General features: G+C 36.4%; 7 protein-coding genes and 1 pseudogene across 9 annotated transcripts in view; 2 read left to right on the plus strand and 6 right to left on the minus strand.

The window, feature by feature from the left end:
• Window positions 1-9,542: 9,542 nt before the first annotated feature.
• Window positions 9,543-10,897, minus strand: LOC103967625 (probable galacturonosyltransferase-like 1). The gene has a single exon (XM_009380901.3). It carries the CDS (start codon window positions 10,848-10,850, stop codon window positions 9,780-9,782), a length of 1,071 nt encoding a protein of 356 aa, XP_009379176.2. The 5' UTR covers window positions 10,851-10,897; the 3' UTR covers window positions 9,543-9,779.
• Window positions 10,898-18,119: 7,222 nt separating this feature from the next.
• On the minus strand, window positions 18,120-19,780 carry LOC103967626 (E3 ubiquitin-protein ligase RNF185). Its single transcript, XM_009380902.3, is given in 4 exon segments — window positions 18,120-18,683; window positions 18,685-18,780; window positions 18,782-18,996; window positions 19,597-19,780. Coding segments are annotated over 3 exon segments (684 nt in total). The 5' UTR covers window positions 18,959-18,996; window positions 19,597-19,780; the 3' UTR covers window positions 18,120-18,272.
• Window positions 19,781-27,076: 7,296 nt separating this feature from the next.
• LOC103967627 (elongation of fatty acids protein 3-like) lies at window positions 27,077-28,375 on the plus strand. Its single transcript, XM_009380903.3, has one exon. The coding sequence runs from the start codon at window positions 27,157-27,159 to the stop codon at window positions 28,072-28,074; it is 918 nt and encodes a 305-aa protein (XP_009379178.2). The 5' UTR covers window positions 27,077-27,156; the 3' UTR covers window positions 28,075-28,375.
• An 11,308-nt stretch (window positions 28,376-39,683) lies between these two features.
• On the minus strand, window positions 39,684-42,578 carry LOC103967630 (calcium uniporter protein 2, mitochondrial). Its single transcript, XM_009380906.3, is given in 4 exon segments — window positions 39,684-40,553; window positions 41,907-41,932; window positions 41,935-42,357; window positions 42,360-42,578. Coding segments are annotated over 4 exon segments (1,065 nt in total). The 5' UTR covers window positions 42,481-42,578; the 3' UTR covers window positions 39,684-40,058.
• Window positions 42,579-49,389: 6,811 nt separating this feature from the next.
• On the minus strand, window positions 49,390-52,876 carry LOC125473121 (annotated as a pseudogene).
• Window positions 52,308-55,098, minus strand: LOC103967628 (UPF0496 protein At2g18630-like). Of its 2 annotated transcripts, none has more exons than XM_048575501.1 (2): window positions 53,451-55,098; window positions 52,308-52,876 (listed from the first exon to the last, which is right to left on the minus strand). In XM_048575501.1, the coding sequence occupies exon 1, from the start codon at window positions 54,576-54,578 to the stop codon at window positions 53,463-53,465; it is 1,116 nt and encodes a 371-aa protein (XP_048431458.1). In that variant the 5' UTR covers window positions 54,579-55,098; the 3' UTR covers window positions 52,308-52,876; window positions 53,451-53,462. The 2 variants fall into 2 exon arrangements, with proteins under 2 accessions (XP_048431458.1, XP_048431459.1); XM_048575502.1 differs by lacking the exon at window positions 52,308-52,876 and adding an exon at window positions 53,009-53,082.
• Window positions 55,099-58,029: 2,931 nt separating this feature from the next.
• LOC103967631 (geranylgeranyl pyrophosphate synthase, chloroplastic) lies at window positions 58,030-59,614 on the minus strand. Its single transcript, XM_009380907.3, has one exon. The coding sequence runs from the start codon at window positions 59,338-59,340 to the stop codon at window positions 58,216-58,218; it is 1,125 nt and encodes a 374-aa protein (XP_009379182.1). The 5' UTR covers window positions 59,341-59,614; the 3' UTR covers window positions 58,030-58,215.
• Window positions 59,615-69,857: 10,243 nt separating this feature from the next.
• LOC103967636 (NEDD8-conjugating enzyme Ubc12) overlaps window positions 69,858-72,089 on the plus strand; it is a 3,152-nt gene continuing 920 nt past the window's right edge. Inside the window, exons 1-3 of one of the 2 annotated variants that reach the window (XM_009380912.2) lie at window positions 69,858-70,162; window positions 70,845-70,958; window positions 71,623-71,731. In XM_009380912.2, coding sequence (XP_009379187.1) covers window positions 70,850-70,958; window positions 71,623-71,731 — 218 coding nt within the window. In that variant the 5' untranslated portion in view covers window positions 69,858-70,162; window positions 70,845-70,849. The remainder of the gene's footprint in view (window positions 70,163-70,844; window positions 70,959-71,622; window positions 71,732-72,089) is intronic. The other variant, XM_009380911.3, reaches the window with a different exon arrangement.

The raw sequence follows: 72,089 nt of genomic DNA on the forward strand, positions 1-72,089 counted from the left end.
AGTAAATTCATGTATAATCCTGGAAGAGAGCAAGTGGATACTAAGGTATTTACCTGAAATGAGGGACAAATTAATTTGTTTTGAAAGATGTGATGAAGGAATTGATAAGTTCTCACGTTGAATATGTGGACTCAGACTTTGCTGGAGACTTAGACAAGAGAATATCGATGACTGGGTATGTGTTTACTATGGAAAAGGGTCTTATATGCTAGAGATCAATATTACAACCAACGGTGGCACTATCAACTACAAAAGCATAATACATGGTGATCGCTAAAGCTATCAAAGAAGCAATGTGGACTCTGGGGTTGTTAGGAGATTTAGGTGTAGAATAACATAAGTTGGATGTATATTGTGACAGCCAAAGTGCCATTTATTTGGCCAGATATCAGGTACATTATGCTAGGACTAAGCACATTGATGTACGATATCATTTTGTGAGAGAAGTGGTAGCTGAATGTGAGATTTGTCTAAAAAAGGTTGATACAGAAGATAATCCAGCTAACATGTTGACAAAAGTGATTAATACAACTAAGTTCAAGTACTACTTGAATTTGGTGCACTTGAAGCAAGTTTGATCTTGCGATATGATGAAGCAAGTTTGACTTGAAGCCTTATCCATCGTTGATAGTAATAATATAGTGCAAGTTTATGTGGCTATAGTCTTACATTGATGATTGCTCTTTAATTTATTTACCATGGAAAGCCATTTTCATCACCTAATTTCTTTCTTTCCAAGGTGATCTTATGAGATATTTGACAATAGGAAAGATAGTAAGTGTAATATGTTTGGTAGGTATATCACGAACGGAAGTATATAATTGTGCTGTAATAGCGGCTCAACTTTATATCCTATTTTTGTTTTTGTCGATTTCAATAATTGGACGTGACTATGTACCTCTAGCTTTATTAGGGACTGGATATTTCTCTTTTGTAATTTATGCCTTGGTATATGAGCAGTGTTCGTGTCAGTTGCCCACACATTTGGATGACTATATTTCTTAACTATTAGCGTAGTAGAGATCAAAATTACTTTGCGTTAAATTGAAAATTACTAAAATTCTGAATGGCAATTAGATTTAATATTTTAGTTCTATGAGCTAGTATATTAAGCTTCAATATTAACTTAAACTAGGTACTGAATTCATTTGGTTAGTACAAGAAAATTCTCATCACTCTGCTTCTTCACTGTACAAGGTAAACCCTAGACTCCTCTCTCAGTGAAGTTTGGACTCCCTTCGTATTACTTTCGCCTTTAGGCATAATGAAAACCTGGAAAACTATTTTCATAGAATATTGAAATATAAATATTAATCTTCAAGAATCAATGTTGCAGAGGTTTTAAGAGTTGGAAAAAGAAAATATCACTTTCAGTGACCAATTTAAGTTGTTTTTGCTCTTTTTGTTCTTGGTAGTCCCAAACTTTTAAAGCTTGAAGTAAGAGCTGCTTATTCTCTTATATTGAAGAAACTAGTTGCGCCGGTACTCGAGCTTTACGGTCCTGTTCATATTTCATTCATTTGCATTTTGTTGTTCTGTTTGTATGATTGATTTTTCGGGAGTGAGGGAGGCCTTAAACAGGTTAAAAAATTTGCTCATAGTAAAAATTATATATGTGTAATATGAATAATCTTAGCATATACGTAACTAGAACCACGGTAACAGTCTAGAATTAATGAAACATTCCACAAATTTATATAATCATTCTCGATAAAATCAATTCAACCATTAGTATAAATAAATTGACTTCAATCTGCAGCAAGAATATATTTAAACGACTTGAAAAAAAAAAAAAAAATTGGTCTGCAATTGGGATTTATTTAAACGAGGGTAGATAAAACGCTGAATTCAAATCACCAACATAAGCCAACCCAAGCCTCACAAGATTAAGAAATGAATTGGTCCTTTGATTTGAGCTTGGTGGCATCGCTCCAGAAGGAGAATTTGATGGTGAGGATGGATATGGAGGCGAACTTGACGCAAATCATCTGCCACATAATATCTGATTAGGATGCAGAAAAAGATATGCTTGGACTTGCGACCAAATTTTCTGGTAAGTACAGAATATTAACCCTTTAATTTCTTCCAATATTTATATAAGTATGTCACATACAGAGTAGACTTTAAGAAACAACGAGTTGGGGGAGGAAATTCTACAAATGCATTAAGATCTAAGGAGATTATATTCACACACCCCAAATTACTTATCTCACACCTTTTGAAATTTTTAATATTTTTCTATCAAGTGTTTGTGGTGTGTAGAAAATATTAAAAAATTAAAAGAGTGTGGGAGAAGTAATTTGGAATGTGTGAATATAATTTCTCAAGATCTAAGACATGAAATAGATTTTAGCATATAGTTATTGACATGGAGTAGTTTTCTTGTATCTTACTTATGTTTCAATTTTACAAGAAAAGTTAAAATATATACGACATGAAATATTCATTTCTAATGTTGCAAAAGAAATGTGATTGTTAGCTAAACTCTGTTTCACAAAACTTTTGCCTCTATCTCTCACCAAGGATTTCGTGACCTCGATGTTTGCTTGCATACCAAGTCTAGAAATTTATTTTGCAAATTAGAACTTTTGGGTCCGACATTCAGAGCCTTGTTGAAACAAGACTAGAGGGGCAACCTTCCATAAACGCAATCAAGGCCATGAGTATAATTATAAATATAAACATGTTCTCCGCCTAGGGTTGGGTCATGGATAGCATAAAACAGTGAATAAGAGCCTCGACTACTGATCAAGGAAACAAACAAAGAGAGCATCGGTGTGTTAACCTAGTCAAAATTGATACTCTCTCTACCCCAGTTATGTTGTTTGTTAGTCTGGTGGTCCAGAAAACATTAGCGGGCGATTAGCTCTGGTTAAAAAACCAATATCTTTATTTTCATACCTGAAAGGGTCTCCACCATATATTGTTAGATTTTTTTTTCCGTTAACTTGGTAAATATTTGGTGTAAAATATTTTAATTTAACCACTTTTTTTAATGGAGTTGCCCATCCAATTGTTTTGCACCTTCAAACACTTTTACATTTGTAATATTAAGCTGTGTTACATTTCTATATATATTTGCTTCTCTTTATAATTGCAGTTGTACCAAGAAATGATAAGCACTAAAATACCACTTTAGACTATGTCTGAATCTATAGTAAAACTTAGTTTTTGAACCTAAAATTTGTTCAAATTATTCCCATCAATTTAGGTCCAAACTATGGGATTCCCATCAAGTTAGGTCCAAACTATGGGATTCCCATCCATTTATGGTAGTCACTAGTCACTAGTCACCAAGTAGGGTCCATAATTTCTTTAGTTTGTGAGTAATAAGTTTAATTGTCAAAGCAAGGGGTGACATCAGTCCAGAAGGAGAACTTGATGGTGAGGATGGATACGAAGACGAACTTCTACTTGCAAGTGAATCATCTGTAAAAAATGAAGAAGGAGTACGACTTTGACTTACAGCCGAATCATCTAATGAGAATGGATAAGAAGACATGCTTGTACTTGCGACCAAATTTGATGGCACGGGAAATTAGTCATTTAGTTTCCTCCAATATTTACAAAGTAAAAGTATGTCATAGACAGAAGAAACTTAAGTAACAAATGCACTAAGATTTATAGTGATAAAACTAGTTTGAAAACAGTTAGTTTATTAGAGCTTAATAGATGAAATAGATTTTAGCATTTAGTTGATTAGACATGAAGTAGTTTTCTTGTATTTTACTTTTATATAAATACACATATGGCATGAGATAGTCATTTCTAATGTCCCAAAAGAAATGTGATTGTTAGGTAAACTCTATTTCACAAAAATTTCGCCTCGAGCATTCACTAAGGATTTCATGAGCTCTATATGCTACCAAGTCTAAAAATTAAATTTTGCAAAGGTTAATTTTTGGGCCCGATATTCAGAGCCTTGTTGAAACAAGATCAGAGGGGCAATCTTTCATAAACTCATCAAGCCCATAAGTATATATAAATATAAACATGTTCAAAGCCTTTTGGGTTGGATAAACAAGATCAGAGGGGCAATCTTTCATAAACTCATCAAGCCCATAAGTATATATAAATATAAACATGTTCAAAGCCTTTTGGGTTGGATAATGGTTGGCATAAAACAGTAAATGAGTGCCTAGATTGCTGATCAAAGAAACAAAAAAGAAAGAGCATCCAATTGTCAGACCTTAATGAAATTTTACATCTGTACATGCTTCTGAGCTACGGAGATGCAATTTCAACCTCGAAAAGAAAAGGTGCAATTCAAAAGTTTTTCTTTGTACACACTTATATGACAGAATTTCTTCTTTTTTGAATCTCTGTTGTTTAAATGGATATTACATACTTGACATCTTTTTTCGAAAGTAATCATTTTTTCATTCGTATTGTCTATAATCACAATTTGACACGTGAGTTTCTTCAACAAATCATTCATGTATGTATGTTCAACTATGACTTGCCGTAATGTGGGAAGGGGCCAAACTGGGTTTTGCTTGAATAACTTGGCTTAATCAAAGAGAATCCTTACAAATATCTCTTAGCCATTTAGCTACCATTTTTTTAATAGAAAGGGTGAATTGGAATATGATAATTACATGATGTTTTTTAAAGCAAACAACTACCAGTCCTTATGCTAGTTGAAGTAGCTAGTAACACTAACACTATTTGTACTAAACAATGTTCAAGGTAATTTGTGGGAGGATTCATATTTCTTTAAATTCAAGTCGATCCAATAGCTCAGTACATACGTAGTCTGATGGGTTCTGGTAGTTTCGTGGTCTGTGTTTTCATGTTCCAAATGCATATATAAAGTACGATTCCTCCATCTTTTGTTAGACCATTCACTGTTTGGTTAAGATTACTGAATCTAGGGTTTGACTAAATTCACTTGACAATTGACAATATAATTCATAATATACAAAATAACCCTCGGAATTCATATTAATCTGCCATATTAAGTGACGGTCATTATATGATGAGTTTGATTTAGCAACATGTGGCATTATCTTTTGCATTGGATTAGTATAGTTAAAAGTGGTTAAATAGTTTGTTTGTATAAATAGCTTATGAGCTAACTATTGTAATGAACAATCATTCAATCAATACAAAAAAGCACATTCATTTTTCTTTATTTTTCACCTCAGTTTCTCTCTTTAGTTCTTCAGGTTTTTCAATTCTTCATTGTTCTTTGATTTTTCTCAATATAATGTGCCTTCATGTATTTGTTGTAAGTCCGGTTATTTTTTTCTTAAAAAGATGAGTTTTGAAGAAGTTGTTGACAGTAAATCTTATGAAGGGTAATCCGGTGTTGTGAGTAGGCAAATCTCATGAAGCCACATTATATATAGTTAAGTCGAAACCACACTATAGTTAGTTGATTTGATTTTTTTTAATTTTTTAAGTGTGAAAGTTGAGGCCATTGTTAAATAAAGTTTTTGCTGGTAAGTATCACGAAGGATAATCCCGTGTTGTCGGTAGGTAAATCCTATAAAGCCACACTATAGTTGATTTTCTTATTTTTGTACATGTTAAGACCGAAGCCATTGCTAAATGAAATTTGCAGCCAAATCCCAGGAAGGGTAATCCTGCATAATAGTTGATATATTTGCATGAGGGTGTGTTACAACTCCTATATTGAGCTCTTTTTGGTATTTCAATTGGCAGCTGCAGATCTTCTCATGATGGAGTTATATATGCTAAGACTATCTCCAATGGAGAGGGCTAAAGGTCCAAAAGCCAAAAATGACCTGATTTGCATTCTGTGGAGCCTATTAGGCTACTATTTGGCCAAATGGGCATCAGGCTAGCCAAATGTAGCCTTCTCTTAGGCCCCTTTTCTAAGGCCTAACTCATTAGTTGCAATAATTAATTCAAATTCAACAGCTAGATTTGAGAGCATCCAATGGTAGTTTAATTAAATTAACCAATAAATTTAAAATATAAAGTTAAGGCTAATAAATTATTGAGGGGTCTATATTTAGTCCCTTTGGTTGAAGATGATATATGAATTTGGCCTAACATTGTTCATTTAAAAATAATTTTTTACAGAACTATAATTTTGGACGGACTATATATGTTTTAAGCCTTTTTAGTTCGAAATGGACTAAAAGGGTTGAAAAGTATAAAGACTGATATATATTTTTTTTTTCATAACGTGAAGATTGATTATTCTTTACTAAACTGTATTTTACGTTAACTTATATATATATATATATGGTAAAAGGGTTGAAATGTATGTTTGGTCACTCTATCTAGTGAAATTAATTAACGAGAAAAGCAGTGGAAAATAAATGAAAAATGATTTATGCGCCCTTGAAAGAAATCATTTCCTTTATCTATGCACCCACCAAAAGTAACTTGCTTCGAATTCTACACGTGCAGTTCATATGAAATGTATGCTAGCTGTCACGTTCGTGTAACTTATTTATGTACACGATTCCACGAGACCTTTTATAGAAAGGAGGGTACTGGTACTCTCTGTTTTAACTAAGTTACATTACAATCATCAAAGTTTATTGTCCAATGTTATTATTTAGATTATATAATGATACTGTTTATTACACTACCAACGTTAATTGTTAAATCATGAACGTCTTGTTACATTATAGACTTATTACTAGTAAACATTATTGGATTACCCATCATCGTTATTCACTTTTATGTTCATTACCTTCATGTTTAATGGCATTACAACATCAATGTCAACATCAGGCGTCTGAATTACAAGAAGGATAAAGTTACATTGTATTTGTCAAAATTTACAGTTCAAAATTACATAATATATGGGTATAGTCATAGTTTGCAACACAAAATGACTTCTGATTATTATATAACGTTGCTTTTTACATTGTAGACGTCATAATACCGCTTTATGCGTGGACGTAGAAACATCGTTCGATAAAGGGCATCAATACTTCGTTTTAAATGTTATTGTAGACTATGTACCCATGTGATGCAAATTATCTCCAGATCAATAATTTGATCACTGAAAAATATACCCATGTGACAACCGTTATTTTTAAATTGCTATCCTTTTTTGTAAAAAATGGCACACATATGAAGCAATAGTCTAATTTTGAAGTGAGGAGTTGAAACTTTGAAAGGATGCAAAGCATTTTTTACCAAAAGGAAAAAATGTAAGCATGACCTCACCAATCTCATCTTGAATTTTCAGGACCAAAACATATAACATAACAACAAATAATTGACCAACATTTGGTTTATAGTTTAGCCGTACTTTTCCTTCAATTAATAGTTTATGGAGGCCTTTTCATTCACCAAAACTTCCCACTAGTCTTAAACGGAACTCAATCACAATATTAAGAAGTTTGGAAGAACAATACTAATTAAAAGATGTTATTAATTAACTAAACACATGTAATTAGTCAAATCTTGAGCTTTAATTCGATTAGTACTTAAAAATAGTGGTCAGACCCTTGAAGCAATAGCCAAGCACAAGATGTTCAAAAGAAAGCAAGCAATCATTTGAAATTTGCCTTCATCATTCCACATCTTTACTCCAAGGCCAGCAAGCCATGATCTAACATTGGTCAAAAATGTCGGACTTAATTGGAATATAATTTCCTTCGGTGTCTCCTCTCTCCAGTTGAAGTTGATTCGATTCGCTCAATTCCCCTTAGCCTTATACAACCTGATGATTGCTCGATCTGACCTCCTAACAAAAAGAGTGTATTTACAGTTAAAAAAACGCATACCATGTGACTAGGGAGTGGATCCAACCAACCATCGGTGGAGCTTCATCTTCCTCTGCCAACTCTTTTACTGGTCGTTGGTCTAAGGTTTGGAAGCAATTGATCCCTCCGAAAGTAAAAGTAGGAATGTGGAGGCTATGCCACGACATTATCTCCATAAGATCCAATCTCCGAAAGCATCGCATTGAAATTGATCATTCGTGTGTCTTCCGCAATCCAAATGATGAGACTCTTGAAGAATGTCATTATGTTAAATGTGCTTGGTTATCCGTGTTCCCCCGAGCTTCGCAGCATCACTATCAATGAGAGCTTGGGCAATAGAGATTTCAGAGCATATGTCCCAGCCCAGTTTGATGGTTTTAAGATGATTTGTTGGGCGATATGGAGGGCTAGTTTGGTATTACTATGTTTTAAAAAAAAAAATGCTTTTATTGTGCTGTGAGAGTAAGCTCATTTTTGTTGTTTCACTGTTTTCAGCTTTTTTTCACCCAAAACTGTGAAAATAATCTGTTTTTAAGTGTTTACCAAACACTTTTTTGAGCTCAGCTTTTTTTATATCCATTTTTTATAAAAGCACCTCAGTACCAAACCAGTACCGAGAAAGAGGAACTCCAAACTTATGGACAGGGAAGAGTGTTCTCCAAATGTCTTGGTTTCAAGATCTCTTCATGCTAGCATGAGTTTATAAAAGATCAATTTCATACCCAAATCTCGGTCCCGCAACACCATCACCCATAGATGGACAACGCTGCCCTCTGGCTGCCAGAAGATGAATGTTGATGGTGCATGGGACACTAAGCGAAATGTTGGGGTAGGGGGGCTGGGATCATCATTCGCGATTCCTCTGGACCCGCAACCAAATTGATCTAGGATAGACCAAATCGTTGAAGACACAAAAGCCTACCTCTCTACAATCACTGAAATTACGTTATTCATGTTCGCCGATATGCTAGTGGTGTGACACACAACTTAGCTCACTATAGTTTGCATATTAGAAATCCTTGTTACTAGTGTGTGGATCTTTTACTTTTATTGTAGACCTATTGATTGAGGAATTTAACATCATGTAATTTGGTTTTTGTACTTTTTCGCTTTCATTAATGAAAGAACGGGACTTGGCTGTTGAAGAATTCAGCAGCAGGTCCTGCTTACATCCAATTCCGGCTGGACACGTATCCAAGTTTTGATTATTTTTAATCAAAACTTGAACATGTGTCCAGCCGGAATTGGGTGTAAGCAGGACCTGCTGCTGAATTCTTCAATAGTGAAGTCTTTTCCTTAATGAAATCCTATCGTCTCCTTTCTAAAAAATAAAAAAAAGATTAAAAAAAAAAGGAAGAAGATTTGGGAAATTAACTGCCACGTGGAAGTTGGATTTAGTAACTAGGTGCTGAAGCTGATGTTTGTTCTTGCATGATAGTGTAACTTTTAGTCGTAGTTTTATTTGCTTTTTTCTTTACAATAAAATCAATTTACGGAAAGGAAACAAAAAGAAGGAAGAGATGTTGTCAATCTACACTTTTAATGTGCTTTTTCACGTTGTATTTTTACTTTTTTAAAGTGCATAGGATTTGAAATATTAATAACAATTTTTTTAATATAAGCAATATTTCTATTTTAAACTATACTAATATTAAAAAGAATAAATAGGAGTTGAACTCAATACGTAATAAGTTGATAAACGAAAAATGTTTGGTAAAGTGGCAACCACACTGCATATAAACGTAATTCACATCAAGATCTGTAAAACTAAAATACAAATATGATTATAAAGTTGAGATAGTTTATGATTCGATTCTTTCCAATATAACAAAAAGAAAAACACGATGGTAAAATTAAACTCTATTGATTGTCCTTGTATAATGTACAACAAAAACCTCGATTGAGAGGGTAGAGAGTCCAGAAGCCTGAGTATGGATCAGTATAGTTTGCTCACCCATGCCTAAAAATTTCCATGGACAAAAGAAAAAAACAAGAAGAAAATATATATTTGTTTTTCTTTATTATAAAGAAATTAACTGTAGTAATGAATTAGATAATTTGATGATTATTTGTCTAATTTAATCAAGACTCCAGCGCGAAGGGTGTCTGTAACAGATCATATGGGGCCCACAGAGCATCCAATGGGCACGGTCGGTTGGCGTCCAGTCTCACCCACGGCTTCCCCTTCCCGCTCCAATGCAGCAAGCTCACCGGACCCGGATGCAAATCCCGACACAACCCACGAAAGTTATCTCCGCCCAGTCCGTGCTGGTTCCATCGGTGGTCGACTGCGGCGATTTTTCCGGCGAAAACCAATAGGAATGGCGGGAGGGACCCGAGCTCGTAGATCCGCATCCGCTTCTGTAGCTCCATCCACTCCACGATCTGTTCCGTGTACCCACCGGATCTCCACTTGTCCAAGTCGATGACCATGACGCCGGTGTTGAAGTAGCAGGCCTTGCGGTTCTCGAAGGTGAGGGAGAGCGTCGGGTTGGACCAAAACGTAGGCGTAAAGTAGGAGGAGAAGTTGGCGTTGCAGTACTCCGGCGCAGCGAGGACTTGTGTGGGGCCCAGCACGGTGGACGCCAGCTTGGAAATGTCGTCAACGAGGATGAGGTCGGAGTCGAGGTAGACGACTCGGCGGACACATGTGGGAAGGATGTTAGCGAGGTAGTTGCGGGCGTAGTTGAGCGGGCAGTCGAGGGCGGAGCGGATCGACGTCGATATGAGCCCCGCCACGGCAGAGTCGTCGAAGGGGTAGACTCGGAATTTCAAGTAGGGAAATGACGTCTCGATAATTTGCTGGAGGAGTTGGGAGTTGGAGGTGGAGGAGGAGGAGACGAAGTGGAAGATGACATTTTCCGGGCAGGAGGAGTGCTGGAGGACTGAGAGAATGGCGGCCATTGAGCCACGGAGGTAAGCGGCGTCGAGGGTCATTGCCACGTGGTCCGCCTCATCCGAGCACATGGGCACCGCTGAGTGCTCGTGGTTGTTGAGGTCGGGGCAGCTCGGGGAGTTGTAGAATTTCGGTGCTTCCTTGAATCGTTGAGTGGTTGCGGTGGCGAGCGCTTCCCTGAGTCGTTCTGAAGTAGTGATGGCGGCATTGGTGGTGGTCGTAAAGAGAAGGATGAAGCTGATGAGGAAAGACAGCATGTTAAGAAAATTTGGACAATTAGGAAAGGTAGTGATATATGAAAGGGAGGAGGTGTGTAGTGGTTTTGGTTTTTGACGGGAGGAGAGAGGGTTTAACTTTTGAAAAGGAGAAAGTTAGAAATAAGGGAGAGAAAGAGGAGTTTCTGTAGAGGGTTTGGGGAGAAGACACTTCTGCGATTTCAACGTGGCTTTGAAACCACGTTGGTTTCAAACCTGAACTGCTCGGGAAGCCAAGTCAAGGGAGGGGGCTCTTTGTTCAAAGACAACCAAAATGAAGGCAGAGAAGATTATTTGGATAATATTTGCATTCTCTCTTTGCGAATAATGTATCTTGACTATACAAATTTTATAATCAGAACCGTTATATTTCTTAATTTTTATATGAAGATCATCCTTAAAAAAATATTCTCCCAAGAAAACAATGAGATTATTCTTTTTCCATATGTGGGTTTTTACCAAAATTTTTGGAAACTAACATATTTGGTAATATGCCATCAAGACCTAGACCGCTGGTTAAGTGTGTACATTCATTTTATCTACTCACATCAGTCTCTTGTTTTTACAAAAAAACGTTCTTGAATTAAAACTTACAATTAATATCGTGGGAGGAAAAACTTGAACACAGAATCTTAGGAACCACTAGCAATTTGCATAGCTTGCTAAGGAAAATTGACATACATGTGTCAATTTATTGGTCATGTGATAAGCGACAACTATTAGGTTATATTAATTCAAATATTTCCTTAAGAGGATAACTTAATTAACATTTATATTAATTTCCAATTACTAATTTGTATATTCATTTAGTACTGGAGGGAGGGAATTAAAGCTATCCCCATTCCCTATAACTCTCTAGGTTGTAAAATATAAGGTGATTAGGACATCATAACCCTGAGCTGGACTACTTTTTAAGCAAAAATTGAGCATGAAATATGAATTTAGGAACTTTAATCTTCTTCACCCACGGCATCTTATATCCTGTAGGTGAACTGGTGAGGTATCCCCTTCAGGAAAATTAAACTCCAACCTCATATCATGTATATAGGTGTGTGCTTCCGTGCAAAGCTATACTCTATTTTTATATACAATTCCCAGCAACAAGTGATTCCAAGAAGGGTGAAATGAGAATTAGAATACACTAAAGTCATTAGATGGGATATCTACTCTTAATTTGTATAAATTTTCGTCACCAAATGCATGTGCTCTAATATTCTAGTAAATAGAGTGTTGGGTTCTAACCAATGTAACACAATGTCAACAACTTACTAGACGACCGGCACACACATGACATAACATTTTTTTTCTGTAACATTTTTATCATAAAAACGTACCTTCATTAAAAATTCAAACATTTCTTGTATGGACAACATTTACTAATTTTTATTGGGGGGCTAAACATAGAAACAGTTCTACCGATTCATGAGGAAATATTTATTATTTTTCTTTTATCAATTAGGGATGTCGAATTAACTTAAAATCTCTTCCAACCTTAAGAAAGACGATTAAACTAAAATACAGCCATAGTTTATTTGAATACTTAGAGCATATTGTTGTTATCAAGAGTACTTCTAAACAAACCCTAGCTAGTCAAAAGAGAATGTTATGACACTTGTAGATTCAATTACAATCTACGTAACATGGATGCTGATCAGTGTTCTACCCTGCATTTGCATTAGCCCTCGGATCCCTTTATTTCCCTAATCATATAGTATACCATCTTAAATCCTAATTATAATTAAACTAAACTAAACTTGGACCTAAAATTATTAGAGCAAAAGGAGAACCCCACATAGACAATCCATGTCTCATGCGATGGGGACAATCGTGATTTGGGATCCGAAATTTGTGTTTATATTTTGAGCCACCTCATTACATTGTATACCCTGATAAACTTAAGAGAGTTGCCACCTGGCCCTTTGAATGGGACCCAAAGGGTGAAGGTTGGTTGTTTCTGAAAACGGATTGAGACAGCCAAACTAAAAAACGCATTAGAAAGTGATTTGTTTCTTGTGATCCTTCGAACACTTTTTAATCTTTTCTGGATATCTTACCTTTAATTTATTACAAATATTAAAGGTTTAAAAAATAGATTTTGATTAAGTTATTCCCTTCTTTTTGAACATTTTCAAACTAAACGCGATCACATTCACATTTGAAACTACTAGTTAAAATGAAAGAACGAAATATTTAAAAGTCTTGATTAATTTGGAAGATTATATGTATTTTGATGGTTAATGCATTCTTTTGTATAGAGATAAAAGTGGTAGTTTATACTAACTTAATTTAATTCAAACTCGGGTGAGGAAATATTTAACTTATTGCTTTAACCAGCTTGACTAAGTTGAAGTTTGCCTTCTATATCGTGTTTGGACAAATATTTTTCGTGAATTAGGTGCAAGGTAATTGAAAAGTTATTCATGCATTATATGTTTTCTTGTTTATTTTGTTTCTCTGTTATCCATGCATTCTATAAATTAACTATTGTGTCTACAATTTGAAAATAAATAATTTTGCTTGTATTTTGGTCATGTGTCATACTTTCTATTGAGATTTACTATATCAACATGTTTAATATGCTATATTAGTCAGTAATTTTCGCTCTTGCGTTATATTTCTCTCTGCTTTTGTCATTTGATTCTTTTTTTTTACAATTAATCTAAAATAAGAAAATAACAGACGAGTACCCGAGTGATGTGATGGAAATAGTATATACAAGAACAAGATCAGAAAAACCAACGTCCTGAGATTGTTGATCACAATGCCCTAAACCCGAAGCCTTAAACCATAACTATAAATTAATTGTTTTCTTAAAAACCTGATATATCATGTATATTCTTTATTCTTGTATTTCTTATTCAGGATAATATTAAATTAAAAATTACTCCAATGAAAATACAGCCTCATGCTGTATGCCCTTCAATTATCAGTACTTTGCCTTTTGACAGAAAAGATGGAGAAACTCTTTCCATTATTTGAGATTGGTTGCAGCATTTTTTTTTTTTTCAAACCACCATGAAACCAAGCATGTGCGACACGACAGCCACATGTCAAGCACTTTCACTCGAGCACTTTCCTATTATTTGGGTACATCTCGACTCCTACTAACACTTTTGTTAGGCCATATAAAACCCTACGTTAGCAAATCTAAGCATTGTTTCACAATATATAGCGTAACCAGAATTTTGTCATAACAGAGCATGATGGTGAAGTTTTAACAAAGAAAATTCCATATGTTTCATCAATCACGTTATTTCTCTCTTTAAAGAAAAACTCAAAGACTGAGATCAAAGTGTATCCAAACCTAAAATTATTCAAAGATTACAACAGTTACTTCTCCATAATCAGGGTTGTAAATCGGCTCGAAACATTTCAAGCTCGCACGGTTCAGCTCGTCTTTGGGTTGTCGAAGTTCAATTGTGAAGGAACCAAGCTAAGCCTAGTTTGGCTTGATTAAGAAACAAGCCAAACTTGAGCATTAGTGTGTTTGGCTTGTCGAAGTTTAGTTGTGAAAGAACCAAGCTAAGCCTAGTTTGGCTTGATCAAGAAACAAGCCAAACTTGAGCATTAGTGTGTTCGACTCGTAAAACTTGTGAACATCTCAAAAGAAATTACGAGACAGCTCGAGGTAGGCTTGAGCGTGGCTTGGTTATTCGAGCTCGACTATTGTATAGTACATATTTTGGAGGCCCAAGTCTAACTAAATCAATTACTACGATCTAATAATATTTCTCTTTACTTGTAAGTGAGAGGTCTTGTATTCAAATCTCGAGAATGATGAGTTCGCAACCAATTAATTCACCCACCCTCTTATTCTATACATATTGTAATCGTTGTATAAATAAATAGATCTAAAAAAAAATGATAGTTTAATAGGGTTTCTTCTTTATGGTTGCCGCTCAAAGAAGCCTAAACCATATGAAAACAAAACCAAAACCAAAATCTAATTGCCGATCCGTTCATTGTTCCCATATCTAGTATCTACTTCAAAACATTTTAGAGGTAAGATGTTGCTATAAATTTAATGCTCTTATATGTATAATAGTGTATATAAAACACTATATCATGATATTAGTGACTACTGCGTAATTTTATTTATTTATAAACAAACGATATTATCTACGCTAGGGGGGTGGGAGAGTGGGCTGAACCTCACAATGGGCAAGCCATAATAATTTGGTTCAAATTCGATTTTGACGAGAATTGAATCTAAAACCTCTACGTAATTAACACTATATTAAAATTATTTGATATAGTAGTTAATTCTTAAGCCTCAACCCTACCACGATATCACAAAATTTTTTAAACAACCGAATCAACTTACTATTAGAAATAGCTTGAAACAGTTTGATCCATCTGGTTGTTCAGTTTTCAATTTAGAAAAAGAAATGTGATAGTTGAACGAAATGACTATATATCAAACAACTTTATCTCACCTAGTTAGCTTTATATAAACCGAGGAGTACATTTTCGAAGATGTTGACCAGAATGGAATATAATATAAGTGGTTCACATTTTGCTCCTTGATTTGTACTCAAACTTATTTTGATTGAAAATTTGAAAGATTTTATTTTTGGAGGGGTTGCATTTGCATGTGCTGAGTAGTTACTGTGGAGGCAGTGCCACCAACACAAATGGTGGGGCAGCCGGCGGTGGGGGCAGAGGAAATAAGGGCGGCCAGAAAAGTCAGCTCAAATGGCCAATGCATCAATCCTCCCTTATCGCTTAAACCTTTGGCTTTGTCTCTCTGTGATTTTCTGCAAGGCAAATATGACACTAACCATGCATGCAATGCAAATGGAAGTTTCCACGATTTACTTTACCCTAAAAGACAGAAGCCCAGTGAGATCCCAGCCGTCTATATCAGCCCGGTCATTTCCTAAAGGCCTCCAAAAATGGATGGTTGAGTTTTACTCAGCCCTTGGTGAGGTTGCATCGCTGTAAAAACAATGGTAGAAAACCTCATCTTGTAGTAGGTTTTGGATATTGGCAACTCATTTGATGACAGAAAATCAAAAAAAATATTTAGACGTACAAAAACCGATACAGTTGTTGACACATCATTTAATAGCTTGAAAACGGTAGATCTTAACTTAATACAATATGTGAAGTTCACCTGTATTAAATTGTATCAATTTTGTTAGTCCAAATAACATCACTCATAGAAACAGACTTAAATCCAAAGTTCAATCTAATGTGCCATCTTGTTCATAAAAGATTGCCGCATGCAAACAAACCGTACAACGACTTTCAAGTTTTAAGCCTAACGAAACAAAATTGAGTTGGGTGGGAGTCAAAGAAATGGAAGATGAATCTTCATGGAAAGTACCAAACCAGTCTAAAACGTAGAAGAAGCAAATATTATTCAATTAGAGTAGTCCTTTTGAATTAGGTATTCGTACATTCATGGTACACCAAATCACCGACGCGGTTTTGTTTGGTAGGTCGGTAACAAGAAGTTAGATTAATCCTAAGAGTGATATTATTGTAATGAAATCTCCACTTGTGGTTTGTTTTTTATACTTTCCATTCTTGATTATTAATTTAACCAAATGATCAATTAGACTAGTTTTTAATGAGAGGGCCTATAAGGTTGTCAAATCTTTTAGATTAAATACTTAAATTGGTCTCAACCTTTTTAAATATTTACCCTACCTATTGAAAATGTTACATCCGTTAAGCCCCAATTAATTTTTCAAACATAGATTATATTCAAAACCCAGCAATTGGATATATCATGGTCAACATTATTAGTTACCTCAAAATCTGAATTTCAAACATAGATCATATAATATGGAACTCAATGATCAAACGGGTATTGAACTGAATCGAAAATGGACATAAATTGAAATTACATTAGGAGAGCAATCTCCTATCAAAGAAGAGGATTAAGAATTCAGATATGATAACAAGGAGTTTGTGGGCGGTGAAGATGGTGGTGGTTGTATCATGACAGTCCATACTATTTCAGTAACCTCCATGACCTTCTTCTCAATGTTTGCAGCTTGAGTTGTAACTTGGAGTTGGTGGTTTTGTGATGGGTTTGGAGGTGATGGCATGGCGGGGGTGGTGACCGTTAGTTAGTGGACTATTCCATCACCTTTTATTGATTTTAAAAACAAAGTAAGCCCTAATTAATTTAACAAATTTTTAACTAGTGCTCAACGGATGTGACATTTTTAATAGATTGGGTGCTTATTTAGAATGTTTAAAAATGTTGACACCAATTTGAAATAACATTAAAAGGTTGGATGGATTTAGGTACTTAATCTAATCTTTTATCTACTTCTTCAAGCAAGTGTTTGGAAGAGGATTCGAGCACGGGGCGCTTTAAGTGCCAAAATTAGAGATGGTCTAGAAAAACCAAAACCCTAATTTACACCTTTTGTTTTAACAATTAAATTTCTGTATGGATTACTCTGACTTTTTGCAAGATTGCTTACGAGATTTATGATTTTGGAAGTGTGATGTCAAATCCCATGGTGACGCTGACGATGATACAGAGTTCAGCCATCACTCTTCCGATAAAGTTAATTGTGAAGACCATGTTCATATGGCCTTGTCCAGCTCATAACCACTTCACCAATAACATCAGGACTCTATTAAATTGTTTCACTAGAAACTACTTCAACTTATAAACGCCTTGATGGAAATGATTTTATTTAAATTTGAATTAAAAATTCGAGTACTTCTCCGTAAAGTATTCTATGAGCTAGAAATATTTTAAGTTATTTGAATGTTAAGAAATCGTTTTAATCATTGGAGGAGCAATGTAAAATAGGCATTCATTCGCATTGGGCTACAAGACACTTGATAAGGCCCCGTTTTACTAAGCGGAGGGGAAGAGTTTGAATACTAAGATGTCATGGGTCGAAAATGAATACCCTATATTCACTTTTCAAGAAAAATAAAAAGAAAAACTGAAAACTGAAAATAAAATAGTTATTAAACAGCTCCGAAATAATTATCAAACGGCTCTAAGATTATCAAGAATTCAGTAAAAGCGACTTCTTAACTGAATCCAATAAAATCAGCTTCATCAAACTTTTCAGTATCGGTCCCGGGTGGTGGCAGAGCCAGATCAAAGGCACATATTGGAGAGATGAATTATAATCTTGTCCCTTGTCCTTGTGTTCTTATTACATTCATCATTGCACAAAAACCAGACAGGAAGAATACGATGTTTGCAACTCATGGCAGTGCCAGATAACATGGGACATTTTCAGAATACAGTAAAAAAATATCAGAGAGAGAGATCAAGAGAGAGAGAGCGAGAGAAAGCAAACCGTTTATTATAAATCGACCCCAAACTTCTGACCTTGTTGGTCTCAACAAACAGAAATGCGACTAACGTATATTTACACATATAAGAGCAGCAACACTAAACAACCCTGTTGGTTTCAAACCTTTGAGTGGCAAATCATTTTACGAACCAAAAATAACCGCGACGATCACAAACACACCGATAAACAAAAAAATATACTTCCAAACATCAGCCAGCTGCCATTGGTGGTTTTCCGGCTGAAAGAATCCGTGACCATGGCCTCCGTGAAATGAATTGAATGGTGCGAAAGGGAAACCAGAAGTTGTTCCATATACTGTAGCATCCGGGAACCCGTGATACTGAACGTTAAGCAAAGACGGTATCAGACCACCAAATGCAGTCGCCAAGGTGAAGTTACCAATCCGTTGAGTTGCCATTGGTACAAATCCCCCCATTAATCCAAAGCCATAATTGGCAAATTGATTGGTGTTCGGGGGAGGGGCAGTTGGAGGCCTCTGCCCAGACGGGCGATTGGGAATGTTGATCCCTGGATACGACTTTGATCTTGGGTCAGGTTTGCGTCTTGCCCCTACCATAAAGCGGAACCAACTTCTCTTCCTCTATGAGGGCCTTGCAAAACGGGCACTCTTGGGAATTAGAGTGATGGTGGCAGCCACCTGTAGAGGCAAGGCCAGCAAAAGAGGTGGCCGCAACGGGCTATGATCGGGTCTTGGGCTAGTTCGAAGCAAATATTGCATTCGAAATCTCCCACATCGTTGGCATTGTTACCGGAGCAAGACACGCTTTGGGGCGGGACGCTTGTAGACTCCCCAAAACCACTTGCCATCTCAGTAACCACAAAACTTCAGACTGGAAACGCCTTGCCTGCACTTCATACAAACTCATCACTAATTTAGTCATTTTTCTTATGGCTCAAATAAATCAATTAATATCCCGACATGAATTAGATTCAGAAACAGCTGAAATACAGAGACAATACTCAGATTAGTTAAATTATTCAATCTCCAAGACAAAGAAAAATTACGCAAAAAAATAATTAAATTATTCAATCACCGGAAACGCTTTCAGTCGTTTTAAAAGCGTATCCAAACGAGCTCTAAATCCCAAAACCAGATTCGTATTTTACATCAAAATACCAAATTAAATCTAGAACAAGATTAGACCAGGAAAAAACAAAGATCTAGACCACGCAGATCAAGAGAATAACCAAAAGGAAGACCCAGATCAGAACGATTAAGCAAGTCTATCCAACCAATTGCACAAATTCTTCAATATATTAGAAAATCCCCCAAAATTCCAAATCCCTAAAACCCTAATCCCTAATCATAAAGCATCTAAAAAGCAAACCGAGAAAAAGCTCAGAAATCCAAAACGGGAAAAATAATCGAATCAAGGTGAGAGAACAATTAAAAAGCAATTAACTGAAATTAAACTATAGAAACAATTAAATTAAACTAAAATTACCTTTTGGGCGAGTGCAATTTGATTGGGAATCGTATGCCGAAGAGAGAGAGAGAGAGAATGTGCCGTGCTTAAGTGGGTAGGAAAAAGTCAGTCTTCTCTCTCTAATATTTGGAGGAAGGCAACCGAGAGCCTCTATCGGCCCTCTCTCTGCGGATTGTGGAAGATTCCACGCTTTCCTCCCACTTTTTCGATATGAGGGTCCTCTCCGGATTTCTTTTATGAAGATTCTAAAGATCTTTAAATTATATCCGTTCATTATAAATCGTATGATTAGAAATTATTTTAAATATTTTTATTTAAAATTAAATATAAATAATACTTGACGAAAATTAACCGCATGATATACGATAAATGAACGTAATTTCATGATCCTCAAGATCCGAATTCGGATAGGATCCTCATTCACTTTTTTGTTTTCTTTCATTCCACGCTGGTGGGCTGTCTATTTTATTTTTTAATATATAATTGAAGAATTATGGGCCATATTAGAATATGTAAGCATGCGTTCGTTATATTTCCAACCAAACTGTCGGATTTCCGACGGCTATAATGCATTCAGGTGTCCCAATCGGACGGTTTTGGTCGTCCTAGTCCTATTCTGATGTTGGTGGTGTCTTTTCTGTGATGTTGAAATCTGTACTTTTGCGGGCTTACCGCTATTTACAGAACTTTTACAAAAGCTCGGCCCATAAACAGTAACACATTGGAATGTTTTTGTGTGTGGAAAATCAACAAAGCGCCATGAGTATAAGAGGACGGACACACTAATTATGTGACTAACTCACATAAGCAACGGTTTTAGCAAGTAGGTTTGAAGATTGTATAATTCGACACCGGCAAAACCACAGAGGTCAAAAATTTTCTAATAACAAGGTTATCAAAAGGGTGCTTTGTAAGTTTAGAGGACACGCAAAGGGTTTTATGGTTTTATAGCTCAGATGGTTAGAATAATGTTCACTTTAAAACCGAGATCTTCTGTTAAAATACCCTCTCTTGAGTCTCGCTTGTGGGGCTTGGGCTTGCATACCTACAAGTAATGACAATTGTACTGAAGAGCAGACAGGGAAGCCCAGCCCATTTTTTGCTTTAGTCTTAGCTTTCTCAAGGATCAACAAACGGCCCACACTACATTAGGTCCAATTGAATGTGCCAGTTTTGAACGTCAACGTGCAAAGACCGTTGAGCATTTTCTAATGAAGTAGGTTTATAAACATTTTAACTTAGATGATGTCTTCACAGGACATCTGTATGTAAGAATTTCTCCTCAATTTACGGTAAAAACAACCCCATTGCGTTATAACATTACTACGCGTACTTCTTAGAGTTACTTATTAAGAGAATTATTTTCAATACACTCGTTTTTTCCATTGCATAGTTTATGTTTGACAGTTAGATCGAACAGAAATAACAAATTGGGTGTGTAAAAGCATTTCCCTGTTTTCGGATAACTAAATTCATATAGTACTTAACATCGTAATACGAATCAAACTTGGTGGCTGGAATATTTGGAGTAGGATTCTCTCCCTTTTTAGTCTTGTTGTTTTTTTTTTCCTTCTTATTTGAACGGTTACGATTAAGTCACGTTAACGTTTTGTGTTAATTTTTTAATAAGAAGACAAAAAACAATTTGTAAGAAGATGGGGGGAAGAGAATAAAAATAGGGTTAATCTCAGTTTACTACCCTGAAGATTCTTGGTTTTTCAATATTTAATACATGAAGTTTTTTTCATCCCAGAGTGGTACATAAAGTCATAATTTTGGGACACTTTCATACATCCGTTAAGTTTGTTGTTAAATCAGTCGTTAACTGATGATGTGGCGCTCATGTGGACAGAGACTAGGCGCCATGTGTCATAGGGGCCCACATAAAAATTAAAAAATTAAAAAAAAACTTAAACAAAAAAAATTAAAAATTAAAAAAAAAAAAATTTCTGGCCTATCCCCTACCTCAACCCCAGGACCTTCTTATTCGAACCCAAATACCACCAAACTCCACATCCTCAACAACGGATACTTAATTTACGGCAAATGGGAAAGCTTCGCCTTCCCCATTGACACCGTATTGCTGAACCAGAGCATGACCGGAGCTAATTCACCTTCATCTCCAACAATGACAAGTTCAGCGTCGTCAACGCGAGTAATTTAGTCTTCAACGACACTGACGTCTATCAAAGTCTCAGCAACGCTTTCCAATCTTTGGACTCTGAAGGCAAATTGCAGCAGGCAAACGGCAAGTCGTTTATCGCCTCCGATTTCGGCCTGAATCGATCTCGAAGACTGATGATCGACAATAATTCAGAATTTACAGCTTTGATCCCAGTCTGTGGCAATGGGATATCGTCTGGCAAGCCAGGTATGAATTCTGCAAAGTCCACGGCACGTGCGGGGCAAACGCCATCTGCTTCAACGACGGTTCGAGCTCCTCTTACTGCATGTGCGCGCTAGGATTTAAAGAATCCACCAGTGAAATCAAAGATGGAGGGCGTGAAAGGAAAATTAAGCTCACGAATTTGGGGAACACTAGATTTGAGCGGCTTGATTACGTGAATTTCACAAACACGTCCAACCAAACCAATTGGCTCGCCGTCAATTTCAATGTATGCGAATCGAGATGCCTGGTGAGAAACGATTGCCTCATATTCATGTTCAAATACTACGACAAAGGCTATTGCGTGCTCCAACTCAAGAGATTGTTATACGGGTACTGGTCACCAGGATCCGAAACCGCTACGTTTCTTCGAGTCGACAAATCAGAGACTGACAGGTCAAATTTTACAGGGATGACGGAGCTGCTAGAGACAACGTGTCCCATTTAGATAAGCCTGCCGCTTTCGCCGGAGGATTCGAACGTGACGACAAGGAACATTGTAATTATATGCATCTTTTTCGCGACAAAGCTGATTTCCCGTTCCGGCGTGCAGTGCAAAAAGGATGGAGGGGGTCGAGGGTTGAGGTAGGGGACAGCCCAGAAACTTGTTTTTTTATTTTAATTTTTTAAATATTTATGTGGGCCCCTATAACATGTAGTGCCTAGTCACTATTCACGTGAGCGCCACGTCACCAGTTAACAGCTGATTTAACAGCAAACTTAACAGATGTATGAAAGTGTCCCAAAATTATGACTTTATGTACCACTATAGGATGAAAAAACCTTCATTTATTAAATATTGAAAATCAAAAAATTTTAGAATAGTAAATTGAAATTAACCTAAAATAGAAATGAAGAGAATCCTACGCTGAAATATTTATCCCAAAGAAGAAAAACAAATCTTTATGGCCGTGAGCATTTGATGAACTTTACCATTGTGCTCACTGCTCTGCCACCAGTTTTCAGAGGGGCACTGAAGTTTATGGCTGCTCTACATGCATCCCATTAGACTAATTTTTTAGTGTTAACATGGTAGGGTTTTTTTGATCGACTCAAACTGAGTGATCTCTTTACGGAAAAGGATCCCCCGCTGAATCCCTTTTTTAAGATAATTTTTAATGGTTTGGCTAAAAGCTAAATTTTTTAGCCCGAAAAATTTAGCTTTTAGCTCAGAAACATCTTTTCTGCTCCAACCGTTCTAGTTTAAAATTTTAACCCCCACCCCCGGATTATTAAATAATGAACTTAGGCTTTTTTTTTTTGTTAATTAATTTTTTTAAAAAAAATAAATATGTAGACCATCGTAAATTAATTTTTAAAACATTTTAATCTAAAAAAATTTAAATTCTGATAAATATTAGGTGGAGTCCACTCCAATTTTTAGGCTAAATTTTGGGAGGAATTTGGCATTGTTTACCATTTAGCATTTAGTCCAAAATTTCCCCTTGGGTTGGAGTGGGTTTGGGGGGAAATTTTTGGGGGTAATTTAGCTTTTAGCCCACCATTGGAGTTGGTCTAAGAATATATTATGATTGTAATCATTCATCGTATATGGCGTGATCAAAAATCATTTCAAAATTTAATTTTTAAAATTAAATATAAATAGTACCTAACGAAAACTGACCACACGATATACGATGAACGGTCACGATCACAGAATCCCTAGGATCTTTAAGAAAAAATGATCTCTTTACACCAAAAATAATGTTTTACCTAGGAAAAATGTGATAGAGATTTTTTTAGAAGTGAGATATTTTTGTGAATTTTTTTATCATCCTATATTTTTTGTACAAAGTTTTTATAATTTTGATGTATTAATTAACATTAAAGATTGAGGTGACATGAGTTGATAGATAATTCCACTTTTAGAGAATGTCATTAGCATTTCTTTTTACAGAATCTAGGTTTGCCCAAACTTTCACGTCTCGATCTCAAGCTTGTTCAGTAAATATTTATTTAAGGGTTTTTATTACAATTAAACTTTCTAATTGATGTAACTTATTATTTTAGTTCTGAAATTAAAGATTGTTTAATTTTGTCTTTGAAATTGACCTAAAACATCAATTTATTCTCTACAGTCCAATTCCATCGAATTCCTTGCTAATTTCAGAAATTAAAATGGCCAGTTAGACCAATTTCAAGTATTAATTATGATAAAAACCTTCGTTGTCTAAACACGCATGTTGAAACTTGGTCCAGTTCTGAGTTCTGAGTTCTGGCATCCCTCAGAACTACCATGCACGAGTAGAGCAGTTCAAGTTAATAAACTTACTTATATGAGCCTTACAGTAACTTACTACAAGAGACTAGAGGACCCAATTACATTCGTCACCTTCAAACTGTTGGGTGACAATTTGATTGAAATTAACTAAAGGAAAGTTGGTTTCGGCATTGGATAATGTTAGGGAGATCAATTATATTTAGATTAAATTTTGTAAATTACATATGACGTAGTTATTGATAATTGAGTTATTACTTGAGTTTTAATTAATGTATTTATTATCTATTAGTGACACATCACATAATTTACAAATTTGATATAAAAAATTAGTTTACCTAACATTACTCTTCAATATTAAGCAAATGATATTAGTTTAAGTATATCTACTGCTCTCCTTTAGGGTATCTTCAGCGAAGAGATGTTCTTGTTTCCAACTTCTCAATTATATTGATAGAGACCCCCACCTGCCAAATTTTCAATAACTGAAAAAACAGAGAGAGGGGATATTCATCGGATCTTTCAATCATATTCGTTCATCGTACATTGTGAGGTCAGTTTTTGTTAGATACTGTCTATATTCAATTTTAAAGAAAGAAATTTACAATAATTATGATCATACGATATACGATGAACCAATGTGATTAGAGAATTCTCATGATCCTCCTGGAAAAATAGATGCCACGCATCATTATTTGTAGCCACAAAATCCATTAAACATGACAACTGAAATCTGGAATGATTCGAGTGCCTAGTTGACAAGTTGGTACGATGATAGTGTTACGGTAAGCCGCCCACAAATCTATTAAGAGGTGTGATATTCACGCATCTCTTTTTACTTTTCATATATTTTTTAAAATTTTTGGCCTTCAGATCGGATAAATTGAAGAAAATTAAAAGATAAAAATTAATAAAAAGTGTGTGAAAAGTAAAAATAGATATGTAAATAGTACATCCTATTTATTCAATGTCGAAAATTGCTTAACGTGTGCGACTAATTAGTGCACTAAGCACAATATTTTGAAGATTAGACGTTTAATGCATTTATTGTGAGGAAAAATCTATACGTTGTTATTGAGATAAGATTTCTTAAAGATATTGGAGGACGATGATCCATCCTAATTTAAGTTGAATGCTCCAACTTTAGGCCGATATTTCGACATATTTGGCCTACTGTATGTGCCTATACGTGCTTCCCATAACTAGTAAAATTAATAAATGTTTTATTACACAAATCATGAGCTGGTGGTCTAGTGTCAAAGGCTAGATTATGAAACTTTCTTAAAATTAAAAACAAGAGGTCTTGAGTTCGAAACTCGCTGCTGGTGTCGAAGTCAGATTTGTGGCCAGAGAAGACTGAAACGTCTCTGCGAGGTCGAAATGGATGGATAACTGTGGCTTGTCACCAGTCGTCCTCCTATTTTAAAAGAATAATAAATGTTTTGGTACACATGTGACAAATGTGTTTTTTTAACAAACGATATTATCTACACTAAGGAGGTAGGAGAGTGGGCTAAGTCTCACAATGGGCTAGCAATAATGTGGTTCAAGTTCGCCTTTGACGAGAATTAAACTTAAGATCTCTCACTTATAAGTGAAGAGGAATATCACTAGACCGTAGTAATAAGTGGCTGACAAATATGTGCATGTATAGGCACATTTGAGGTTCCATGCATACATTTTCCAACACTATTTATAGGAAAATGAATTAAAGAGCATGGAACCTCATATGTGTGCATGGACTCTAAAACTTTTTTTTTCTTTGAACAAATGATATTATCTATACTAAAAAGATGAGGAAGTGGGTTAAGCCTCACAATAAGCAAGGAAGAATGTGGTTCAAATTCATCTTGGGTGAGAATCGAACCTAAGACTCTAAGACTTAATGTTTAATTTTTTTGAGCAAACGATATTAACTACACTAAGGGAGTGAGGGCGTGGACTAAGGTCTAGTTTGGCATTGCATCTAAAAAAAAAAAAAAAAAACCTACTTCACTTTTAAAAATACAGTTTATCAAAAGCGCAGCAATCCCAAATTGGCCCTAAGACTTATAATGAGTTAGCAATAATGTAGTTCAAATTTGCCTTTGGTAAAAATAGAATCTAAGACTTATCACTTACTAGTAAAAAAGAAGAGAGTTTTAATGAAAAGCCTACGGTACTGTTCACTTTAACGAAAAACCACATTTTTACACTAAAAAGTCAATCCTAGTATTATTCATTTTACCCTTTATTTTGCCCTTATCATTAAAACTCAAAGTTTTCAAGTCATTTTTATTAGTTTTCCTAAAAAAAATACCACTAAACTGTAATATTAAGTGGCTATGTTAGATATAGCAAAGAGAAGGGAAGAATCGATGGATTATTTTTGTTGCCCATGGTTGACCTAACAAGATTAACAGTCCTAACTACAACTACTTAATTTGTGAGCATCGGTCAAATTAATCACCTCCTAATTACCTTCATAAATACACTAGCATAAAACCCCCCACACACTTCCTCCCAAAATCCCCAACTTTAACAAACAAACCTACTTCCTCCTAAAAGTACCAAAACAAACCTTTATTTTACTCATCCCAACACGTGACAAAGCTGGCCCCACCAAGTATTACACACGGATCGACTATCAAACCTCTCCACGTGTCCTCCAAAACTGCAGTTCTTCCAACACTATTTCTTGGCTTCATGCCCACCAGTCATTTGATTCACTTCCAATTTTCCATCCCTCAATTTAATCCCGGCACTGCCTCTCTCTCTCCTCTCTCTCTCTCTCTAAAACTAAAACGTCCCTCAAATTCCCAAAACGAAAAAAAAGTTGGAAAAAAATGGTGATTGAATGACTCGATGTGAGCCAGAGCCACCAGACCCACCCGCCACCGCGTGAAGGGCCGTCTCCCGTCGTTTACTCTGCCCCCTAAAACGACGAGACACGTCACCTCCACCGTCTGATCCGCCCCAACCCGGCAAAACCAAAATGTTGGCTCAACCCGCTATCCAGGCCCTCACATTCTGGCTCTCGGAGCACCCCTCCATCGTCGGGTTCCGCTGGTCCCACACCCACTCCTGGGGCTCCACGTGGTCCTTCCTCTTCACCGCCATCGCCGTCTACATAACCCTCTCCATCCTCCTCCACCTCTTCCTCCTCGCCGTTAACCGGTCGGGTCGACCAGTCCCGCTCGGACCTATACCCGCAATCCACAGCCTTGCGATGGCCCTAATATCGTTCACAATCTTCGCCGGCATCACCCTCTCCTCCGCCGCCGAAATTCACGAAACACGGTGGTTCTGGCGGCGGTCCAAAACCCCATTCCAGTGGCTCCTCTGCTTCCCGCTCGGGACCCGGCCGTCGGGTCGGGTATTTTTCTGGTCCTACGTGTACTACCTGTCCAGATTCCCCCACATGCTCCGCACATTCTTCACCATCCTCCGCCGCCGGAAGCTCGTCCCTTTCCAGCTCTTCAACCACTCGATCCTCACCGTCATCTCGTTCCTCTGGCTTGAGTTCTCGCAGTCGATTCAGGTCCTCGCCATCCTCTGCACAACGCTCGTCTACTCCGTCGTTTATGGGTACCGGTTCTGGACCGCCGTGGGGATGCGGGGCGCGTGTTTTCCGGTGGTGGTGAACTGCCAGATTGCGCTGCTGGGTTGCAACGTGGCGTGCCACGTCGGCGTCCTGATGCTGCATTTCATGAAAGGCGGGTGCAACGGGATTGGCGCGTGGTTGTTCAATTCGGTCCTCAACGGTGTGATTCTGTTGGCATTTTTGAATTTTTACATCAGAATTCATCTGGGGTTTTTCAATAAGAAGGGGAAGGGAAGAGGTGTCAGCAGCGGAGCTGGCGGTGGCGATACGGCGGCCAAGTCCGTTGGAGTTAAGGACAAGGAGCTTTGATGGTGTAAGATGCAATTTTAGGGGGCGGAAATTAAATTTTTGATGGGAGGGTAGGTTTTTGGAATTTGTACATGGTCCACAAATTAATACATTTACAATGACGGAAATTTTATTTTTCTGGTCAATAATATGCTTCGGAAGAATGAAGTATTAAAGAAGAATCAGGGACTCAGCGGTTACAATAATAATAATATAATATACACTGATGCATATTAAAAAACACTCACGATTATAGATTTTGTTCAAGACAGATGACGGTTTTGTATAATATACATTAATGCACATAGCAATTCATTAGCTATTATAACGTTTACCTTTAATAGCGTGCGTTGAGGGTTAATGCAATCTTGCAAGTTTTATACCCTAAATTAGGTCTTTTAGTTTGGCAAGGAATTTGTACCTCATTATATTTGAATTTGGATACAGTTGATTACTTAGTTATAGACAACTTTTAGGGTTGTCATTCAGTACTACGGTCTGGTGGTATTCCTCTTCATTTAGAAGTGAGAGGTCTTAGGTTCGAATCTTGTAGATGACGAATTCAATACCAACTTAGGTTATCCATTATGTGGCTTAGCTGAACTCCTCATTCCCTTAATGTAAAAATATCAATGTATTACCAAAAAAAAAAAAAAAAAAAACAACTTTAGGGTCAGCTTGATAACTATTTTGTGGGAGAAATATTGGTGGAAGAAATGGTCGAGAATGTATAAAAGGCCCTGGTCTGGGGATCCTTTCATAAGGGTTGTTAGACAATTATTAAGGGGTTGTTTGGTAGTCAATTTGAAAACAATTTATTGGTTTCAAAAATGATGACTGTAGTTAAATTACTTAGTACTCATTAATTTAAAAACAAAAAATTGGATCCAAGAAGGATATCAAACAACCCTTTTTAGTTTCCAAAAAAACCAACCCCTAAGCTATTAGTGTTTTTCTATACAACGATCTACTGCTATATGAGTGGGAGAAATCCGACTTAAACCACACAATGAACAAACAATAACAATTCAGTATTAAACTCATTATCAAGGTGAAGTGAACTTAAGACCTCTTATAAGTGAAGACGAAAACCACTGAGCCGTAATGCTAATTACTACGTTACCAAAGGTTTGAGTAAAACACAGATTTGTGCAGATAACTTAGTTTCGTTTTGTACTGGCTCTAATCTCAAAGATAGGAGATTTAATTGGTTATGGAAATGCGTAATGTATCAAACTCAAAATCAATTCGGTGCAAGGACACTTTAAAAATAGAGTTTGGGCTTGACGAGGAAGTGATTTGGACCACAAGTTTTTGAGTCCTTCATGAATGCGAGCAATTACGTTGTGAACATTCCCATGTTGATAAACATGCATCGATCAGAGGTTCAGATGGGAGAGATGGCACATAAACAGAAAGGGGAAAAAAAAAAACATATTACATTTTGATTTGTTTGAGATGCTGAGGTTACCAAGCGTATGGAATTTCATGAAAATATCGATGCATGCTTTTTCATAACTGAGGAAAATTGGCGTAAAATTAGAAGTCGAAAAGGAAATTGTTTGGATGAGAAAGTTCATATCGGAATTTTCGAGCCGTAGTTTGTAAGCTAGGGAAAAAGAAAAAGAAAAAACCAACCCAAAATAATAAGTTGGGCCTAAATGAGTAAGTTGGTCAGGGCGTCCATATTTGTGGTTTGACTTAAATCCAATGAACCATATAACTAACCCCACTTGATTATGTATCAAATTTTATTTCATTTTAGGCAATTTTATTACGTTTTAGTAGTATTTTAGTTATTCAGTAAATAGAGTTTAGAGTTTGACTTTCATAAATAATGAGTTTATTAAAAAAAAAAAAAAATTGGTGAGCCATTGTGTTGCTTAGCCCAACCCCTTGCTCCCAATATCGTTGTATGAAAAAAAAAAGCTTACCTATTATGGAGATTCAATTTCATCTTTTAAATTTATTTGGATTGCATTTGAAATGGTTGGAGTTCTTTTTTACTATTAAAAAATGCTTATAACAACATTTGACAGAAAATTTTGAAAACGCTTCTAAGCTGTAGAAGTAATTTCTAGAGAAGTACTTCATAATTAGGAAATACCTCAGCAAAATCCAAGTGCTTTTCTAATAAGTGCTTGGATCTTTAACAAAAACATCAATATGTATATAGTAAAGCAATTTTAGAATACAAATGGAAGTGCTTTCTATAAAATCTTGAAGAAAAAAGAAATCTTATGTTTAATCGAAAAATTGAAGCCATAATTTTCTATTTTGCTAATTTTTATCAATGTGCCAACATGTGAGTTGAGTTTGAAATCTCTTACAACAGAGAAAACTAAGGTCAAGACTACATAAATTATTACTTTTGTCATGAACAAGTTCCAATCATTTATCTTTCTTTAAATGAGAACTTTAACGAAAAGCTTCCGGCACTATTTACTTTAACAAAAAATCACATTTTTACACTAAAAAGTCAATTATGGTACTATTCACTTTACCTTTTATTTTGTTTTTATCGTTAAAACTTAAAGTTTTCAAGTCATTTTCATTAGTTTTCATTTCTTTAAATTACAAAGTTTGTTAAACCCTACTTCTTGCATTGCAAGAGGAGAAAGCATAGACAGACGAATAACAAGAAGCTTAAAGGTTTCGTGTCCGTTATAGTGGCATAGATCTGGGCCGGCACAATCCCTCTAAATCCCTCTCAACTGCCAAACGTGAACATGGTAAAAAAAGACATTAGACACGGCAATTACAAGTGCAGAGATCAAATCTACTGTACTCAAAAACATACGTGGCCTCTCAGCATTCTATCTTATTTGTTCGTACGTGATTATTGATTTAAATAACACTTAGCAGTGTTAACTCCATCAACTTATCTCCTCAATAAAAAAATGAAAAACTAAAGGTAAATTATAGTTAAATTAATTTTGATTCGACTTGCAGTTTGAGACGTGATTTTAAAGCTGAAATTTCCAAGCTTTTTTATTAATCTTAAATCAGATTAGTTAATTATTTTTTTATTTTTTATTTTTATGTTATGTAGCTGAAATAGCTGAAGTTGAGAAAGTACAATTGAAGCTTAGAGTCTTGCACTTGGGAGTGTAAATTTGGATTTATAAATGGGTTTTTTGTTTAAATTTTTTGGTTTTGATTTTGGGGATTTTGTTTGTGGCTTCGAATTCTGGGTGATGGTGGCTAATTTGGTTTTGCTTTTGGTTTCAGGAGATCCAGTTTTAATCAACCAAACATGAAGAGATATGTTACATTATCTATCTCGTAATATGAGTTTAGAAGATAATTTGCGTTTAATTTAATAAACGATTTATGCTTGTGTGAGTCCACACATCTAGATGGCTTACTTTACTTTCATAGAATGTTTCTGGTTTCAGTTTGTCTTGGGGGAAAATTTACATTTGTGGAGAAGTTTTTGGTGAAATATGATCAAGTACAAGGCTTTGCGGGTTGTTTTGTTTCAACTAGGAGTAGTGCTGGATTTTGTGTCAGAAATGAGTTCAAATTTTTCGTAAATAGAATTATTTGTTTTGAAAATTGGGTTTGAAGGTACTCAACTGTGGTGAAACCGTTGTTCAAAAGGGTTGGTGTGGAGCTGATCGCAATTGAATTTCATGAAGTGAGTAAGAATTTTTCTACCCATTACATGGCAATGCTACAGTTTGCAATTCAGTCCTTAGAGTAATGTAATTGAATTTTGTCGTATTTCTGAGCTTGTTCTTTAATCGTTGTTTTATCTCTGTTGGGATTGTGATTGAAAAGAAATTAGATTACATTGTCTCTTTGAATGGGGGTTTTCAAATTTTGGACCTCTCAGAGATAATAATGTTTTTATCGTCATTGTTATATCGTTTTGCACTCAACATATGTGTAGGGGTGGAAAAAATTTCCGAAAATTCCAAACCGAACCGAAAATATATATTATTAATTAATATCTATATATATATATTATATTATTCTTTTATAATTGATGTTAGTAGTTTCTAATTCATGCTCTGCAACCTGGAATGCCTTACACCTTGCATATTTTTCATGTTCTGTTTGATATTCATTTGGATTTTATTATTGCTGCTGTCATGGTTGATGATTTCAGAAGGTTTGATTCTTTTGTCTCTCAATAGATTGCCAAAAGGGTTTAATTAATTTGAATTTTGACTTTGATAAAAACAATCAAGCATGCCAATATTTGATTAAATGGTAGTGTGAATGAAATGACATTCCTAGTTCATGAATGTGTTCTTAAATTATATATTTGAAGAATAATTCATAATTTCATATGTTAATTTGGGATTCCCGATTTGTCCCGAAATCCCAAAAATATTTTGGGATTCCCGAAATTTGAGATTCCTGAAAATTTGGTTTGGGATTGGTCTTCAAATTCCCGTCCCAAAAGATTTCGGTTTGGGATTTGGGATACTACTTTCGGTTTGGTATCCCATACCGAACCACCCCTACATATGTGTAAGAGGAAGCAATAACATCTTCTGTATAACAATCTAATCAACGTTGTCAAGTAGATTGCTATGTACTTTATCTTTTGTATATAGCATTAACGTTTTGCAACCCAATCTTTTATACTATTCAAACATAATTTTTTATACAATTTTGAATTCCACATCAACGGACATAAATTTCTAGTTGTCAACTAATTGGTACGAAATTGACTAAAATGCAAGCGGCACTTAAACGTAAGCTGCATTACTACGAAACCTTGGTTGGCATATATGGCCCATACAATTGCATATCATTATCATAGCACCGTCACAAAAACAATTCCACACTTGTGCCTCTTGTTTGAATATAAATTTAACGTGTAGAATGTGAAGAAAAAGAAGAAAGAAACAAAGGGTTACTAATCATGTATAGGTTTAGCTACTTGTACACCGATTTGTAGCTAACGTAGTTTGATGTACAAATTTCATAATCAAAACTATTTATCTTATTTATAGTCATCAAAAGATCATCTCTTAAAAAATATTCAATTTAGAGCTCGTTTAGTCATCCATAAGTTTTAAATAAATCGATTTGGCAATCTCATGGTAAACCATCTATTAATTTGTATGCATATAAATGACTAAATGAGGTCAAAATCGAATTTTTTTTTCTTTATAAATATCATACTTAAAACATGATAAATAAAATGAGCGGTTTTGATCATAAGGCTTGTACAATGATAATATGCTAATCACAAGTGGAGCGGACAAGTAGGGGCACTTATGCGCTGGACACAAGTATTTATCTATATAAAAACAAGCTTAAAAATACACAATATGAAAAGTTTGTTAAAGCTTCTAATTTGTGTTTAAGAAAATATTTACATATGAATCTGACTATAATACGTAAATAAAAATAAATAAATAAATAAAACGACTTCTTATTAGTAAAGAGGAAAACCATGTTTCTAGAGAACATCATCGATCATAAACTAAGAGTAAAAAATTGAAAAAGAAGACCCAACTTACACCCACATGCCTATGTCACGACGACTGTGGATTGGACTATTTCTCAAGAGCATCCGGGACTCCGAAGTTAAGCGAGTAGCGCGCGAGAGCATTCCCAGGATGGGTGACCCATCGGGAAGTTCTCGTGTGAGTTCCCAGAAACAAAACCGTGAGGGCGTGGTCGGGGCCCAAAGCGGACAATATCGTGCTACGGTGGTGGAGCGGCCCGGGAAGTGGTCCGCCCCGGGCCGGGATGTGACAATCCTGGGATTTGGGGTATCTCATTTGTGAGGATAATTATGATTTTAGTATCTACTGAGTAATGTTAAGGAGATTAAATTTGAAGATTAAAATTGCAAACTATATGATATGTCATAAATAAAAATGAACATGTCTGTCAACGCTTAAATAATCAATATCCCAGCCATCTTCAAATCCAAACAGAAGAGTTGTATAATTTTGAAAGAATAATTACATATGGCAAGCAAGAAAATTAAGTAGATGGCAGGCACCATATCTAAATTGCTACAGTACCAATAATGGGATAGGACCAATATGGGTCTGGATCCACGTTACACGGCTACACATTAACAATTGACTCAGTCCAAAATTTTGTCACCTACCATACGGGCAGTAAGCATAATCGTTTGACTGCCCCAGCTTCTTGGAGGTTTCTTGGTGCTCTCGCTCTTCCACACGCAAGTCCACAGATCTCTAGTTCTGAAATAAGAAATAAACGCATGATTGTATGCATCTCTTGTTAGCAAAATGTGGTTTCTCAAATAAGATTATTTAAAAAATCTCTCAACGATAGAGGACTGTGTTGTCACGTATCTATTTTCTAGCCTCTAATCCTCCAACCAAACGGATACGTAGGTTGCACATATATATGTTCGTTATCTGTGAAAATAGGTACACATGAAAAGAGTAATGTTAGGACGACCAAATGTTTAAACCATAACTACGAACCAAATAATGTGTTACCTCAATCAACACTTAATTAATAATCCGATCATCTCCAATCACATCATTTGAATTACAAATTTAGTTTAAAAAATTTGATCTCTCTAGCATTGATTATATGAAAATGTTACGTGGGATAACTAATTAGTTTTCTTCCTCAAGAATAAGACCCGGCCATGACCTTTGACTTGGCATCAGGTTTAGCCGGAGTGAATTTGAAAAGACCTAGCGCTTGTCCGCCTTCAATTTTGGAAGTTAGGTTGCTTTACAACTTACATCAAGTAGTTTTATCTAATGTTGCGTTCTAATCTAGTAATACCATAACACATTATAAAAAACTTACACATAATATTATATTGTTACACCAATACGGTATGATAAATCAATCATATACAAGTCTATCTCCAACTTGAAACCAAAATGGTTAGACAGTCGTTGCATTCGTTTATATGGTCCCAATGGACATGTTCTATCCTGTATAAGAAGGAAAGGAATCCTCTTCAGATCCCTTTCCACCTAATTCACCTAGACCAGGATCCAGGCTGTTGAAATTTGATCAAACGACTACAAACAGGGGATCCCTTCAAAAGTGATAATAACTATAGCCGTGAGATCAAATTTTAATGGTCTGAATTCTGAACTAAGTAAATTAGGTAGAAAGAGATCCGAACAAAGCCGAACGGTGGACCATGAACTGAATCACATGGCCTGTCCAGCTAAATCCTCCCCTGGCCTAAGCAATTCCCCACTCACCAGGAAGGTTCATATGATATTGTCAGACGGTGATGTATTGACCCTAAACCCCCAACTTCTACGGCTGCAATTGGTTGCCGAATTGTGTTGGACGAAAAGTAATGTTGTAGCATAAAGTGATTGACTTTGTTAAGTTCAATAGTTCATACGTGTGACCGATTTTTATTAAATGATGAAAATCTCATTTAGATCACTCGTTAGAATTTGTTCGAGCATGTAATATAACATGAATTGATAATTATACATTAATTTTAAGATCTAGCATCTGAATTACGTATCCGTGTCACACACAACCTCGTCTATAACCCATTACACATTGTTTTGAGACCCACCTCTAGACATAAAATGAACCCGGCCCCTCACACTTCCTTTGTGACCCACCACCTAAGGATGCCGCACTCAAGACCTTCTCCTCGATTAGAAACATTTTTTTGCGTCTAGATTGGTAGGAATGAGGTGATGCAGGATACCCTATTACATGATAGTATTACAATATGGATAATGTTAGGGAATCAAAATTTGTAAACTAAATGATATGTCGCCAATAAGAATGAGCACATTTATCAATGCTTAAGTAATAATCAAATCATCAACTTCTACAATATTTTTGGAAACCTATATACTTGTTTTAAGCTAGGGGTACACTTTTCAAAAAAGTTATATAAAATTTTATTTTCAAACTCATTCACTCATGTTCTTCACCCCTCCGGAAATTTAGTGGTGGAGCTCATGTTGTCAATGAGTATTACTGACAAAAGCTGACATGTAGGAGGATCCCTCCTTTCGATATAAACGTTCTAACTTTATTTTTAACTGCATTTACTTATGCTCTGACATCACTTGTGTGACAAGTGTTCAACTCCGCTCACATGCTCACTCTAAAATTAGTTACTTCAAGTTTAAATTAGTTCGCAATTACTACATCACCATCACTTTATGACTTTGTTATTTTTCAAGAGTCAACTAATACAACACGATTCAAGTGTTCAGATGAACATTTCAAATTGAGTGTCAATGAAAAAAAGAATTTATCGTTCAATAGGGTGGCAATGAAAAATCTTTATGTGAGCTGCAAGCCTGCAACAGTTGCTAAGTGAAGACTTCGTTTGATTCTGTTTTCTTTACCCTTAAAAGCACATGCAGCCGATACATTTGAATGACCCCTCCCACTGACCACTTTAACTTTCCGCGTGACCAAAAAGAGACCACTAACTTGGAAACAACATATAGTCGTCTACAGTTGATCTTTATTTTGTACAAGTCTATTAGCTATAATATTACGAGGAAATCGAACTGAAAATCTCGAGCACACGGATAGCCATCTAAACTACGAATGAGCTTCTTTAATTGAATTGTGAACTTTATTGATGATAGGGAATTTAGCCACTAAGATTGTCAAGGAGGAAATTTGAGATGATTTTGGTGCGGGATTTCGATTTTTGTTTTTCACACCAACGTGATATGTGGGTGTTGACCTTAAAAACTACCAAACCTACGTGGCACGCAAGCCGAGTAATTAATAAGCTAACTACGTCATTCGGTTGTGTGCGGGGCATGCCAACTCGTCAGCCGAGCTTGGCCGAGGAGTAAAATGTGTTGATGTTGCATTGAGCGCGCTGCTGACTTCTTGATCTTGCGACTGCGGCCAAGGAAGAAACACGCATCAGCCTTCGGGTTTTAGAACCTGAAGACAAGGCTGCTAGTTTTGTGAAGTTCAATATCAAATTCGGCTTTCAATGTGCCGAATGTAGTAACACCTCACTTCGTCGAGATAGCTAATGAGATGACCTCTGCCAATAAGGATTCAAAAATCATTCTCGACCAAGACTTGGATAGATAACCAGTCGGCCTAGACGCAGTGCTGTTTATCCAAACTGATGGTGCTTCGGTAACGGCTAATTCTACGGCAACAGTGCTATTTATCCAAATTGAAGATGTTACCGGTTGTCTTCACAGTGCTGTTTATCCAAACTGAAGGTGTATTAGCGGAAAAAGAAAATAAAAAAATCTCAAGATGTTTGAAAGGTTTGCGCAGGGCAATTTGTGTGTTGAATTGGAGAGAGTTGAATGGTGCACTCCCCCCTCTATTTATAGCATCAAACCTTCTTTCAATCAAGCTAACACTTTATTCGGATTAGGACTTCTTACCCCGATCCAATCTTTTGTCGACCAGTCCTACTTCTATCAGGACTTTGAACTTAACCCCTTATCAGGCCATTTTCATTTCCAAGTTTCAGCATATTCATTATGTCGAGACTCCTTATTGTATCAAGACTCAACTACCCCATTCGTCTGACTGGAGGACTCTACTTCCTGATAGGACTCGGCCGACCTTGGCTATGCGGCCCATGAACCGAATAGCCCACAACGACCCCTAAGCAAGGCTTCCGAGCCTGAGAACAATTCTAAACTCAGCCCGAACCAGTATTCTGGGCCCAGACTCGACCCAAACCAGTATTCTAGGCCCAAACAATGGGTTTTCAAAATTTCCACACGTAAAAAAAAGCTTAAAAAGATTGTAGCAAAACATTAAGCCTCATATATTATGGTAAAAGTTGGAAACAACTAATGATAGGCTAATAGCATTTAGGTAGGCTTAATGTAAGCTCATGGATAAATTGCTTTTAGTTTCCAACTTCATAAACTTTCGCTCATGAGTATGATATGGATAAAAAAAAAAAAATTAAATAAAACATAAATACTAATGAGATTCTCTTAAAGTAGATTATTCATGGATTATCTGTCACTTTAAAGTTTAATGTTAATTCATGTCAACCTAATAAAATATTATGTCAAAAACAAAGAATACATAAAAATTCTTACTTTTGAGAAAGCCTCTTTAGCATTTCTCTTAAATAAAGTTTAAAATACTTTTCATGGAGCACCTAATAGTGCTTTCTGAAAAAAAAAAAAAAAATAAAAAATAAAAAATCTTTAGTAATGCATGAGTTTAAATTTGGATATCGTCATCCATACTCATTTTTACCTTCCACACATTCTTATTAAACTTTGTCTATTGATCATCTTTAATTTATTGAATTTGAAAAATGGATATTGAGAGTGGTGTGTAAGACCTAAAAATAGGTACGTGGATAGCACCACCCTTAAATTGTTGTCTTTTGGATTTTTAGCTATTGTAAAATCAAATTCAAAACCGTAAGTTCACAAGAAATTAAAATTAGGATTTTTAGCTATTGTAAAATCAATTCAAAACCCTGAGTTCATAAGAAATTAGAATTAAAAATTAAAATGCTTGTTTAACACTTTGTCTATTTGTACCGTTTAGTATTACAGTAGTGATATTTCTCTTCACTTGTAAGCGAGATTGAGAGGTCTTAAGTACAATTCTAACTATAGGCAAATTTAAACTACATTATTCCTAATCCATTTTGAGGCTAAACTCACCCCTTCTTCATTCGTATAAATAATATCGTTTGTTCTAAAAAAAAAAAAAAAAAAACCAACACTTTGTCTATTTGTGTAAGTTCTTTCGGTGGTAAAATATCCAAAGTTTAGATATGTGGTGCTTTTCTTTTAGTTGCCCATTTTAAATCTACCCAATATAAAAGACAAATTAAATAAAAGTTTTCCAGCTTCAATTTCGTAGTTGTAACTTGTAAATCATGAACCGTTAAAGAACTAAAGGGGCGTTTGTTTGCCCTTACTAACTGTCACTGGACTAGACGGGACTAACTATTAGTCCAGTCCGGTGTTTATTATCATGCGGGACTAGTCTTAATGAGACTAGCCCGGACTCACCTATACTAAAGGCTTCACTAAGAGGTTTTAGTGAGACCCCCCAAAAACTACGGGATTGCTAGTCCTGTCTCCCTCTTCTATAAGTAGCGTCGTGCGAACCCTCCTCTGCGCCTTTTCGTCACTGTGTCTGCTAGAAAACTCACCTTCATCTCTCTAAAACAGAAGTTAGAAGTCACAGAAGATATTCCATTGAAGACTGACCTTCATATCTCTACAAAAACCAAGAACAGAAAAAAGGGGAAAAAAAATTCACTTCTTGCACAATCAACAAAGAAAGCAAGAAGGAAGAAAATAAGGGAATCCATAGTTCTCTGCCCACTCCCAACACCTCATCACGATCAGTTCAAGAACCAAGTCGTATATAGGTTCAACCACGCCCTCAGTGGAGATAGCGAGGTTGGGATTTTAAGTGAATTTTTGGTGTGGGGGATGAGATGGGTTTGTTGGAAAAGGAGGTGAGGAAGATTGAGGATTTTAGTTGCATCGTTGGTGAGGCAAATGGAGCAGACTCTCTGACATCACTTTGGTTGCATCGCTTGTTTATGTTAGAGAGAGACGGTGGGAGGAAGAGAAAGGGCCAGTGGATGGGAGGGACAAAAATGGGGAAAAAGGGAAAGGGTGATGGAGAGCGGAAGGTTACTAGGATTGGACGGATGATTCTAGAAAAAAAAAAAAAAAAACAAAAAGATAAAGTAAAAATAAAATATTAATTAATATATATTAATTAAATATAAAATATTTTAATATTGCAATCCTGCGTCTTAGTCCGACACTGCATCAAACGCTTCATTAAGCTAGTTCAGCTTAGTCTAGTCTAAGCCAGTCCAGCTTAATCCTTGCACTAGTCCAGTCCAGTCCGAAACAGTTCGGTGCAACGATCGCACCCTAAATACCTAAACACTCTCAACATCATTGTTTACATAAAGCCGGTGACTAAATTTCTAAAGTTAAATTTGCGGGGAAGGGAAGGGGGGTGTTAAAACAAAATCGTAGTTTTCCAATCAATTATATTGTTGTTTTTTTTTTTTTTTTTTTTTTTGTTCTATTACTTTGATATTTTTTCTTTAACTAATGTACTGAACCAGATTGCTTCCTCTTGGCCCCATCAAAAGCAGTTGTCGCGGTCATTTCTGATGAATCCGACGAGTCCGGATAACATGCTTTACGAAGCTCGTCATACCTTCCGACATCGAAATTCTCAAGCTTCATGAGGCGCTTCTGCTTAGCCTGAAACCGGCTACGGTAAAACCCTTCGAAAGAGGGCTCTATTGACGTCCTGAGGAAGAAGGCGTATCCAGCCATGAAATACATTGAAGTAACGTAGAAGCAAATGGGTTCCATGATGTCCCATGAGAGCTCCCAGAATGTGAGCCTCATGAATCCGGCTGTTTGGACGACCAAATAGCCAAGACCGCACCAAAGCTCCTTTCGGACAAGGGACTTCGCCTTTCGGTCTATCTCAAACTTGTGCCTCTCCATGCCTTCCAATTCCCTAATTCTGGGGTCATCGGAGTCGGGTGATGTTCCTGGAATGGGAATTACTTCTTGAATTGCTTTGGCTACCTGCAGTAACCAAACAGTTTGAAACAATTGGGTAAAGCATGCTCAGCCTATCACTAATTAATCCTCACCAAAAGCAGGAACAGCTTTTACAAAATAAATAAAAAATCAACACAAAAACCTATGTTTTCAAATAAGTTTTCAAAAACAATAAAAAAACATTATGGGTTGTGGGGAATAATTTATAAATAAATTTCAAAGTTATTTCAGGATATATGGAATTCTTCTCTAATATACCAGAATTAAATCTAACGACTTTAAATAATGAAATATGCCACACATACTCCGAAGATTGTAAGTCAGATCCCTTAGATTGAAGAGTGATGCAAGCAAAAATATAAATATATGGGGACAAGGTGGATAACCCCCAAGCCCAATTAGGTATGCAGAAAAGCAAATCCGAGAAGTAAATCTGCAAGCTATCGTTACTAAGGTATGCGGACCAAATAGAAATCCATAAACAAAAGCAAATCCAAGACGTTAATCTGCAAGCTATCAGTACTTAAAGAAAAGCATTTCACTTAAAAAAAGCACTTTTCCTATTTCAAACATTCCCACTTAAAAAAAAGCACGTTTCCTATTTCAAACATTCCCATAATGTTTGTTGAGCTCAGCAAACGCTTTACCACCACCCAAAAAACATTCCCATAATGGGGTATATTTGAGACAAATATACCCCATTTTTTTAAGAAAACTAACAAAAAGTTTAATTTTATTTTTATTGTTAACGAAAAATGACATGATATAAATAGTTTCAGAAAAAGATAAAAATGTAATTTTTTATTAAAAATGAACAATAATGTTTCATCAAAACTCCTTTTTTTAATAATATATGCCCCTTTTAAATAATTTCTTCCTATTTTTCATCTACACCGCGCCGCAAAAGATGCCGCAGAGCATAATAGAATATCGCTCGTCTCCCACCCCAAAAAAAAAAAAGAAAAAAAGCCACCCAACAAAAATGCAATTTTCTTCTTTTATTTTTTTGTTAATTTTAATATTATTATTTTTAATTCACCGGGTCTCCTCCCAAAGATGAAAAACAAAATCTGCCACGGTGAAAGACTGACACCCATTTCACGTTTAAAGGTCTCGCCTGTTGAAGAAAACAAAATAAAATCATAAAAACTATATCAGTTTTCGGAATTTCCCATATCACACTAAATAATATTCACTGCTCGCAAATTTAATTCACCCTCTCGGCCATCAAACCAAGATCACCACAACAATTATCTGAATTTCTGAAACACCAAAAAATTATAAAAATAAACAACAACAAAAATTAAATTCAAATCCAAAAAATAAAAAAACGATAATTTAATTGGGACTTAAAGAATTAAGAAATTAATTTTTTACCTGTTCAGGCTTCAAGCAAACGGATTTCCCAATACGATGACGGAGCCGTTTTCGTCCAGCGATTTCGCAAACCCCAGACCCATATCCGGATCCGCGCAACTTTCTCTGCAGATCCGAACAAACTCCGAATACGATACCCAGCTTTTCCGGACTTCTCGAAGCTTCGATTTTACCGCCTCCAGCTGGGCCACCCTCAGCAGCTTCTTTGTTTCCTCCGTCGTCAATCCCGATTTTGCCACCGGCGAGCTCTCCGGCTTGGGCTCCGGCGGAGCCAAACCGTCCAATCGGATCCGATCCTGGCCAATGGCCATGACTTTGAGCTTCTCCATTAGGTTTTCCCCCATCGGCAAAGACCAGATCGCTGGCGTCTGGAAATTCCCCACCGACGGTCTCATGTGGAGGAACCTCCGGAACATGGCATTGTCACCCGGGTCGGGCGCGATGCTCGTCTCGCGGGGCTTGGAAGCGGTCGGGTGTGGACCGCCGACGACGAAATCCGGCAGTTTCTGAGGGTTTGGGTCGACGCCTTGGAGATGTTGAACAGACGCTGGGCTAGGATTTTCTTGAACGCCATTGTAGTAATCTAGAGAGAGAAAATCGAGAGAATTGTAGAGAGAGAAAGTGAGCCGTTGAAGCTTTGTACTGGTTATTGAGCACATCAACAATGGAGGCCTCTGGCTCTTTATATAGGTGTCCCAATTGACTGGACGACAACGATATTTTGAAACCCTCGCGATTGTTTCACGAGTTGCGAGAATTAAAATCGGGAGAAATTTCGTTTTGCGCGGCTCCCCATGACTCTAGCGATGAACTTATCCCTTACGTTCTGGGCATATTCGTTTTATCCGTATATCTCGCTCGTTCCAATTTATCGTACCGTGTTCACGGGTGATAAGATCAGGGGTTGGTGGATTACCTGACCGTCCACGTGGATGGTTTGTTTCCAGCAGCGGGACCTTCTCGACTGCGGACGGTCGGATTAGATGACTTTGGTTTTCTGTTTGATGTTGACTGGTGTTTGTGTGGACTAGCGAGGTGGAGTGGCGTGATGAACGCGTGGAAGGTAGAGAGACGTTATTATTTTCGAAGCCTATGGGATTAAATACTAGGGTTGGCTGCACTGGATAATAGGTTACTATTGTTTTTTTTGGTACCCGAGAAAGTTGGATGGCACAGCTCACGAGGATGTTGGAACGGTTCACGCAAACGTGGCTCAACATAGGCTTGCGATCATGCTTGGTAATATAAATTTTGAAATTGAGTAATACTATTCGTAACATGTTTTTATATCACATTTTTATATTATCTTAGATAGTATCTGATGTAGACAGTCATATTATTTGAAAAATTTGTAAAACTTAAGGAAATGAAGAGAAAGACTCCTAGTATATCACAACCATCATTTAATTAACTAGTTTTTCTTAATTATTAGTTTATTAAATAATGAACTAAATTTAAAAATCTGATTAATTCAAATGATGTGGCTGTTCACATCAAATATCACCTAAAGTGGTATGAAAATGTGGTACAAAAACATTGTATGAATAACATTACTCTTTGAAATTTGTATTTATCTATGAAACCGGATTTCCTTTCGGATCCATATATACTGAGCCTACTGAGCAGGCAATCCGGGCTGTTGAAATTGGATTCAACGGCTACAATTATTATAATTTTTAGAGGGCCTCTGTTTGTAGCCGTTAGGCCCTCTAAAAATTATAATAATTGTAGCCGTTGGATCAAATTTCAACGGCCCGGATCGCCTGCTTAGCAGGCTTGGTTTTACTGGATCCGGAGGGGATCCAGTTCCTTTATCTATAATAGAATCTTGAAATTTAAATTTATTTTAAAAGTGATAAATTAGACAATGAGCAACAATATTACCATAAAAATAAATTGTTTTTGCGCTAAATACGCATTATACCCTTTTTATAGAGAACGAGAAACACCACTAAGACAGTAGTTAGTTGATAAGTCTACTTCATCCGAAATCAACTCGTGTGTTACTTGGCACTTACAAAGTGAGATTCAGACTTGAAAACTATGAGTTAGTCAATTAGTCTATTACATCCGAAATAAACTCGTGTGTCGCTTGGTTATGGCACCAAGCAGTCAAGTAGTGAGATGTAAATTTGAGATTTATCCGCATGCTAATTGTTAGCCCATAAGGTTATTTCATCCGAAATCGACTCTTGTGGTTCTCGGACAGAGCACCAGGTGCTTAATTGTTGAACCGTTCTTAAATAAAAGTTGAAAGTTTGAGGTAAAATAATAGGAGTAATTGGGGGTGGAAATTTTCTCCACATATATGTCAAATTCTATGTTTTAACCCTTTTCCTTCGTATCATTTGTTATAAACTTGGTTTTGTCAAATTTTTGTATGTCTCCAACACATGTTTTAATCTCCCTCTTAATTAGTTTTTCGTAAACTTTTTATTAATTAGTTCACGTAATAATTCATATGCTCTTGTATTCAAACACTTACAATATAACAAATTCACTCATATTGTAATACTTGTAATTTACGTTAGTATTGGTGAGCAGCATATCCGACTTTTTTTTCTTGTCAATTGATAGATTTTTATTGAATAAAAGACGTATAACAATGATTACATTCTCAGTAAGAATGTTTAACATAAATTCGGGAAAGAGAAAACTCCATCTATGGTAGCCCATTATTCTGTTTACAAACGAAACCATTAAGATTTGGTTTGGTACTGAGGTGATTCTGAAAAAAGTTGGTATCAAAAAAAGTTGGGATCTGTTTTTGTGTTTGGTAAACATTCAGCTTCAGCTTTTTTTCACAGTTTTGGGTGAAAAAAAGCCAAAAACAAAAAGCTGCAAAACCTAGCTTTGAAAAACCAGTTTTTTTTCACATATGTTTTACATAAAAGTTTAACAAACACTATAATACTGTTTTTTTTTTTTTTTCAAAAGCACTTTTACAAAAAAGTTTACCAAATACTCTACTGCTTTATTTCACAGCTACCTATTCTCACAGCACAGCAGAAGCAGTTTTTTTTTCAAAGCACAACAATACCAAACCAGTTTTAAGTGAGCCGTCCTATTGCGGGCTTGAGGCACAAAAGCAAACTGAATGGACTCCACTTGGTTGCTAACTCTCGGATATCAAAAAGAATGCTAGCAATCGTAAAATATGGGTTCGTTTCTACCTTGAGCATAGAGATCAAGTTAATTGAATCGGATTCTACTACCACATTTTCATAACCCTCCTCTGGAAGCTGTCAACGCTTCCCTTACTGCCTCCGCTTCCACTGCTAGACTCGACGGCCATCGAGCCCCCACGCCCAACCCACCGAACAGCTCCCATAGACGGTTCCGTTCACCATGCTCCATCGCAGTTGACTTATCGTCTAACTTATATAGTTATATTATAACATGTAGACTAATAAGATCACCTGCTAGTCTCGTCATATTTTCACCAAATATTTGTTAAGTTGATAGTCATACTTTGAACACCTCCGGAAGCCCTAACACGAGTGACGACGACACTTTATTTGATTTAGATTATCTGAATAACACTACAAACTTGTGCCTAATACTTCATGTAAATAATGACATCGTATGCAATTATCTAGTCAATGAATTGCAAATTATCAACCACGAGTTGCCAAATGCTGTTTAATTAACTCAAATAAATCGTCACGTACTCAAAACCCTTTGTTCTTGCTGCTAAAATATTGATTAGCTTAATCAAACCACGTAACCATGTTTTCCCACAAGCCTAACAGCTGTTGATTAGTATAACTAAATTATTATATCTATACGAAAATATAATTTTCTATTGTTTTCAGTCGAATTTAGGTTTTTTTATATTTCCATGGCTGAAACCCATCCACCATTTCTGAGGTGTCTAATAGTCATGAACCACGTACGTACACTCTTCGATCTGCTTTTGATATTTTGGGAATAAAAAGCTATATAATTAGGCATACAGAGAACAATATCAATGGGGATGACACAGCAATAATTTTAGATGGATAATGAGATTCTCAATACCTTGATGTTATGTTTTGTAACAAGTTTAGTCTACGTTTGGCAAGAAATGCTAAAAGCACTTTCTTACAATCAGAAGCACTTTTATATTACATTTGGCAAGAAATTTGAAAGTGATTTCAGATCATATAAAAGTTTCTTGAAAAAGCACATGCATTATTAATAAAAATTTGAACATTTCTCTAATACAAGCACTTATAGCATAAACATTAATGAGTACAAATACTTGATATAAAAGTAGTTTCAGATGTGCCCTTACTCTTTAGTCCTATTTGGTGTCTAGGACTAAACAAAACAGGATCAATTCAAAAGGATTAACTATCTTTTTCGATGTGTGATGAGTTTAACAATGGTAAAACGATATCGATCAAATTGGACAATTGTTTAACATATTGGATACAAATAGTCCCTTTTCAAAGATGTGACTCTAAAGGACCGGACTACACTCGGTTTCATTCTTGTTCAATCACAGCCACCAAATGAGGCGTGATTAGGCCCATTTTGGTATGTTATGTGCCACACGTCTCCATGTCTTCGACTTTCTAGGGGCAATAACGAAGCTTCCTTAACACCAAAACTGAAGGCTTCTATTGGTTGCCACTTTCATATAATTCCTTGTCACATCCAGATCTCAATATATATGCTTTGATCTGATAGCTAATCAAGTATTAACTCACCAAAAATAATGAAATGATATAATGGGAATAGACTGCTATGGTTCACATTATTGCTTAATACCCCATTGTTATATAGAGTATCTCCATTTTTTTAAAGAAAACGTAGATGGTACGAGGACAATTTTATTGGTAGCGAAAAATGAAGTTATATCTAGTTATTAGGAGGTGTTAAATCTTATCCCTCATAAAACAAAGAAAAAAAAATACATGAAAAAGAAGGGGGATATAAACTTACTCCTCTAGAAACAAAAACAACAATGATACATAGAGGGGGACATAAAACCCAACCCTCATAGCCAAATGTAAAGGTCTAAACATACAAAACAAGTAGAACAACACCACGAAGTTAGGGAAAAAAACAAGAAAATGAGACAAATCTGAATGTCGAGATGCATATTAATTTGAGAAGCGATAGCCACACAAACCAATATAGTCCGAAAACAATAGAGGAACCTTAATGCAGATAGTCAGAGAGAAGAATACTCATGAAAACCAAATATCTTTCTAATTCGTCCCTTTTTTTTTTTTTTTGGTCAAATGATAGATTTTGTTATATTAGATGTTAAATTAGCCACCGACGCAGTTCAAACCCACCCCATCATGCAAGGACTTTGATGAGTCGATTTTATACTATATATTTGACCATATTCTTAGTATTAATTTATTAGTTATTTTGTGTGAATTTTGATACTTTGAATTATATTTTTAATGTAGGATATTCGACTTCACTTGAGCATAAAGTAATCAAATGGACAAATTTTGGAGTGATTCTAATTGAAGGAGATTCGTGAGTCTTTCAAGATGATTGTAGCAAAATTCCAATTTTTCTACCAAGCCGTTTGACCGTGCAAATGAAATAAAGGTCCAGCGCGTAACTTTCCCAGATTGACGTTTTTGGACGTTTTGGGTATTTTGAAGTTTAATATGGCATATTTTGAGAAGATTCATTCTAATGATTTGTAGGGGATGACTTAAGCTTTAAAAGAGAGGACCAAATTGGAGTTGATTTGGTTGGTCAAAAGATGGATTTTCTCTATAGTCCGAATTTTAATTCAAATAGGAAATATTTTATTTTCTGTTTTAGTATTTTATTATGTTTTCTAGTTTTATTCTAAGACCTTTTATAGCGCGTTTACATAAGGGCAATGGGAATAAAAAAATGGAATTGAATTTCGATTACAGTTGGTATTTACTAAATATTAGGGAATCAATAGTGCAATGGACCCCACCCAAAACAAGGAATGCAATTCCTGAAATTGGAGTGGGATTCCCTGAATAGATCAGGTATTTGAAATCCAGGAGGGTGAAGGAATTAGGAATGCATTTTTCCTTCCTATTGTGCCTTCATTCACATTATGCACAACTCCATGCATATGTGAAGAGAAGAAACTACAATTTGAGCGAGAAAATTTAAATATTAAAGTAAATACTTAATTTTTTTTTAAAAAAATGCATTTTAGTGTGTCTATGAAATAAAAAAAGCAATCTAATTTTTTTTCTTACTATTATATATTATATGAAATTTTATTAAAAAAGTACATAAAATATTTGATTTGGAACAAGGGGATTTTAGTAATCATACTGGTTTATATTCCGATTCTGCTAAATTAGTAAACAGCTTTATGGAATTAGTGTCATTTATATTCCGATTCCAGAACATTTAAGTAAACAACTTCAAAAGGAATCCGATTTTGATTTCTCCTCATTCCAACTCCTCCTCAATTCAATTCCTCCAATTTTCATTACGGTTACATAAATGTGCCATTATGATTTTATTTTGTAGTAATATAAATAAAGATATTTAGCCATTAGGTAAAAGGGTGGAGACAGAGAGAGGGGAAGAACGCATAGCTTTGGAGAACACACTAATTTTTATTTTCAAGGTGTTTTCTATCCTTATTTTTATAATATATTTTGTTTATAATTGTTTGTAACTAATTTTCGTTTGCTAGGACGACGCCACAAGCCTTAGAAAAAATATGCAGTTTCTTTTCAATTTGCTTATGATATTATGCATGCAAGTTTTGAATTATTAATCACCAATTTATTCTGTCTAATTGTCTTGATGATTGGCCACCATTAGGATGTTTAGAAAAGTAATCTGATGCAATTTTGGTCAGAGGTCGGTCCTTGAAATTGACGAAGGCTTTTTGTAGTTAATATGTGCAAGTTCACTTAGTATGAATACCACGTTTTAAGGGTTGCATGGTTTTTCAAAAGGTTTCACAAAACTTAATGAGTCATGCATGTTTAGTTTTGATATGAATACCACAGACGAATTGCACATTTGATATACACTCTATGTTGGGGGTCCAAGTAGGCATATATTAGGAAAACCTAAACTTCAAATATGCTTGTGTAATTCATAAGTAATTGGAAGAACTACATATGATTATTAAGGTGATGGCAGAACCCTAACCTTTTACAATTTATTTCAAAAACCGTTTTCTTTTAGTTTACTTTGTTTTGTCACTTTATTTAATTATTTTCTATTAAATTCGTTTTTATTATTTTAAATCACAAAATCACCTTTTTCTCAAACTTTATTTTAAATAATTAATTAAGATTTAATTTGACATAAATTATTCATTCAATCCTGAAGGAGAACAATTACTAGAGTCATCTATACTACAATTACTTGTACTCTTCCAAGTATTTTCGTGTTTTTATCCCTACTTTTGCAGGTGGTAAAAATCCTATCAGGCTTAACACCTTTTACACCACTATGGTAAATAGCCACTTACTTCTTAATCGTCCCGTTAATTCAAGGCAAAACTGGACCAGAATAGTATCAGAAAAGTTGCAATTCCACTGTGCATATCATTAATCATGTCAATAGATAGATAAAAGTATGTTTAACATGGCCTTAAACCTTCCCCGACATACAAGTCTAATTGTCCATCAAGACAACTTAAAAGTGTGTCAACCACATAACTTCCAGAGTCTGGATATTCGATCAACTCTTGCCTTAATCGTATACACAGCCATTGCGTTGACAGGAGAAGTGCTTCCGTATCTACGACATATTCTCTCAAGCAGCGACACATTGTTTTGCAATCGCGAGACCAATTAGGGAATCTCGTTTGCCCAATTGTCATCAAGACACAAGATCCCCAGCAAACAGAAAATCACAAATCTTTTGGTCGATCGGGACAGCATTCTGAAACTCACCATCTGCCTGCAGACTCTTCTTTTCCTTCCTATTCATTTCAGCTTCATGAACTCTACTGCACTTTCGGAGACCAGTTAACAGCACATTGTATGTGCCCAAAAAGGGACGAAATCCTTTCCCTCGCATCGCTTCAAAATTTTGAAGCCCTTTATCAGCACTCCCAGCAGAGAAGTAAGCCCCAATCAATGCAGTGTAAGTTGCAGTGTACTTGTGATCATAAGGCAACAAATATTGCAGCACAAGGTGTCCTTCTAGCACGCCCGAGCCTATGTATCAGAAGTGCAATTAAGTATATTCCAAGAGAACATCCAGCCCTAATCATCTCTGCAACAATCTCCACCACTTTTAGAAATGACTTTGATCTGATCAAAGCTCATACCAAAGCCAGATATGTATTTCTCTCAAGGATTATGCCCATTTTCACACCATATTCGAAAGCCAATAAAGCACCATCAAGTCTGCAATGTTCACAATTTACCTCAATGATGGTTGGATGATAGCACAATCCAATTGAATATTCTTATCTCCATTTCCAGCAAGCAAGTGGTCTATGGCAACGAGATTTTCTTTTTTCAAAAGAATCAATACAAGCCCTTCATCAATTGTCACAAGAGCATCAGCAGCAGTTGGCCTAAACTCACTTTCCTCCTGATTGCCAGAGTCGACAGAAAAGTGAGGATGAACTTGCCTGAGGAAGGAATCACTCTCGCCAGCAATTTTGAAAGTTCTAACAGCCTCTAGAAATACAGGGTAACGAAGGGTAAGGCGATTTTCTTTCATAAACCAAAGGACATGGTTCATTGTTCATGTGTCTCCTGCTTTGCCCAATTTCTGAATTAAATATTGCAAGCCGCTTTATCAGGTTGTACTCCAGCGTCTGGCATTTTACCGAAAATGTCAAGTGCCTCTTTGCATTTCCCTGAAACACATAACAAATTCAATAACTTTATCGATATTTTGGGGAGGAGGGAGAGGAACATCGCAAAGATGAGTCCCTGTGCATCCCACCAAAAGTGCATATATGCATAGAAATCATAGCATGATGAGTCCATTTATGAAACTATTAATATGCAAGTTACACAAATATGATATCTTTTCTAAATACGACTACGAAAACAAATGTAATTTCACATCATCCTATTAAAAGTGGGGTAATGCAAGCAATCACAATGTGGAAACAACTTCATATCATAGCACGAAAAATCTCATCTTCCTTTAACAAACACACACCGTGCGTAAACAACCAGTATAACCGTATGCACAAACTGGTAACTTTCAAGAAAAAATTATCAAACAATCACCCCATTCAGACATTACAACAAACACATAGAGTGCAGTACATATGCGAAGGCCGATGCTACTCACCAGAACCAATTAGGTAGTCCATTAACACAGTGCAAGTATGACAAGTTGGAGAACATCCACATTGAGTCATTTCCCTGTAAACATCAGTAGCCTCCTTCACTCTTTTATCACCAAACAAAATCTTCACATAAGCAGTGCAAGAAACAACAGTGGGAGGATATCACTGAGCTTTCATCTCCTCCCAAGTCTGCACAGCCCCATCGACGTCGCCGGCATTCGAAAGCCAATGCATCAGAGGAGTGTAAGTAACCGCATCAATTTTGACCCCCTTTTCCTGCATTTGCTTGAAAACAGGGGACATTGATGAAACCCTCCCGGCTTCTCCGAAAATGTCCAGCATTGTCGTGTAGGTGAACTGGTCGTGCTTAAACCCTTTAAACCCAGCAACCCGGTTGAAAAAAAAATAAATAAAAAGCCACGACCTTTCCAACGGAGAGTGGGTTTTGAGCACCTGGCTCACAGTGTAAGAATCCCATCTTATGTGAAGGCTCTGCCGTTGTTCTTTAGCGGAATCCCATGTCGAATATTTGAGGATTCTGTACATGTTTGCGTCTGTTTCTCGCATGTAAGTCTTCGGGTCCAAAGGCCGTTGCTTTGGAGTGGATTTGTGCTGGTTTTTTGTGTTATTTCTGGGAATTGGATTGTTGGGTTTGTGGGGTTAGATTCGGTTGAGGAAATGGATGCATTTGATGGAAGTTTTCGATATTGGTGATGGCGGATGCCGGTGAAAGCTGCAAGGTGCTTCAGAAATCCATGGAGGTTACGGAAACTGCGCATAGGAGGAGTCGTTCGTTAGTGTTTCGCATGGGAGGTTACGGAAACAGTTAGCGATATACAATCGCAAATGAGTTCCCCACACATTTTTTCTTTTTCCGCACTCCTTTGTTAATTCTTGTTCTTTGAAAGTAAAAAGTTCGAGTCCAGTTCTAGCAATTTGTAAATTTAAGTTGTGACAGATAATAATGAAAAGGATTTTTGCACACATATTTTCGCTTCCGCACACCCCGATCTATTCATGCCGTTTGAATATGCTTTAATTCGTTTAGTTCAAAGACCAAAAATAAATAGAAAGGTGTAGAGACAGAAAATAAGCGCGCGGAAATCACTTGACAAGGTCAATATTCAGTAACTTTTGCGTTTCAAGTAGGCCTCTGTTTCCATAACCATCCGTTTTAACAATACTGCTACCACTATTGATCTAAACAGATGAACTACAAAACTATTGTTTTCATGATAGACAGATGCGTTAGACCACATATAACTGTATACAATGTTAACCACAATTTTTGACTAATTACTAATATCTCATGATCCACTCCATTGAGTACAAGGCCTAGGAAAAATACTTCTACTACGTGCAATCATCGGCAAATATGTGACTCGCCTCGTGCTCATATTTTACCTTCGGACGCTTAAACATATATCATCTCAACATGTTTCGAAGATGGCACTTAAAGAAATCCGTTCTTTTTTTGAAGTTCTTAAATCAATTAATCGTGTAACAGTCGAAAACTAGAGATTAATATGTCCCCAAAAATTCCACAGATAAACCGATATAATCAAACGAAGCAAAATCATTTCTGCCAATCAACAATGCATGCTTTCTCAGCTTATTGACTAATAAAACCAAGTGTAACTTCAATACCTAGCCCCTTCATCATGCAAAAACTCTTCAGCCGTTGGATTCATTAGGCCGTCCAATATATATCAGACTGAAGATGAACGATCTTTATCTCTACCTATATGATAGAGAATCAAGATATATAACTATTATTAAACTCATCTCATTTTGCGTATCCATATAACCTATTCAAAGTGAAGAAAGAGAGCTCCAAATTCCAATTAGTTCTAATCCTTGCAGACATTCCAGAGACGAAAGAATTTCTTGCACATGCCACGCACATGGCACCTCCCTTGCACAAGCTTGTGGTGGGATCAACATCAACTACACAATGGTGAAGAAAACCACTCTTGTGAGAGGGCGGCACAGTGCGTGCACGCACAAACTATATTAATCGGTCTTAAAAGAGATCCCTTAGTAGCCATCAAATCCAAATGTTCAGCATTTAGCAGCTAAGTAAAATCTATCAAGTTCTAGTACGTTTTGCAATAAGAAAACAGATGAAATAGTCGGTAAGTAATCCTTCAACCCGAAAGATATAAATAAATAAATAAAAATATAGACTCTACCATTTGCCTTTAAGGAATGCCAAATCGAATTCATGTGACCCAAGGTGAAGAATTAGCTTTAGCAGGGTGCATACATTTCACTAGTAGACCGCCAGGAAGAGAACAGTGATCAGAAACACATAACGACAGGGTCTTTCATTTGTTGGGATGCCCAATTATTCTCTGCAAAATCACTGTCCTTGCCTTCCTTATATCCCGGCTACACTTATCAGCATGCTGGCTTAGATTATCAATGGTTTCCACAAACACATCAAGCTTTTTCTTGATCTCATCCATCACTAGCTTCACAGCCAACCCCTCTTCTCTAATAGCAAAATCAGCATTGTGCAACAGTGACTCAATCCCAATTTCAAATTTGTCAACAAGCACCCGGATGCTATCCAGGTCCTTCATTGTAACGAACGTTCCAATCTGCATTGAGCTGATTATCTCCCTCTGCTCCTTCAGTCCTCTCTCGTAGTTATTCCAAAGCATATTACACCATTTTCCAACTGAACCTATTGGGACAGCGAATGCCCCTGCCAAGGCCGTTACAAGTGGTGGTGCAGCAATGGCAGCTGCCACTACAGAGAAAACCAATACAGAGACAAATGTAGCAACGAAAATAACATTTGACAGCCTCCTCCAAGCTTTCATTGATTTGAACTTCTTATCAAGTTTTCTCTTACGAAGTTGCAGTTTCTCAAACATGGATGCCTGGTTCTTGTAAACTGCCTGAAACAGTATAAAGAACTCGTCCGTGAAAGGATCCCCAGCCACCTTAAACGCCCTCAATTCTTTTAAGGTTCTTGCACACCCGTTCCCATCTGCCCCAGCACCTACTTCTTCCTCAAACTGCCTAACTGCAGCTTGAATTATCAGCTGGGTATTGAGCGCACGCTTAAGACATTGCTCGAGGGAAGTACAAAAATCCAACGTTTGAAGACTGTTCTCAAAGTATTCCTCCACAAGAGAGAACATTTCTTTACTTTTCCATATATCCTTCTTGCATTCTAGAATCACCTTGACCACTTCCTGGTTCATGTCAAGCAAGCAATCGGTAACCTCCTTGAGCGAGTCAAGGGATAGGGACCGAAAATCCAACCCGGCTGAAAGCGAGTGAATGACACGGCTTGTGCGCTGCTGGAGATTGACATCAAACGATTGCAAGGCTGGATCGAGCTTACAAGCCGCCTCATAGGAGCTCAAATCGGCGCTGTCCTGGGAGTTGGTAGTAGTTTCAAGGTTTTTACTGGATTTTCCTCCCATCATTTGGGTTCAGATAATCAGAAATTCCCAACACCTAACTATGATCCAAGCAGCCAAATACTCGAAATTGAATCGAATACAATCTATGAGTAAGTTGAAGAACTACAAAAGTAACCACAAAGACTTGGAATTTGGCTAGATCCTAAGCAACCCAAGAGCTAAATATTTCACTAGGTAAAGCAAAAGTAAAAACCCAGATGAGATTTCTGCACAAAGTATAAAACTTGATGGATTTTTCTCACCTGAAATTCAGCTTAAATGCAAAGAAAAAAAATATGAACTTTGTAGCTTTGCTCTCTCACTACAAATCCCCACACCCTCCAGAAAGTTCAAGATTCCCAAACACAAGCAAAATCCAACACGACGAACCGAAGACTGAGTCTTTGCAAAACCCACAAGTCAATGGTGCAGAATAATGCAAAGAAGAAGATGAAATGGGAAAAGGAAAGTGAGAGGAAATTGGGAAAGCGGCAAGGCGCTAAGCACAATTTCCCTTTCGTTAATCAGCAAGGAGTGTGCTGCATAATTTAATGCTATGGTTCCACGAAGTTGAAGGAAAAGACCAAGAAGGGCAGACTGTTTGGATGCTCTTCCCATCTCATTTTATTTGTGGGATGACGATTAAGCCACGTCAACATTTTATATTCCTATTGTTTTTTATCTTATTATTTTTATAAAAAAAATTAATATAAAATGTTGACGTGGCTTAACCGTGACCGTACGAAATAGGAGGGGATGAGAAAGATATCCAAACAAGAGGTCAAACAATCTGCCTCCAAAGACCAAAAGGGCAAAAGTGGGAACCAATGTCAGGTGAATGAGGATCCTCTTTCCAGGATTTTCAAATTGTATCCTTCATCGTATATCGTGTAATTAAAAATTATTTTAATATTTTTATTTAAAAGTAAATATAAATAGTACTTGACGAAAATTGACCGCACAATATATGATAAACAGACACGATTTAAGGATCTCTAAGGCCATCTCCAACTGAAGGGTCCAGACTCCAGAAGGCCGAAAATAGCTTGAAAACCCTCTCCAACTGAGGGCTAGGCCAGAGGGCTCGTGGATCCCACAGAATCTGAAAGGGCCAAAAGGTTGGCTAGAAAATAGAGCCGCCAAAACAAGTTCAAAGAAGTTTAATGGTAGAAACCGGCGAAAAAGTGTCTGGAAAAAAATCAAACCGTTTTTGGAGAACACAAAACATAACATTGTTTCTTGAAAAAAAAAAAAATCAGATATAGTGTTTGTTTTGTTTGTGCACAAACAAACATTGTACTTGGAAAGAAAAGAATCAAAATCCAAAAAATAGTGAATTAAATTCCATAAATAGTGACTTAAATTTTATAAGCAATGACTTAGATTCAAAAAGGGTCTATGCTTTAACCTTTGATTACTTCTTTTCTTTCATGCATCAGTTGATTATATTTAAGAAACATGATGCTCATTTTGCTTTGAATTCAATACAGTGAATTTCACTATTTCTTTTCTAGCTTACATTTAAGAAACAGTGACTTAGATTCCAGAAACAGTAACTTAATTGAGAAACAGTAACTTAAATTCCATAAACAATTTATTTTTACAATCTAGAAACAGTGACCAGTCGTTATTATTGAATAGCAGGCAGATCTCAAATTTATTTTCTGGAGAAACAAACGATGAATTCCACTAACGAAGAAAAATTGAAAAACAGTATCTCGAATACACTATGAATAATAACGACGATCACATTTCAAGGAAAATAATACAAAATATAAATTAAATAGCATGAGGATCTATATTTTTGTTTTAAAGAAAAAGAATAAGGTCTGCAAAACAACGATGAACTCCAATAATAACGAAAATCTGAAACTCAACCTAAAAAGTTAGTGGTAAAATAGACAAATCATAATTTATTATAGTTGGGCCATTTTTAGTTGGACTACTTTAATATGGGCATTATACTAATCATTAAATAAAACTTATAACATGGTTTTTTTTATTAAAACAAAAATTTTTCAAGTCATTTTCATTATTATTATTTTTTTTTCTTTCAATTCAGAAATCCATATTGTGCCATGTGAGCCCAACAGTAAAAAGATAATTTTAAAGATTTTTTTCTCTTTTACGCGCTTGATGCAAAAAAATATATAAAGTACTGACGTCAACCTGCCGTCAAATAAACTCAGGAGCTCACATGGGCAATCCCTACCTGATTGCTTGGTCTGATTTTGTTGGGCCTATGTGTGGCCCGACTAATTGGGCTATGGTGGAGAGGGATTTTTGGGTTTTAGAATATTCAATGCCCAATTGCTCGGGCAATTGTGATGGGGATGGACTTGCTCTAATAGAAAAAAGAAAAAAAAAAAAATTAAAAACATACTACAAAACAACTTAATGCCAAGTTACCACCTCGCTAAACATCCATCTTGGTAAAAGTTGTAGTTTTTATCTATTTATTTGAATCCAATAGGTAAGACTTATGAGTACTCTACACTTCCTAATACAAATAAATGAAATAATATATTTTTTTCGTGTCTCACCATTTTTTTTTGACACAAAATTGTCAAATGTATTTAGCCCCATTTTTAGTGAGATTAATTAAATCTCAACCGCATATTCTAATGAGTTAAATCTTAACCGTTCACTAAATGTGCAAAAGAAAACCATCACTTCACTTCTAATCTGAAACCCTACTCTCTCCCACCGCCTAAATTAGGGGCTGACACGGGCCGGGCTGGGTCCACTTAGGGGTGGGCACGGCTGGGCCGGGTCCACATTTAGAGGAATGGTACATGACCCGTTTGAAAATGAAACGAGGCAAGGTTGGACGGATCATGATATTCTCAAAAGAGACCTGAACCTAACCCAATCCGTTTGAAACGGGCAGGTTCCTACTGGTCCAAGTTTTTATTTTTCAATTTTAGTATTTTACAAAAGTGATTTCTACAAGCTGTTTAGTTGCCAAAAATCCGAATCACAATTAACATAACTCTGAAAGATACAACAGGACCAACCTCCTGTTAATTGTTATAATCCCCACTGCATCTTCCACCACAAAATAACCATCAGTAACTACACATACAAAATTTCAACCGATTTCTGCAAACCCTTAACTTAGAAGATTAAAGAATTGGCATTCGTACTGAATTGAACTCAATGCAGAGAGTTAATGGGTTAGAACGTTACCTTAATTTGGGAGGAGATGAGATGATGGTGAACTAGTGGTCGATTTCGATTTGCAGGCGTTGGCCTTAGACGATGGTGGTGTTCGACAATCTCTACGGCAGTGATGGGGTGGTCGCTATTGGAAGGTTTGGGAGGAGACGATGGTGGTCGCAAGTCGGGAGACGAAGACAAAGTGATGTCCACTAGGTCTGCGTCCCGGTTCAAACCATCCCCTCTCCGAAGTTAGATAAATTGTGTAGACTATCTTATCGATTTGTAAAAAGGAAATTAAAGGCATGCCAAAAGCTAAACAAATTAATTTCACTTAAATCAAATGTAAAGACACGGACTGAACAAGGAGAAGAAAAAATGTGTATATTTGACCCAACTCTGTGTCTACTCTTACCCAGTTCTGCAACACAAACATGCGGATCAGACATTCTAAATTCCCACGAACAAACATTAAATTTAACAGTACAACAAAGGGGTGTCTTTAGTTTTGCCTGTAAGCAATGTAGTTCGCCAGAGCAATCAAGGGGGCCGCCTTTTCGGGATCGAAACCGGCGAGCTGTTCCTTGGCGTCTTTGTTCAGTTTCTCTGCAAACTCTCTCGACTTCTCGATCCCCAACAGCTTCGGATAAGTCACCTTATCAGCCACCAAGTCCTTCCCTGCCGTTTTCCCCAATTCCTTGGAAGATTTGGTCACGTCGAGGATGTCATCGACGACCTGAAACAACAATCCAATGTACCGAGCGAAAGTCCTCAGCTTTTCGATTTCGGAATCCGACCCACCTCCCAGAATCGACCCCAGAACCACCGAGCACTCCAGCAGCGCCGCCGTCTTGTGCAGGTGGATGTATTCGAGCTGTTCGAGTCCCACATCGGACAACCCCTCTGAGTTTATATCCACCACTTGCCCGGCCACGAGCCCTTCGGACCCAATTGACTTGGCCAATTCCCCGACTGCCCTGATGATTCGGGCCGGCGACACGCCGACAGTAGACAGGGAGATGTGCTCGAATGCGAAGGCCAAGAGAGAGTCGCCGGCCAAGACCGCGACGTCCTCGCCGAACACCTTATGGTTGGTGGGTTTTCCGCGGCGGAGGTCGTCGTTGTCCATACATGGCAAGTCGTCGTGGATCAGCGACATGGTATGGATCATCTCAACGGCGCAGGCCGCCGGCATGGCCATGGATTCCGACCCACCAACGAGCTCGCACGCGGCGAGGCAGAGGACTGGTCGGACCCGCTTGCCGCCGGCCAGAAGCGAATACCGCATCGCCTCGTGGATCGTAATCGGGTCACGGAGGGAGACGGCGGCGTCCAAGGCCTGGTTGACGGATTCCGCCCTCTGGAGCATGTAGGACTTAAAATTGAAGGTGGGTTTCGGGGACTCTTCGTCGAATTCCTCTGTGAGGGTCTCTTGCTTGGTGAGGACGGCGGAGACGGCGAAAGGGGAGGTGCGTCGACGGTGGTGTGGGGCGGGGGAGGATATGGGTATGGTGGTTTTGAGGGGGTGGAGGAGGTGGAAGGATTGGGAGGATCTGGATCTGCCTGCTTGATTCAACATTGAGCAGGTCTGGAATTGGACCCATGAACTCAGATTCATGCAGCTCATTTTTTTTTTTCTTGAAATTCTTTGAAATTCTATCGAATTTGCTCAAAGATTGTTGCTTTTTGCTCTGAAATTGCAGTAATGTGGGGATGGATTTACAGTGTTATATGGGGAACGTGGTGAGTCACGAGGGGTCCAAATCAGGTCAGTGACACATTGCAACATGCAAGCTCACATCCCTATTTTGGAATTCTAGAGATAGAAAATGAAAAGAGTTGCAGTTTAGAGAGAGAAAAGTATGTGAATGAGAGTGAGGAGGGAGGTGAAGTGGTGAGAGCAGCATAGAGAACCAACCAACCAATAGACGATACGAGGACAACGTGTCAAGGAGATAGGATTTTGGGTTGGGTGGAATTCCTAGGCTGCATGCCAATTCGAATGTTTTTTTTTTTTTATTATTCTTTCTAAAGCGGTATTTTAAACTACTCTAGATATAACGAGTGGAATTCAAATTCAGTTTAAAGAGTGTGGACACAATATTTTGATCAACTAGTTACTATCCGACACCACGAAGAAAATTTTACATGCAACCAAGATCGACTCCATAGGAGAAATTCACATGCAATTCTATCAATGTGTTGTTGCGTGTTTGAATTTGCTCACATGACATACGTAATTGATTTGAAATACATCACCTTGTCATCACAGTTACATATAAATTCTTCTTATAGCCCGTATCTACACAATGTTAATTGTTTTGGTCTAAAGCATCTACACAATTAACATCCAATTTTTTTAAGACACAATATTTCAAATTACTCTAATTTAGAAAAGAAGAATTCAAAAAGCGGAAGAAAAGATACACATTGGTACGACACCCTATTAATTACAAAATTGACATCATATTAGTCACGCCTCTTTTACAGGTTGAATTTCCTGTGCGTTTCCACGTACCAAACAACGTGGAATTGGAATCGTATTTATCATTTATCTAATTATAACAGATTCTTTGAATTTTGGACACCCAAAAGAAAGGGAAAATAAATAAATTAATTTTTTGAATTTGTACAAAATTTAAATGGCCAGAACTTACAAAATTGGTCCGTTTGGCGTCTGCTGCTGACGAACGGGCTCGGAGAATTCACACGCATTAAGTTGTTTGGAGGCAGATTGTTTGCTTCCTGTTTGGGTGTCATTTCCATCTTATTTGTGCGATCACGATTAAGCCACGTCAATATTTTCTATTCCTATTACTTTTTATCTTATTATTTCTATAAAAAAATTAATATAAAATGTTAACATAAGATAACTGTGATCGCATAAAATATGAGTGTACGAAAATGGCATCCAAGCAGACAATCTGCCCCCAAGTTGTTTGGTTTTACTCGTTTCCCGGCAGCTTTTTGGCTTTTAACTTGTTTCAGTTTTGACTCTAAAGCTTGTTGGCAAATCAAATCATATCAAATCAAAATATTTTTATTTTACTAGCAGAAATTATCAAAGAGCCAAAGATTTGAAGAGTTAAGGGGACAACCAACTAAACTGACTCAGACATGCAAGTTCTCCAACTATAATAAAGTAGGAGGTGGATTGTATGCTCTTCTATTTTTATACTCTCTTTATGTTTTTCTGTGATATGTGATCACGGTTAAATCACGTTAATATTATATATTAATTTTTTTATAAAAATAATAAAACAAAAAGTAATAAGAATATAAAATGTTGACGTGGTTTAACCATGACTACACAAACAGGAAGGTATGGGGAGAGTATGAAAATGGGAGGGCAGACAATCCACCTCCAATAAAGTACAGGTTCGTTCGATAGATTAATAAGATTGGGTCTTAAAGATATGATTAGATTGATAAAGATTTGTAATTTATGTATGAGTATATGTTTCATAACACACTCTATTATAGACTCATAATCCATCATATTCAATCATGTCTATCTCACATTTAACACAACAAATAACGAACTGTATCCAAGTCTATTTTAATTGATCACAACCTATCACATCTAGCCCACCAAATATCGTCTATGAGATTTGATGTTTTTTTTCGTCCTTAAATTGATAATTATCTGTTAGCTAACCTAACCTCTTCTGTCCCTCGAGACCAACAAGGGCAGTACAAAAATATTCACTTGGGGTTGTCCATTGATTATGCCCTGTGGAAGAACCTTTAAGTTTTCATTGTATTTACACAAAGTGGGAGTGGATAAAACAGAGATTCGAACATAAAATCTTGGATGCAAAATAAATATGTTAAGTTTTAACTACTTGAATTACAAGCGTTGAAGGATTTGTTGGTCTTGTTTAAATTCAGTTTGTGTAATTTTTGCAGTAATTTGTTTGTAAACTTTGACCTTCTAAAAGTTACTTATTAGCCACCTGTAATTTTAAAAATCCAGTCTCCAAGACTCCAAAGTGTCCCACGTTATATTGAGAGGGGCGGTGCATCCCATTAGGTCATCTTCAAATAAGAGAGTTAAAGGTTTAAAAATTAAAAAATAGCTTGATTTTCTAAAAAACTCATCTTCAACCTATAACTAGGCTATAATTTTATGGCACCCACCAGACCATTATTTGGCCAAAGAGGCATCAGGCTGTACAAATTTAACCCTCCTCTTAGCCCTTTTCTTGGGCATAGCTCATTACTTGCAATTATTGATTCAAATTCAATGGCTATATCTGAAAACATCTAGAGTTAATTAAATTAAAGTAACTAATAAATTTAAAATATAAACTTAAAAAAACTAATAAATTATTGAGGAGGCTATGCTTAGCCCCTTCGGTTGGAGATGGTATATAAGTATGGCCTGACACTGATTATTTAAAATTTAATTTTTGTAAGGCTATAATTTTGGACTGGGCTATGTTTAACTCTTTCAATTGGAAATGGTCTTAGCACTTTCCTAGTTTCTCAAGCATGATTCCCATGAGGATTGACAAAACTATGATTTTTTTATTTTCTTTAACAAAGAAAAATCTCATAACTTTCAATTTCTTTTAAGGATTAATTACACTAACACCCCTCAGATTTATCATGTTTTCACAAAACCTCCTCATGTTTGAAAAATAACACTAACACCCTCTAAGGTTCTAATTCACTTTCACATAACTAGGGATGGCAATGGGACAAATTAGGTTCGGATGTGCCGTCCCCATTACCCGAACCCATTTATTTTCCCCATAACCGAACCCGTCTGGTGATGGATTTTTGATCGGGGAACGGTTTTCCCCATTATGATATTTATATTTATTTATATTATTAACTAAATAAAGAATATTATAGAAAAACGATATTAAATAAATTGTTATTATTAATACAATTGATACATTGCATCTAATAAGTAATATTAAAAATTTATATTACTAAGAAAACATCTACACTCTTGAAAATTATAAGCATATAATTCCTATTATTAACGATATAAAAGTAAATAATTAATTTCATATTTATTAAGGCATGATTATTAACAACCCCTTTCCATATAATAAATATTTATATATTTTTTTATTCATAGATGAAATAGTTCGGTTTTGGGTATGGGTTTAGGCGGATACCCCAAAAACCATAACCGAACCTGAAACCAAAAAAATTTACCTGACAGTTGCATGTAACCGTAAAATACCTAAAATTTTATGCCCGAAACCGAACCATTCAGATCAGTTACTTGTAGTGATCGATTTTGATAGGTTAAATTGCCATCCCTACACAAAACCCGTTTAGGCTGACTTCACCTTAAAATATTTTCTTAAAGACAAATTTGCCCTCATTTTTAATTACTTTAAAAAATAAAAATAAAAACCTTTTTAAAAATAGGGTTTACGGCCTCCTGTGATGACATGTCCCTATTTTTCACTGTGATTTTTTTTCCGTTGGTGTGAGTTGAAGATTTTACCCTTTTTGGACAAAAAAGTAGAATCTGGCATGGATGTGGCTTTCGATTTTCTGTTCATTTTCCTGGTTTTGTGCTAAATTAGTACTCGTCGCTACTAGTGCGTGAGCGCGTGTTAGACTTGAATCGGATCTGTAATGAAAAAGTTACGCTCTGTTAAAGTACGTTAATCACGGGTAATTTTGTACACGCGTGTACAAATTTACAGTGTCAAAAACACTGTCAAAGAGGCTGATTTTGTACATTTAAAATTGTACAAAATCTGAAATTCAAAATCCATCCAATCCCTAAAAGTCAATATGATCCCCTCATAATCAACCAATCAAATTATTCAATTTGATTTTCCACCAATCCCTCACCACCATTCTTTTTCCCTACTTTTCTCCTTCACCAACCAATTGCTTTCCCTCTTTGAAAGCAAACAATCAGATCATCACCATCAAACCCATCACCCAATCAGAGAGCACTATTTTTCTCTCTCTCTCTCTTTCCCCGAAGGTCTCTCTTACCTTCTCTCTACAACTCTCTCTAACGACGTCCAAACCCTACAAACGTGACTTGTAACCTACACTTTTGAACTCCTTTCAACCCCATGATCACAACCAGTGTAACCAGATCTTGATTTGGTTGAGCTTTGACTTATCAACTCAGAGGCTCCGACTCGGTAAGTTCTGGATCGACATTTTCAAGCCGAGTCGAGGAGTTTTGAAGGTCAGGGAAGCTTTCTTACAACTCCTCGAGGTATTTAGTGAAGGTTTGGTGATTAATCAACCTCGAAATACAAGGTTTTGAGAAGTCCTAGTTTTAGCCGCACCTTTCGAGGCTTTTTCAGGCCACCTCCATCCACTTTTTGGACTAAAAAAGGTATAACGTGATTCTACTCTTCATAAGCTTCATTTCCATATAAATTTTGTGAAAAATGGTTGAGAAATTAAGAAGATATGAATGTTTGAAATTTTACCCATAAACAGGTGAAAATTTCCAGATTCCGACAAGTTAAGACGGCGGCGATCGGCCAAAGACCGTTGGAGAAGACAACGGAATATTCCATCAATTTTGACGGAATATTCTAATGACGTCAGGTAACGCCGTTAACTTCTATTACCTTTTAACGAAATATTCCTAATGGCCGTTAGGCCTCCGTCAGCTCTGCCTACGCGTGGTCGACGCAATTGGCCGTGCCTTGGCCAGCACGTGCAGTGTCCAAAAATTATTCTAAAAATTTGTGTAGGTCCGTGACGTCGAGTAGATCGATTTCGTATATTCAAACCCTATGTTTGAGCAATCTATGGAGGTTTTATTTAAGTTTCCGTTTATGTGTTATTAAACTAAGTTAATTAGTAATTCACTTATAGGGGAAACGTATCCCGAGGACGTATGGGGTCAAGCAAGGCTCGGAGGCTTTGTTTCAACTACGTATCTGTGAGAGGGCAGTTTGTTTTTATACCTATATATAATTATAGTTTCCATTAATGCGTATTTACTTCACTTTTACGCTTATATTGCCAAGTATCGTTATTGTGATATTAAGTGTGATAAATGCTGCTATATGGTTGGGATATTGCTGTCATGACATTCATACATATATGTACATGCTCATCTTGCTGCACCGGTGTTAGTACTCACCCGAGGGCTAGGGCCAGTCCTTTACGTGTATGTTCACATTCGCACCGTTCGCTCACCTTGGATCCAAGTTAGGTGCCAATCCTGTCGTACAATTTGCATTAGACAATTGTGACTCGTATGTGACGTGCTTCTGCACCAGCCTTCACGTGATCATAGTACTAGAGCGTATTGATTACACCTAGTTCTGTTTGTGTCAGAAATTATCTGTACGAACTCGTGTGTCAGCTTAAAGGGATGAGCACTTAGCTATACTTGATTATCACATGATTATATTACTGCGGCATTTGATTATCATGACTTGGCATATTTCTAGTTACATTGTTGTTGTACTTTTGTTACATACTTACGTAGTATGTTTTACATAAACTATACTTGTTTTACAGCGAGGGGTTACTATGTTTGAAAATAAAGGTTTTCTTACAAATGTTGTTTTCTTGACCCACTCAACTTTACTTTTCGTCCCTCTAGGTTTAGTAGTTGTGCTTTCGTGTAAATGAGGATTTTGGAAAATCTCAGGAGATGGTTATCATTAGTGGTATAACCCTTATCCTATTTACTATATTGTCTCATGCTCTGACATCACGTGTGAAATGAGTTCAATCCCGTTCACCCGCACACTCTTTTGATTATGCACTTTTATGTTTAAATTTATTCACATCATTTTCCACTACACTACACTTTATGGCTTCGTCACCCTCCAGGTGTCGACTAGCACAACTTGATTCGGAGTCTAAGTGGACATTCCGGGTCGGGGTGTGTCACATCCCCACCACATTCACCACAACATAATAGAAATTCTTAACATGCTTCACCTCCTCCTAGCCGTCTTCACAAGAAGCTATTCCTTCGTCTCGGTTTTTTGATCAATCAGCCTCTCCACAAGTTTGGCCTCATTCTCCACCATAAATAAAATAAAATAAAATAAATGAGAACCGCCGAATTCCCAAGAATCTTCCTCACAAAATGCAAGTTGTCTTTGGAAACCTTGGACTTTTTTATGCCAATTTCCAGAGAAGATCCGAGTCCATGGTAGAGGAAGAAAGATATTTTATTTTTTCTTTATTGTTTAATGTAAGATTTTAATTTATTTATTCAAAGGATTTTTCATTTTTTTAAAAGTATAATTAATAATGAGGGCAAATTTGTCCTAAAGGGGTTATGTGAAAGTAAATTAGGACCTTAAAGGGCGTTAGTGTTACGTCTCCATCATGAGGGAGTTTTGTGAAAACATAATGAACATGAGGGGGTGTTAATATAATTAACCCTTTCTTTCAATAAATAATTAGTCCAATGTAAAATCGTTTGTTCAAAAATTAGGTCCAAGTTAAATAAAAAATCCACATAATCAATTTCCGGATTTAGAAAATTTGGATGTATTTTCAAAATTTGAAATATATTGGGGTTACTAATCACATTGACTAAATTTATGTTGAAGTACATATGATTTACATTAAATATTTTTTTAGTACATCGATATTTTTACACTAGGGAGAGAGGGAGTTCGGCTAAACCATACAATTGGCAACCTAATTTGGTATCGAATTCGCTTTCCACGAGATTTGAACCTAAAACCTCTCACCTAAGCGAAGAGGAATACTACTAGACCCTAATACTGAGTGACATATGATCTACATTAATTAGGTATGAGTTTTCTTCAAGAAAGGATGTGACAGACTGATAGCATTTTTTTGACTTTCGGTATAAATTTTCAATTCTAACAACATTTGTCATTTAATACTACGTTCTAGTATTATTCCTCTTCACTAATAAGTGAGAATTTTTAGGTTCGATTCTCGCCCAAGGTGAATTCGACCCACATTATTGCCAGCCCATTGTGAGGCTTAACCCACCTCCTCCCTCTTAGTATAGATAATACCATTTGTTCAAAAAAAAAAAAAAATTAGATTCAAAATTTTGAGTGAATTTTAACATATGTACGTTATGAATTTTTTTGAAAATTCCAAAATCGAAATCAAAATGAATGCTAAAATTCTAAAAGTCTGGCATATATATCTTGAACTCAGAGATCCGTTCTTTTGGGTATCGTTTGGTATGCAGACGGGACGGGACGAAACGGAATGGGACGGGACGGGACAGGACGGAATGGAACGGAGTGAGAGCAAAGATGCCCTCGGATGGAAACAAGGAGGAAGAAGAAGGAGATGGAGAGGTTATAATTTTGTGTTCCACGGATGTGGAACGAGTCGTTCCAGGGGGGTGAGGTGGAACGAAAATTCACTCAAAACTCGTTCCGTGGAACAGCTCGTTCCACGCGTTTTAGGCGCACCAAACGTGGGACGGAATGCCTTATCCCACTCTGTTCCGTCTCGTCCCACGTACCAAACGGTACCTTGGTGACCAAGAATTCATAGTTACCTACTCTTAAATTTAATGTCAAAGATGAGATTAAACATTAAAAACACATCTTTTTAACCTCCACTCTTAATACAAATTTAAAGATGAATGACCAAGAATTTTTAATCACTTCGCGATGAAGACTAACATTTTGTCTTAAACATCACATTGAAAACAAAGTTATAAGTTTTTTGGTAAGCTTTGACTACGTAGCACACGCAAACACGATGTGAGAAATTAATGAGTTGAAGAAATGGACCTAACAGAAAAAAGAAGAAAATCGATGTGACATAATGCTCGTGAAACTCGACGCGACTTTCATCCAATAAGTGAATCGGTACACCTACATTGTGGATGCTGATCCATTTTTTGCACTGGCAAACAAACGACCAAGTGAAAACAGCATTTGGGATAACGCCAAGTTGTAGTTATATTACTAGTGTCAAATGATGCCATACCTATCTTCAACGTAACTATCTGAAGTCCCTCAACAAATCTTAACAGGAAAACTGAGGATCTGCGTCATGGAAAGTTGTCTCGTGCGTTGTATAGGCAATTTACTTGTAGTACATGAAGAAAATGCTGAAGATAAAAAAAACCAGCCATCTGCAGAATTGTCGACAAATAAGATCACAGGAGAGGGAGAGAGCAAAGAGACTTGTGTGGTAAACGAAGCTCCGTAACAGGGAAAGACACAAATGGCACATCCTTAGAATTTTGGACAACTTCTGAAATCTTAAGATGTTTCCCTATATTAGCAGTTGAGCACCGTAACAACCTCCCACGACAAGCAATGGACAGTATCTGTCTCTAGAGTTATTATCACATCAGGGCTAATCACGGAGAACTGCACTCGGACACCATTTGCGACATACGTATGGTTCCTAGCTCTTTTGAGATCACTCATATCTCAATATAATACTCCTGCAAATATAAATAACTAAACGGTTTCAGATAATTCCTGCTACTTATAATTAAATCATAACTTCAGCAAATGTACATGTATATATATACACACACACATAGACAGAGTGTAAAGACATTACCAGGTCATCGTTAATCCTATAGATTGCAGGTTCATTAGTTTCTCCAAGTTTATTGTGTCTAACATGAAGGAGAGTTAATAATTGGACCCAAGGAAATATACATCATATATGTGTCAATGTGTCTATATACATACCTAGATAAGTGATATATATATATATATATATATATATATATATATAATTCATATGTAATGAACGTGTCTTAACCGTGTATTGACCGTATCTTAATCCTATCTTAACCGTGTCCAAACCGTATCTGAAGCGTGTTTGAAGCGTGCTAGGATTTCGCAATGTCCACGCAACGTAGCCTGAAACATACCGTTAACTACATAAAGCAATAACCCATCATCTCAAAGCCATTAAACCCCGTGGAGAGGTCATTTCCTAGCTTCCAAGAAAAATTAGGGTTAAGCGCATTAAGGAAAAAAGTTTGAAACTTGAATGTAGATTGGTGCTTACCAAGCTAATGGATGCGCAAACCCCTTGAAAATCATCACTGGGAATCAAAGTCTGGTCTCCAGCACCGCGTAATTGGTGTGACCAATACACCATTTTAAAACCAATTCATAGTCTGGGCTATCGTTCATCTCTCTATTGGGCCTTCGTACTTTATGGAAATTTTTGTTAATGAAGTGATATTACGCTATTAATTCAAAGTTATACTTTAAGAATAATAGGTGGACAAAACAAGCTGAAAGCTCAAGAAACCAACCAAATCAAATCGTTTGGATTGGTCTTTTTTTTTCTTTTTGTCCATTCTTTATAAAACCGTTTTGAAATACACGGTTTATTATATACTGTTTTTGTTTTTACAAACCGTGGATTAACGGACCAAATTGCTTATAATGAAATATATAAAATAATAAATAATATATGTAACATATTGAAGTTATGAGATTATAAGTTTAAGACTTTTAGTCCATGTATGAGATTAAGTATTTTGAAGTTATGAGACTGTCAAATTAAGTTTTGAGGTTGACAGTTTGGTGATTATTTTTTTTTTTATAAATAAAAGGATTTACAAAATATTCTAGTATTTATTTCTACATAGCTCTGAATTTTTTTTTTTTTTTTCCAAATGAATTTGTTATTTAATAGTAGATACATGTTAAACCAAAAATCAAACTGCAACATTGGTGAATCGATTAATTACATCAGTTTTAAGTCTTTATGGTTCGGTTATGATTTTGATTTTAAACAAACCGAAGTGTGTACACCCTTTTTTTTTTTTTTTTTTTTTTTTTTTTCAAAAAGAAGATATTATTTGTAGTAAGGAGGTAGGGGAGTGGACTTAACCTCACACTGGACTAACCATAATAATGTGATTCAAATTCGTCATTGACGAATCATACTTAAGACCTTTCACTTACAGATGAAGAATATCACTAGACTGTAGTACTAAATAGTAAATACACCCCTTTCTTTATGTTTGGACCAAAAAATAGCTTTTTAAATTTTACGGAAAATAATAAGTAAAGAGGAAAACAATTATCTTTGATAAAAAGATAAACAAATAATCATGTATTAATCAAATCACGAGAGGTGGCTCAGTGGGTCAAAGTTGAGTTTCAACAAAAAAAGGGTTGAGTTTCAAACATTTTCGTTTCTCCATGTTGTGAAGAAAAAGAGAGGGCGTGGAAATAAAGCGAGACGCGAATAATACTCTGTCATCTGTAGCAGCGTAGACCCCAGAGAGACCAATCATCCAAACCTCCCCACAAAACCCCTAAACGACATCGTCCCATCCCAAATCTGCCCCCCGCCCCCCTTCTCTCTCTCTCCGTACTTTCCCACTCATCCACAAAGTCGTCTTCTCTGCAGCTTCTTCTTACCAGGTCAGCATCTATGCATCCCAATAATACACTTTCTGTGTGTTTGTATATATAGGTGTATGTATATGTCGGCAAGTTTCTTTCTTTCGCTTTGCTAGATTTTCCAGGAAATCCGATCATCAGGTGCTTAAAGTTTAGAAATTTCTTGGGTTTTGAATCTGATTGGTTGATGATTGTGTCTGTTAATTTTTGGGTTTTATTGGGTTTTAAGTTGTTGGTTGTTCCTTTTGTGCAAGATTTGATTTTTTTTGTTTGTTTCCGATTTAGCAATTTATGATGCTTGTTTATTTGATCTTTGTAGAGAAGTGGTGTTAATTTGAAAGGGGTACTTTAAAAAGGAGTAATTTGCAAGTGTTTTATTACTTTGAGATTATTGTTTTAGCGATCAACGTGTGATTGTAAATTTGTAATTTGTTTGAAAATATCAGATTTAGTTTAATGATTTTGAGTATTAAGCTGCCAATGAACCGACAGTTGTATAGCATTTTAACCCGAAAGGTTCCAGAAAGATGAAAAGATTAAAACGAAAACAGAAGAAACGAAGAATAATTGAAGGACTGGTCGCCCGTGAATAGAATGGTTTCTTGATTATGCTTTTATTGGTTGGTGTGTACTAAATTTGATGTTTATTTGGTTATTTCCAGCTTTCTACATGAAATTTCAGTGTATCAATCTGCTTGGCATGCCTCTCGCATCTTGATTGATTCATCCTGTGCTTGTAGACCAGCACAATTGTTGTATGTAGCACAAATGTATAATCGCTTTAGGATTTTTAGGATCATTGTGTTCTTTTTCACTTTGTCAGGAGATATGATTAGGCTATTCAAAGTAAAGGAGAAGCAAAGAGAACTTGCTGAAAATGCGAATGGAGCGTCACCTGTGAAGAAGCAATCTGCTGGGGAATTGCGTCTTCATAGAGGTATTCCTTCTGTCCAATTGCAAATGGAGTATCACCAGTTATTTGTGATTGAAACTTCTACATATTCTTCTAGTTTTTAAATGCCTTTGATGTTCTAATTCCACAAATTAATTGAAATATGAGAGATGAATGATTTTTTAATGTCAAGCATTTTGTTGATTGTCAAGCAGCATGGATCAAATCTGTTAGATGGTTTGAATTTTTCTTGGTTGATGTCTTAGCTGGCATTATATTCTCTAGCCCATAGTGCTTATGAATGGTGAAATAGGACATCGTTCTTGGTCCATAGTGACGCTGTATAACTTATTTATAGAGTTTTCTGGCTGGAGGTGCTTTAAGTCAATTCAAAAATCAATTTTAAAACATAACTTCTTTAGCAAATTATTTACCCTGGAATGTTTAGGGTTTCATCTTTTTTCAAGTCAGGTAGACATTTGAAGTTGAGATAATTTCATGCTGAGTACAAAGTTTCAGCAAATGAATGTCAATTGAATTTTCTAGCATTCTTGATTACAATCATTATTTAAATCTGTTTTAATTTTGTTAAAGGATAAAGGGATTTAAACTGGTTCATTGCTAAATTGTGTTTTGGAGTTGTGTTGTTTTTCGAAATGTGGCCACCATTTATTTAAAAAAAAAAACATTTTTGTGGTATCTGATGCAGATATATCTGAGCTGAATCTCGCAAAAACTTGTAGCATTTCATTTCCTAATGGCAAGGATGACCTGATGAACTTTGAGGTTACAATTCGTCCAGATGAAGGATATTACTCGTAAGAAGTTCTTCAACTTTATGTGTGTAAAAGATTGTTCGCATAAAAGCTTTTGCCACAGCTGCACATACTAATTTTAGACACCTCTCCTTTGTCAGAGAAGCTGAGTTCTTTCGTTTTCCATTCACACAAACACATGTAGATACTTGCTCGTTCCAAATTTGTCTATAAATTTAGATGTAGTTGGGGGATTTTCAATTGTAAGACACTGCATTGACTATGAAGTCAACACCGAAAACATTCAATATTGTTGTTGCTCAGGTGAACAATCATATATTGTTTCAACATTGTGAATGTCCTGCAGCCATTGTTTGCATTGACTATGCAGTGAAGTCAACACGAATACAAGCATTGGTGT

This window comes from the organism of the source record quoted next, unplaced genomic scaffold, assembly GCF_019419815.1.
Source record: "Pyrus x bretschneideri cultivar Hongxiangsu unplaced genomic scaffold, Pyrus_bretschneideri_v1 Contig8, whole genome shotgun sequence".
NCBI classification, from domain to species: Eukaryota; Viridiplantae; Streptophyta; class Magnoliopsida; order Rosales; family Rosaceae; genus Pyrus; species Pyrus x bretschneideri.

What these genes read in the sequence shown, in the direction of transcription:
- LOC103967625 (XM_009380901.3), bottom strand. Translation starts at nt 10,850, where the DNA reads ATGCTGTCTTTCCTCATCAGCTTCATCCTTCTCTTTACGACCACCACC.
- LOC103967627 (XM_009380903.3), top strand. Translation starts at nt 27,157, where the DNA reads ATGTTGGCTCAACCCGCTATCCAGGCCCTCACATTCTGGCTCTCGGAG.
- LOC103967628 (XM_048575501.1), bottom strand. Translation starts at nt 54,578, where the DNA reads ATGATGGGAGGAAAATCCAGTAAAAACCTTGAAACTACTACCAACTCC.
- LOC103967631 (XM_009380907.3), bottom strand. Translation starts at nt 59,340, where the DNA reads ATGAGCTGCATGAATCTGAGTTCATGGGTCCAATTCCAGACCTGCTCA.